This window comes from Bufo gargarizans, chromosome 4, assembly GCF_014858855.1.
Source record: "Bufo gargarizans isolate SCDJY-AF-19 chromosome 4, ASM1485885v1, whole genome shotgun sequence".
NCBI classification, from domain to species: Eukaryota; Metazoa; Chordata; class Amphibia; order Anura; family Bufonidae; genus Bufo; species Bufo gargarizans.
This window is the reverse complement of record NC_058083.1, coordinates 274,096,054-274,168,142: the sequence shown is the minus strand read 5'-3', so window position 1 is coordinate 274,168,142 and position 72,089 is coordinate 274,096,054.

The following is a 72,089-nucleotide window of genomic DNA, read 5'->3' as shown; positions in this document are numbered from 1 at the left end:
CAGTGGGAGCGGTTCCACCATTTCCAGGCCTCAATAGTAGCCCTAATTATTGGGTATGATTGGAGACTAAAAGGAGGAGGGGTACTATAGCCCAAACAAGCAGCACGAGCTGGCATACCAATAATGCTTTGCTCCAAAGCCACCCAGGACTTGTTATTTGTATTTCTCAACCAGTCAATGATTCTGAACATTAGTATGGCCATCCCATACAGTTCAGGATCAGGGAGTCCAATTCCGCCTGTCATGCGAGAGCGAGACAGGAAGGAGTAGGAGAATCTGGCCTTCCTGCCATTCCATACAAATGAGCTGAATCTTTGCTTTAGAGAAGCATAGTAAGATTTTGGGACAGGGATTGGGAGGACTTGTTGGAGGTAAGTGAGACGAGGAATAATAAGGGAAGAGAGGAGATTTTTCCTACCAAACCATGAGAGGGTTGGGGCTGATTTGTTAAGTTTATCCAGGGCTGTTAATAAGGAGGATTTTAGGGGAGTGAAATTGAGTGAGAAAAGATCAGAAATGTTTGGGCTGATTTTTACTCCCAAATAGGTGATAGTCGGGGAGGACCAATTAAATGGGGAATTCTCCCTTAAGGATGATTTGAGTTGCGTGGAAAGGCCAGTGCTTAAAATGATAGATTTATTTTCATTAATCTTAAAGTCAGAGACTTCACTGTAACCTTTTAGATGATCCTGGATCGAAGGCAGGGAGACTCTGGGATTGGTGGTCATGATCATGACATCATCTGCAAAGGCAGCAATTTTATGGCATCTGCCCCCCAAAAATACTCCCTCAATCCCAGAGTCTGCCCTGAGTTTCGCCAGAAGGGGTTCCATTGCTAAGATGAATAGGAGGGGAGATAAGGGACATCCCTGCCGAGTACCATTGTGGATTGGGAAGGGAGGTGAGAGGTCACCATTGACCATGACACGCGCAGTAGCCTGTTCGTACATAGCAAATACTGCTTGAATATATGGACCAGGCAGGCCGAAGTACTCTAAAACATGAAGTAGGTAATTCCAATTGATGCGATCGAATGCTTTTTCAGCGTCGGTGCTAAGCAAAACTAGAGGAGAGGAGGTGTGTTTGGCATGGCAGAGTACATTGATGACTCTGGCAGTGTTGTCTCTGCCCTCTCTGTTTCGTACAAAGCCTACCTGGTCCACATGCACCAAAAGAGGAAGAAGGACAGCCAAGCGATTGGCCAAAAGTTTCGCTATAAGTTTAAGGTCAATGTTAAGTAGAGATATGGGCCTATAGTTAGCACAAAGCTTGGAGTCCTTTCCCTCTTTAGGTATCAAAGCTATATGGGCAATGGTCATGTCTCTGGATAGGGGGGTGTTCAGCAAGGTTTGATTACAAACAGTAAGCAAGTGAGGCAAGAGTTGTTCCTTAAATGTTTTGTAATAAGAGGCGGGCAGGCCATCCGGCCCTGGACTCTTACCCTGGGGCATTTGGGCTAAAGCAGTAGATAATTCATCAATGGTGAATGGGACCTCCAAAGATCGTTTTTGAGCAGAGGATAATTTGGGACAGGATGTGGAGTCCAGGAATGAATTGACTAGTGAGGAATGAGCTGGGGGGGGGGAAGGAGGGAGGAATATTGTATAGGGTATTATAGAAGTCTCTAAATTGGGCAGCTATCGTTGATGAAGCAAAAATTGGTTCACCTTTTGGGGAGGAAAGCTGGTGTATATAATTGTCCGCCCTTCTGGCTTTGATTCTGCTTATTACAAATTTGGTGGCCTTGTCTCCATGTGCAAAGAATTTGTATTGGGAGTTAAGGTAATATTTTGCAGAGTTGTTCTGCAAAAGGGCTCTCAATTCGGCTCTGGATTTGGAAAGTTCCTGGAGTTGGGCTTCTGATAGGGATTTTTTGTGGGTAGTTTCTAGTTTATTTATCCTGGAGAGGAGCCTATTGATATTGCCCTCTCTTAGCTTTTTCAGGTGGGAACCAATACTAATGAACTCTCCTCTAATAAAAGGTTTGTGGGCGTCCCATACGACTTGGGGGGATAACTCAGGAAGGGAGTTAAGTTTAAAATATTCGTCTAACAATGCGGCTACTTTTTTTGTGGAGTCGGTGTTACCTAGGATGGATTCATTCAATCTCCAATTAAAACTTTTGGGCTTTCTCATGGGCGAGGCAACACTGAGATATATAGGCGCATGGTCTGACAGATGTATAGACCCAATATTGGCCTTTTGGCATAATTGTAGATGTTCCTTGGAGATGAAGAGATAATCTATGCGGTGATACGAACAATGGACATTCGAGTAAAATGTGTAGTCTAGGGTGTTAGGATAGAAGGAACGCCAAACGTCCACTAAATGGAAATCCCAAAAAATGTTCCTTATAGATTTCAAGGAGCATCTAGAATGTGGGGACTTATGCGAGGAGGAGTCTATCTGGGGATCGAGGGCTACGTTAAGATCACCCCCCAATACGACTATACCTTCCTTAAAGGAGGAGATTGTTTGAGCAATGGAAGAGAGCCATCTTGCTTGATTAGTGTTAGGGACATACAGGTTAATAAAAGAGTACACCTGAGGACCTATGTGACCTTTAACCATTATAAATCTACCCTCTGGGTCCTGGAGGTGGGTAGTGGGTTTGAAAGGTATTTTCCTCTTAAATCCAATGCTTACCCCTCCGGACGAGGCGGTGGCCCCCCCACAATGGAACCATAGGGGGTAATGAGAAAACTCCATATTGGGGTAATGATTGAACCTAAAGTGTGTCTCCTGGAGAAGCAGCACATCCGCACCCTCCTTACGCAGAATGGAGAAAATCTGGCTTCTCTTTGAGGGTGAATTGAAGCCCTTTACATTGTAAGAAGCTACGTGTATGTCAGCCATGATCAATTGATATTAAAGGCAGAGGAATGCAAGGTGTGCCGGTCCCCCAGGAGAAAACACTCACGATTAAGGAAAGCTCCACCCCGCCCGAAGGAGAAGTCGGATCCCCATCAACCTGCATGTCCCTCAAAGAAACCAAGGAAGGCTGTGCCAGGTACCTGAAAAGAAACAACGAAAAAAGGGAAACAAAGAGAACAAAACAAATAATCATAACAAGATAAAATGTGGGATCTATCCCACTAGTGTAAAGCATGGGGGAAAGTTGGTCGAAGACCAGTGTACTTTACGTTCAGCACTTATATTTGCAACCTGGAAAGGGGTTCATATTTAAACTAGTGGCTAGCGAGACCCTCAAAGGGAGGGAAGGCAAAAAGCCTAATCAAGCCAATAATGGATAGCCCCTGAGCAAATGCGTCAGAGGTGACTCAAAGGGTAATGAGAAAATTAAATGGGAGAAATGCAAGTGAAGCATGTAACACAAAAACCTTAGCTGGTGATACCTAACAACATGACTTCAAGTAGGTTATAATATGGATCTACGAGCAGTATGGGACTTTTAAAGAAGCAAATACTCTGGAAAGACCCATATAAGTCCCAGAGAGGAACGTCACCCCCATCCTTGATTGAATCCGGAGAGTCAAGGGTGTCAATCTTGGGCTAGTCTCTTGGGAGTCAGTTGTCGGCTCTTCTTCCCCACTTTATGAGCTTTAGGAGTATGTTGTAAGGTGAAGGATGCCACTTCTGGAACTTCAGGTAAGGCAAAAAGATCTTGGAACTGCTCTCAGTTATCTATTTGCAGAGGAGAGATTTGAAGATGATCATAGACAGCGTCCAAATCCGCATAAGAAGTAACATTGAAACGGCGGCCTCCTTGCGAAAAAGAGAGTCCAAAGGGAAAATTCCATTTGTACAGGATTCTGTTAGCCCGCAGCCATTCTGTTAATGGTTTAAGGTGCTTGCGTTTCTTCAAGGTAGAGGGGGCAAGATCCTGGTATATCGACACATGAGCACCTTCAAACAATATGTCAGGTGCATTCCTGGCTGCCTCCTGTACTGCTGATTTGACCTGAAAATTCAGGAATTTGCAGATGATGTCTCTTGGGGGCTCATCCGCTTTAGGCTTGGGCCGCAGCGCTCTGTGAGCTCGTTCAATCGTGATTTCCAGAGCAAATTCAGGGCCTAGGAGAGAGGAGCATAGGGAGATAACTGCAGCCGGAATGTCACCAGGCAAAACAGATTCAGGGATCCCTCTTATCCGCAGGTTGTTCCGGCGGCCCCTATTTTCCTGATCCTCTAAAGCAGACTGCATCTCATTCAGGTAGGTGCCACATTTTCGAAACAAGCTTGATGTAGCCCTCTGATGCTCCAATAACTGGGCCTGGTTGGACTCGAGCGTTTCAACTCTGTCACCTATTTGCCGCATATCCTGACGCATGGCAGCTACTTCACTGAGCAGGGGCTCCAAAGCCTTATGTAAAGTACTTTTCAGATAATGCCTAGAAATCGGGAGAGCCCCCCTACCTTGCAGCTCCTCAGTATCGCTATCGTCATCCGACTTGTCTTGCTGGCAGGCCTTCTGTTGTTGAACCGGCGCCATCTTGGAATCTCTAGCGACGAACGCTGCAGCCGCTTTTTTAACAAATCTGTCCATGTCTCCACCTTGAATGCTGCTCCTATTGGCGCTTTGATGTTCCCCTGCCTTGGGGTTTCCTATTTTAACCATTTTCAGGTGTAGGGCTAAAGATTGCTGGTGCTATGAACGCACTGTGACACGGAGCACAGAATCAAGCGGCCATCTCAGACCGGCGCTGGCTCCGCCCCCCTCCATAATACATATTCTAACAGTCTATTCAGTAGGACTATCAGCTGTGTATCCACCTGACTTCTCCACAACGCAACTGATGGTCCCAACCCCATTTATAAGGCAAGAAATCCCACTTATTAAACCTGACAGGGCACACCTGTGAACTGAAAACCATTTCAGGTGACTACCTCTTGAAGCTCATCAAGAGAATGCTAAGAGTGTCCAAAGCAGTAATCAAAGCAAAAGTTGGCTACTTTGAAGAACTTAGAATATGACATATTTTCAGTTGTTTCACACTTTTTTGTTATGTATATAATTCCACATGTGTTAATTCATAGTTTTGATGCCTTCAGTGTGAATCTACAATTTTCATAGTCATGAAAATAAAGAAAACTCTTTGAATGAGAAGGTGTGTCCAAACTTTTGGTCTGTACTGTATATATACAGTACAGACCAAAAGTTTGGACACACCTTCTCATTCAAAGAGTTTTCTTTATTTTCATGACTATGAAAATTGTAGATTCACACTGAAGGCATCAAAACTATGAATTAACACATGTGGAATTATATACATAACAGAAAAGTGTGAAACAACTGAAAATATGTAATATTCTAGGTTCTTCAAAGTAGCCACCTTTTGCTTTGATTACTGCGTTGGACACTCTTGGCATTCTCTTGATGAGCTTCAATAGGTAGTCACCTGAAATGTTTTTCACTTCACAGGTGTGCCCTGTCAGGTTTAATAAGTGGGATTTCTTGCCTTATAAATGGGGTTGGGAACATCAGTTGCGTTGTGGAGAAGTCAGGAGGATATACAGCTCAGGCCTTCATAGTAGAATATCTGCTAGGAAACCACTGCTAAGGACAGGCAACAAGCAGAAGAGACTTGTTTGGGCTAAAGAACACAAGGAATGGACATTAGACCAGTGGAAATCTGTGCTTTGGTCTGATGAGTCCAAATTTGAGATCTTTGGTTCCAACCACTGTGTCTTTGTGCGACGCAGAAAAGGTGAACGGATGGACTCTACATGCCTGGTTCTCACCGTGAAGCATGGAGGAGGAGGTGTGATGTGTGGGGGTGCTTTTCTGGTGACACTGTTGGGGATTTATTCAAAATTGAAGGCATACTGAACCAGCATGGCTACCACAGCATCTTGCAGCGGCATGCTATTCCATCCGGTTTGCGTTTAGTTGGACCATCATTTATTTTTCAACAGGACAATGACCCCAAACACACCTCCAGGCTGTGTAAGGGCTATTTGACCATGAAGGAGAGTGATGGGGTGTTGCGCCAGATGACCTGGCCTCTACAGTCACCGGACCTGAACCCAATCGAGATTGTTTGGGGTGAGCTAGACCGCAGAGTGAAGGCAAAAGGGCCAACAAGTGCTAAGCATCTCTGGGAACTCCTTCAAGACTGTTGGAAGACCATTTCAGGTGACTACCTCTTGAAGCTCATCAAGAGAATGCCAAGAGTGTGCAAAGCAGTAATCAAAGCAAAAGGTGGCTACTTTGAAGAACCTAGAATATGACATATTTTCAGTTGTTTCACACTTTTTTGTAATGTATATAATTCCACATGTGTTAATTCATAGTTTTGATGCCTTCAGTGTGAATCTACATGAAAATAAAGAAAGCTCTGTGAATGAGAAGGTGTGACCAAACTTTTGGTCTGTACTGTATGTGTGTGTATATATATATATATATATATATATATATACAGTGCACTCATTGATAAAAAAATAATGCAAACAGATAGAATTGTCGGATTGCTGAAAAACTTGGCATGCAGTTATGTCTCATTTAAGGTATGGTCTGATTAGACACTGGTTCTTGCCACAAAATGGCTACCCTTGCTGCCCAAATGTAACTCTTGGTTATGACTGCTAGACATGCCTCCACAATGCACTTGAAGAAATGCTTGCCCAGTTGATAGACTTTGAGAGGGCACACATTATTGAAATGAGCAAAGCAGGAGGGTTGTTCTGAGGAATAGCCTGCCATCCAGGCCATTCTGACCTAGCGCTTAGGAGGTATTGGGAGCAGTGGTTACATAAGGACACACACACTCAGCAAACAGGCTTTGATTGCAGGATTTCATCATTTATCCACCACCCAGACCAGTTGGCACCTTCATTAAACACCCCTGTTTCTGCTTGGACTATTTCCAGTGTACATGTTTTGCCATTGACAGCCATTCACCGTCACCTTTGTTTGCAGTGGCGTCGTCAACGAGAAACCTGGACTGCTACTTACTGGAACCCTATCTTCTTTAGCATTGCTGGAACCCTATAAATGATTCCAGGCTTCTTTTTTGGATCAGACGATGGTCTGGTTCGAGTATGGAGGCCTAATGGTGAGCGTTTCAATCCTACCTTTTTTGTGGAGCTACACACTGCCCCAACTGCTCATGTCATGATCTGGGGAGCCATTATATACGACAGTAACCCCTAGTAGTGATAAGAGGGACACAGCAATATGTGCAGACATCCTGCAGCCATATGTATTGTCTCTCATGGCAGGGCTTCCAACTTGCATTTTTCAGCAGCATAATGCTTTCCCACACATAAGAAAGGAGTTCCCAGGAAGGTCTCTCCCAGATTGCTTCACTTCCTTAGGCTGCCCTTTCCACATATTTATCTCCAATCAAGCATTTATGGGTCAGCTGGGAAGCCAGCTTTGGTAGCCTACAAGTGTGCAGAGTCTATAGGCACAACTGCAATATCTGTGGGTAAATGTGCTACGGGATACCATGCGGAACCTATCTAATCTTGTATGCAGGATAGTGGTGGCCCAACATGGTACTAGAGCCTCCTTTCAATTTTAACAGTTTTGCCTAATAAACTTATCCTTTAGTTCTAATATTGTGATCAATTACATATACTGTAAATATATTTTTTTCAACTCCTCCTTCTTGGTCCTGTCCTTCAGCGAGGAGAGAGAATGCACTAAGCACTCGCTTCACTCCCCTCATTCTCTAGAGCCATCTATCTCTCAGAGTTCAGACTTCCACCTATCTAAACTTTTGATATGTTCCTATAACATATAAAAAGTTGGCACTTTCAGTTTTAAGAAGGCTTTGCCTAGGTGGGTGGGTATTTGGTTCTTTAAAGCCATTTTTTTTTACCCTAATCTTGCTAACCAACTTGGATTAGAAAACTGATATGTCTAGCACAGTGTGTGAGGGAAAAATATAAGAAAGAAAAAAATGTGGCAGAATTATTAATGTAAATGCAACAGACTTCAGACACAAATTAAGCTAGAAATCTGGCACACATACCTTGCAGCACATTAATTTTATATTTTCCTGCTACCTTGACAAGGAGCATGGAGTAGTGTAAAGTGGACTTAGCTTAGTGGGAAAGGAGACATGACCTAGAGGAGCTGTCCATGTGAGGGCAATTACCCCTGTGGCTATGATTATGGATTCTGAATTCAAATAGTGTAATGTGTACAGAGAAGGCTGATAAACGCAATGGTTGTAATCAGTAATCTTATTTTATTGTAACATTAACAGACAATCTTATACCATAATTATTAGTAGACGCCCAACAGCTGTGTGTCACATAAAACCACAAAAAGACAGAAGAAATGAAACCTTTATCAGAAAGAGGATCTTAAACTTAGAACAGCAGAAACTAGCATTTATAAAAATAGAACAGGAATGGGGGGGGGGGGGGTTGTCCGCTAAATACAACCCCCCCCCCCCCCCCGCGTGCCTGCAAAGAGCTGACGCTTGTCTAAAATTTTTATAACCTCTAATTGAACTCTGGATCAGATAGATATAGGAAATACAAGATGGAGTTCTATCTTTCACAATTCCCCCATTTTGAGAAATTTGAAACGATGTCCTCTTGTAGCAGTTTTTCTTCTTTTAAATATTCTCTCCTCTTTTACCTTGTTGATTCCCTTTATGTATTTAAAAGTTTATATCATATCCCCTCGGTCTCGTCTTTCTTCCAAGCTATACATGTTAAGGTCCTTTAATTTTTCCTGGTAAGTTTTATACTGCAATCCATGTACCAGTTAAGTAGCTCTTCTCTGAACTCTCTCCAAAGTATCAATATCCTTCCGGAGATATAGTCTCCAGTCCTGAGCACAATACTCCAAATGAGGTCTCACTAGTGCTCTGTAGAGCGGCATGAGCACCTCCCTCTTTCTACTGGTAATGCCTCTCCCTATACACCCAAGCATTCTTCTAGCATTTCCTGCTGTTCTATGACATTGTCTGAGGTTAGGACTGTATCCCTGATTTTGTATTCTGCTCTTGGGTTTTTATGCCCCAGGTGCATTGTCTTGCACTTATCAACATTAAATTTTAGTTGCCAGATTTTTGACCATTCCTCTAGTTTTCCTAAATCCTTTTCCATTTGGTGTATCCCTCCAGGAACATCAACCCTGTTACAAATCTTTGTGTCATCAGCAAAAAGACACACCCTACCATCGAGGCCTTCTGCAATTTCGCTGATAAAGATATTAAACAATATGGGTCCCAGAACAGATCCCTGAGGTACCCCACTTGTAACAAGACCATGGTCTGAATATACTCCATTGACTACAACCCTCTGTTGTCTGTCCCTCAGCCACTGCCTAATCCATTCAACAGTATATGCCACTTGTATGCCTTATGCCCACAGACCAGAAATATATCTTCTGGGACTGCATCCACCGTACTATTAAACAACTGAGTCATCAATTTGGCCAGTCGGACACCTTCTGCCAGTTTTGGTCCCTTTTCCTGACCCTCTGAGGAGTTAGAGGTCATTCCAGCAATTAAATCAACTATGGTACAGTTATTGCAGGCCAGATTCTTACCCTTTACAGGATCAATACCAACAGACTGCACCAGGCTGTTCGGGTTAGAGTAAAAAAAAAATATATTTTTTTAATAGTGTAAACTTTTTCCAAAACCGAAATTCAGAAGAGACAAAAAAAATTAGACTATAAAAAAAGATTATAGCACTATATTAGCCAAATTACAGTCTATATGTGTATTTTGCAAATATTTGCTATATTGTGTAGAAAGGCACAAGGGACCATCATAGATGGAAGATATGTGTCACCGAGGTTCCTGGCCTCGGTGAAGTAGGAGCCAGTAGTGTAAATGTCCGCCGCAGTTGCTGATGGACACTTTGATAGTTAGCATAGCTGTGAAAAGCTAATCCGGGCCGGCTCTTACTGGGAGCAGCCAAAGTGCAGGGAGGGTTGGCTGTTCCCCATGGTCCAGGCCGGGTTTTGACGGGCTTACAAAAAGTCAGCCAGCAGGGTCAGTGGTGTGATTACCTGGCTGATGGTGGAGCTATGTGTAGCTGTGTGTTTTGGAGCCGAGTGAAAACCAGTGGGTCTCTGCCGAGAGACAAAGGACAAAGCAAGGTTCCCATCCACTCCGTGGGGAGTACGGTACTGTGCCCTAAAACTTGCTATGTGGTTTTTCAGATTCAAGATTGAACTGTTTTTCTTTAAGTGTCTGCTGAAGTAAGCTGATCACTTCCGCCTGTTGAATTGTGGTGTGCCAACAATAAAAGACATTTATTACTTTGATTTCCACCACTAAAAGGCTACTGTGTATTTATCTGAAGGCTACCATTTGGGAAATCCCTACAATTGGTGTCGGATGCGGGCACACCCAGGATTGCTTGAAGCAGCAACAAGTTAAATGTCAGAAGCAGTTTTTTTTTTCTCTGGTTGGACTCTTAAAGGGCCAGTAGCCTAAATTACTGAATGGATTTTTTTTGTTGAAAGGAAGTTTTTCAATTGATGTCCTGGGTTAAAGCAGCAGCGGAGCTTCAACAAGAGTCAATGAAAATGGAGGATCTTATCAAGCAGATGGTGCAGAGCAATCTACAGCAGCAACAGGCGTTGGAGCAACAACGGCAGGCTAATGCCCATCAGCAGGAGACGAACCGCCTACTGGCGGAGCAAATTGCAACCCTAAGAGAGAGGGTGGCCGCACAACCAGCGGGGTATGTGGCTGAACAGAATGGGGGCGGAATAAAAAACATGCAATCTGCCTTACAAAAAATGACCGCAGAGGATGACGTAGAAGCCTTCCTCACCGTCTTTGAGCGGGTCGCTGAGCGGGAGAGACTCCCTGCTGAGCAATGGGCCGAGGTGCTGGCCCCCTTCCTCTCAGGCGAACCCCAGAAGGCGTATTATGACTTATCATTGCAGGATGCATGGGAATACTCCCGACTGAAGGCAGAAATATTGGCACGTCTGGGGGTAACCATCACCGTCCGAGCTCAGAGGGTGCACCAGTGGGGGTTTCAGAGAGGCAAGCCTCCCAGGTCCCAAATGTTTGATCGACTGCACCTCGTCCAAAAATGGCTACAGCCAGATGTCTGTTCCCCAGCCAAAATGGTGGAGCGGGTCGTAATGGACCGATTCCTGCATGCTCTCTCTAAGCCGGTACAGTGCTGGGTTGCACAAGGAAATCCACAGACTGCAGATGACTTAATAGGTTTGGTAGAGAGGTACTATGCCGTAGAGCCAACCGTAGCTGCCTCAGGATCCTTGAACTTCCCCTACTGGAAGGCACGGGTTGACACTGAAGTGCAGAAAAAGGGACTAAAACCCCCCCGGGGTGGACGTTATGAGGCCAAGAGTCTATCAGAACCAACGCCACGACCGTCCTTAAGAGAGATCATCTGCTGGAGGTGCCATGGCCTGGGACATATGGCAGCCCAATGTCCCATCAGCCCAGAACAAATGGACTGTTCTGTGGGGAGACGAACCTCACTGTTTGCGTGTAGTGCGGTTCCTAATGTTGAGGGAGGACTCCCTTTTTGTACAATTAATGTGAATGGCAACCCCACAAAGGGACTTCTGGACTCGGGGAGCCTGGTCACGCTCCTAACAGCCAGTATTCCTCATAAGTTGGTTCCTGGGAAGACCTTGGGAGTCACCTGCATTCATGGTGATACCAAGGTCTACCCAATAGCCCAGGTGACCTTAAAAACAGAAGAGTGTACGGTATACCACCAGGTAGGGGTAGTGCAGGGATTGATGCATGAGATGATCATTGGCCGGGACTGTCCTGTGTTCTGGGACCTGTGGGCCAAGGCAGTACCGCAGCAACACCCTGGTGCTGCAGACAGCCCCGTGCTCCTTGACCCTGAGATGGTCCCTGACTTTCCGTTCTCGGCCATGGTAGGTGAGAATGAGGAAGATTCTGCCCTTGAGGAGACGGTCCCCGACTTAGAGGTGTCTCGGGGAAACTTTGGGACTGCTCAGTTCCGAGATGAGACTCTAAAAGGGGCCTTAAACAATGTGGGGGTAGTAAATGGCGCACCTCAAGAGCCAGGGGCAGACGAAAGGTACCCTCACTTTGCAATGAATGAAAACTTGTTGTACCGGGTGACTAAAATCCGGGAAGAATTAGTTGAACAGCTCGTGGTTCCTAAAGCATACCGACGCATGGTAATGGACCTGGCACATAACCATGTATTAGGGGGACACTTAGGGGCTGAGAAAACGCTTGAAAGGGTTTTGCAGAGGTTTTATTGGCCCGGGTGTTACAGAGAAATTAAGGATTACTGCCAATCCTGCCCTACGTGCCAAGTAACCTCTCCAGTCGCAAACTTCCGCAGCCCTCTAATACCATTACCAATTATCGAGATACCATTCGAGAGAATTGCGATGGATTTAGTCGGGCCTTTGGTAAAATCCGCAAGGGGGCACCAATATATATTAGTGGTAATGGATTATGCTACCCGATACCCTGAGGCGGTGCCCTTGAGGAAAGCTACCTCTAAAGTTATAGCCAGAGAACTGTTTCAGATTTTCTCCAGAACAGGGCTGCCCAAGGAGATCCTGACTGACCAGGGGACCCCGTTCATGTCCAGGGTCATGCAGGATCTCTGTAAAGTATTAAAAATTAACCAGTTGCGTACCTCAGTGTACCACCCACAGACAGATGGCCTGGTGGAACGCTTCAATAAAACTTTGAAGGCCATGTTGAAAAAAGTGGTTGAGAAAGATGGCAGAGATTGGGATTACCTGTTGCCTTATCTACTGTTCTCAATCAGAGAGGTACCCCAAGTGTCAACAGGTTTCTCTCCTTTTGAGTTGTTGTATGGAAGGCATCCACGAGGCCTGTTAGATATCGCTAAGGAGACCTGGGAGAGTGAGGTTACTCCTTACAAAAGTGTCATTGAACATGTGACTACATTGCAGGAGCGAATAGCTCAAATGACACCTATTGTGAAAGAGCATATGCTCCAAGCACAGGAGGCGCAAGCGAATGTATACAACAGGACCGCCCGTTTTAGACAGTTCAGTCCTGGGGACCGTGTTTTAGTCTTAGTCCCCACAGTGGAGAGCAAGTTCCTGGCCAAGTGGCAAGGGCCCTATGAGATAACTGAGAGGGTGGGCAAAGTTAATTACCGGGTATATCAGCCAGGTAGGAGAAAGCCCTATCAAATCTACCACATCAACTTGTTAAAACCATGGAAGGATAGGGACCCTCCTGAGAGCCCATGTCTGTAGACCCAACCAGACGCCACCATTGACAATGTAAAAATTGCCGGAACCCTGTCCCCTTCCCAAAAATACCAATGTCGGCTCCTGTTACAGCAGAATAGGGATTTGTTTACAGAAACCCCTGGCTTAACCAAGGTCGTGGAACATGAAATTCTAACGGAACCTCAGGCGCGAGTAAATTTAAAGTCGTACAGGATACCTGAGGCCCGAAGGGAGATAGTTTCCAAAGAGGTCCAGAGAATGTTAAAACTGGGGGTAATTGAGGAATCCAAAAGTGGGTGGTCTAGTCCCATAGTGCTAGTCCCGAAGCCCAATGGAGAGTGGCGATTTTGTAATGACTACCGAAAATTAAACGAGGTGTCCAAAGTAGATGCTTATCCCATGCCCCGGGTGGATGAGCTCATTGAGAGACTAGGGCCAGCTCGATACATAACGACCCTGGATCTTACAAAGGGATACTGGCAAATTCCGTTGTCTAAAGAAGCTAGGGAAAAAACTGCGTTTGCTACACCGGAAGGGTCCTTCCAGTACGTTAGGATGCCGTTTGGGTTGCAAGGGGCCCCTGCCACTTTCCAGAGAGCTATGGACCAAATCTTACGCCCACATCGGGAATATACGGCCGCTTACTTGGATGATATAGTGATCTTCAGTCAAGATTGGGAGAGTCACCTCAGTAAAGTTCAGAGCATCCTAGATGCACTACGAAAGGCCGGGTTCACTATAAATCCAAGTAAGTGTGCCATGGGGTTGGAAGAGGCTCGATACTTGGGATATATCGTAGGAAGAGGTATAATAAAACCCCAAGTAACTAAAGTGGAAGCTATCCAAAAATGGCCCCGCCCACTTACCAAGAAACAGGTCAAAGCCTTTCTCGGTATTGTGGGATACTACAGAAGATTTGTTCCTAAGTTTGCAGAAATAGCAGTACCCCTGACCGACCTTACAAAAGGGGGGAAGTCTGCTATGATCAAGTGGTCCCAGGAGGCTGAAGAGGCCTTCCAAAAACTTAAGTCCGCCCTCTGTAGACAGCCCATCTTGGTAGCCCCGGACTTCTCCCGGGACTTTATTGTTCAGACAGATGCATCAGAAGTAGGCATAGGGGCAGTAATGTCTCAAGTCATAAATGAGGAGGAACATCCCGTGTGTTACCTCAGCAGAAAACTGTCCCCGGCAGAGCGGAATTACTCTATAATTGAAAGGGAATGCTTAGCCATTAAGTGGGCCCTTGATTGTCTCCAATACTATCTCCTGGGACGGAGATTTACACTGGTCTCGGATCATGCCCCTCTGCAATGGTTAAGAGAGAAAAAGGGTAAGAATGCCCGTGTCACCCGTTGGTTTCTAGCTCTACAGGACTTTAGGTTTTCGGTAGAGCATAGGCCGGGAAGGCTACAAGGAAATGCGGATGCCCTATCCAGAGTACACTGCATGTTTGCTGGAGTTGCCCAAACCCCCGGCTTTGGGCAGAGGGGGGGGGATATGTAGAAAGGCACAAGGGACCATCATAGATGGAAGATATGTGTCACCGAGGTTCCTGGCCTCGGTGAAGTAGGAGCCAGTAGTGTAAATGTCCGCCGCAGTTGCTGATGGACACTTTGATAGTTAGCATAGCTGTGAAAAGCTAATCCGGGCCGGCTCTTACTGGGAGCAGCCAAAGTGCAGGGAGGGTTGGCTGTTCCCCATGGTCCAGGCCGGGTTTTGACGGGCTTACAAAAAGTCAGCCAGCAGGGTCAGTGGTGTGATTACCTGGCTGATGGTGGAGCTCTGTGTAGCTGTGTGTTTTGGAGCCGAGTGAAAACCAGTGGGTCTCTGCCGAGAGACAAAGGACAAAGCAAGGTTCCCATCCACTCCGTGGGGAGTACGGTACTGTGCCCTAAAACTTGCTATGTGATTTTTCAGATTCAAGATTGAACTGTTTTTCTTTAAGTGTCTGCTGAAGTAAGCTGATCACTTCCGCCTGTTGAATTGTGGTGTGCCAACAATAAAAGACATTTATTACTTTGATTTCCACCACTAAAAGGCTACTGTGTATTTATCTGAAGGTTACCATTTGGGAAATCCCTACAATTGTTATAACTTAGTTTTTTAGAATATGATGAATATTCTAAAAAACAAAGTTATAGCAATATAGCGAATATATTTGTTATTTAGAATATTCGTCTTTTTAAAAAAAAATGTGTACTGTTATTCCACTTTGGCATACTGCTTCCCGACAAGCGTCATGGGAACGCCTGTGGGTTAGAATATACCATTGTATCTGAGTTTTCACGATCTCAGGGTGACAGGGACGCTTGTCGGGGAGGAGTATGCAAACATCTGTACAGATTGGGAAAAAAAATTTAATATTCTAAATAACGAATATATTCACTATATTGCTATATATTCGTTTTTGGGAAAATTTGTCTTTTTTTTTCCATATGAAAACATGATTCCTTCCTGCTTAAGTTGCTTGTGGGCCAATGACTCATTGACCCACAAGAAAGAAGCAGGGAGGAGTCATGTTTTCAGATGTTAAAAAAAGACGAATATTCGAAATAGAGAATATATAGCACTATATTCGAAATATTCACGAATTAGCAAAGTTGCGTTATTTGCGATTAATATTCGCTATTCGAATATTCGTGCTCAACACTAATCTTTAGTTTAACTGGCTCAGATTCACGTACAAAAACAGTTTCTCCCATAAATCCCACAGCAGGTACATAACAGGGAGTTAACTGATAAGGCTGCAAGAAACTCTTTCCTACTCTCTCTCTCACTATTTGTCTAGAAGTTTTCCTCTTCTGCTCCACGGACTTGTTTGGTATGGTCCCCATGGTCTGTTTCAGTCCAATCTCAGGATTTGTGTCTGTCTCACAGGGAACTTTAACACCCCAAATCCTGAATTACATAATATGCTTCCCCTAGGTCCTCCTCCCTCAGATCATAATCCTTCTGGTACACCTAGTTAGGAGGTACACACAGACCACCTTGGGGACCCATCAGGTCTATAATAAGCTCAACACGGGGTGTCCCTTACAAATCCCCAGCTCACCGTCTCCATATGTTCTCTATCTCAGCAAACAGAGTTCCTATGGGTTCTGCAGCAGTAAATCTTGCATGTACATTTAACCCAAACACCCCTCACTCCCTTAGAGGGATGGCAGTAACAACCGGACTTGATGAGTCGCAACTTCAAAGAATCAGTACGGGAATTTCCTCTGCTACATTGCACAGTTTTTTTGTTTTTTGTTTTCCTTCTTCTGAGGGGAGACACAATCAACAAGTATACACAATAAAGATAAACTTTCAACTTCTTGTTTACCCACTTGAACATTAACAAGACTAAAACAAGCGGCACCTCCCCTTTAACAACAAGCAGGGCTCACCTCACTGGCAAACAGGATTTTTCCCTGGCTTCCACAGTTGGCCTGCCGTTTGGATCACCCCTTTGCCCCCTCATCTGGCAATTCCTCCAGACTCTCACAGGCAGAAATCTCTTGTGGTCTCCGTCAGTCCCGTCCCTATGCTCAAAACGCAACCTCCTGCCAGGGGAATTCTCTTGCCCTGGTTAATTGCTACCTGGGAGGTGCCTGGCACACAACACAAATCACAGAAAACACAGAAAAGAATATTCACAATAGAGTAAAATTTTACTTCTCAGTCTGAAGTTCTAAAGACCCAAAATGTCAACATCAGTTACTAATCACAGTATGATAATCGTCCAGCAGACAGACAGCCGTGATGTAACGAAACAAAGCAACGAGAGGCAGGCAAGATTGCTTACCTTCTCATGGGGCCGCGGTCCCCTCCTCAAGTGCCTTTCGTAAGGACCGGGAGGTCATTTATGTCGGCTACTGATGCTTCATTCTCTCTCTAACACCCAGTTTCAACCTCACAAACTACTTTAATACATATGTCAACAACTCCTTTGCATCCATGATCCCTAATCCAGCCACCAAAAGTTTGTCTGAACTTTTCCCACACTTCCACTAGAGTTTTTGTTGTCTTGTAAACCTCTGGGACACTAAGATTATTAGTCATATCTGTCAGTTGTCCACAGGTTTTGTCATTCAACACCAAAGAATACAATTTCCTTATGTCAGTTTCTCCTAGTCCTTACCTAGAGCATCCTCACTTGTACCAGTGTACTCTAGAAGACTAAAATTATTTTTCCAGGGAACCCAACTCAGTTTTCCAAAGAACTTCCCCACTATATACCTAGTGTATTCTGCACTGAGCCTCAACTTATTCAACCCCTCAGGGGATTCCAGGGCTCCAGATTTCCCTTTTTGGTGTTCTTACTTATTTTCCGCAAAACATACTGGACAACAGATATCTATGTCAGTAATCCCAGTTTTCTGTCTCAAATGTCATAGTCAAAAGTCTTACCCAATAATGATAGGAATGTCATCTCTTTAGAGTTCTTTACCAAAAACAGGCTGGACTGTAAATCATCTTTTTAGACTCCAACTCCTCACCGATTTGGACAGATAGATGAGGCACAGATTTTAGCAAGATAAAGTATCTTACCTTGCAGCGCTGCTTTAGGTGGATCTGTAATTTAGTACATAACGCAAACTACGGATGTAGCAGGGTTAACACACATGATTTATGAGACATGTTATCTAAACTAAATGGAAATAAATGCATTAAGCAATTGCTTTTCAATGGCTTTTGTTTCAAAATAACACAATGAGTTAAGAAATTTGAGTTGAGTGTGTGTGTTACCCCTGCTACACCTAATTATATATCTATACAGTGGATATAAAAAGGCTACACACCCCTGTTAAAATGTCAGGTTTCTTTGCCGTAAAAAAAGGAGACAAAGCTAAATCAATTCAGAACTTTTTCCACCTTTAATGTGACCTATAAACTGTACCACTTAATTGAAAAACAAATTGAAATCTTTTAGGTGGAGGGAAGAAAAAAAAAAAAAAAACTAAAATAACTGAGGATGTAGCTGTGTTCAGAATTAAGCAATCACATTCAAAATCATGTTAAATAGGAGTCAGCATACACCTGCCATCATTTAAAGTGACTCTCATTAACCCCAATTAAAGTTCAGCTGCTCTAGTTGGTCTTTCCTGAAATTTTCTTAGTCACATCCCACAGCAAAAGCCATGGTACACAGAGAGCTTCCAAAGCATCAGAAGGATCTCATTGTTAAAAGGTATCAGTCAGGAGAAGGGTACAAAAGAATTTCCAAGGCATTTGACATACCATGGAACACAGTGAAGACAGTCATCATCAAGTGGAGAAAATATGGCACAACAGTGACATTACCAAGAATTGGACGTCCCTCAAAATTTGATGAAAAGACGAGAAGAAAACTGGTCTGGTAGGCTACCAGGAGGCCTACAGCAACATTAAAGGAGCTGCAGGAATATCTGGCAAGTACTGACTGTGTGGTATATGTGACAACAATCTCAAGTATTCTTCATATGTCTGGGCTTTGGGGTACAGTTGCAAGACAAAAGCCTTTTCTTACAAAGAAAAACATCCAAGCCAGGCTACATTTTGCAAAAAAAATCTGAAGTCTCCGAAAAGCATGTGGGAAAAGGTGTTAAGGTCTGATAAAACCAAGGTTGAACTTTTTGGCCATGCGTAATTCCAAATGATATGTTTGGCCCAAAAACAACACTGCACATCACCAAAAGAACACCATACCCACAGTAAAGCATGGTGGTGGCAGCATCATGCTTTGGGGCTGTTTTTCTTCAGTTGGTACTGGGGCCTTAGTTAAGCTAGAGGGAATTATGAACAGTTCCAAATAACAGTCCAAATACCACTCAATCAAAAAGACTGAGTGCTGTAATAAAATCAAAAGATGCTTCAACAAAGTATTAGTTTAAGGGTGAGCACAATTATGCAACCATATTATTTTATTTTTATATTCTTTCTTTCCTCTACCTAAAAGATTTCAGTTTGTTTTTCAATAGAGTTGTACAATTTATAGGTCACATTAAAGCCTCATGCACACGTCTGTGGAACACAGACCATGTGATACCGGCCTGGATTTTTTCTGAGCGCAGGAGCACACGTCATCATTGGTTGCTATGATGCCGTGCGCTCCTGAACTCAGGAGAAATCCAGGCCGGTATCACCCGGTCCGTGTTCCATGGACGTGTGCATGAGGCTTGAAGGTGGAAAAAGTTTTGAAATGATTCATCTTTGTCTCAATTTTTACATCACAGAAACCTGACATTTTAACAGGGGTGTGTAGACTTTTTACATTTTATATGTATATATATATATATATATATATATATATATATTTGTGGGAGGAGCTAAGCGAGGAACAGAATAGGCATGCCTACGGACTGTCCTAACCCAACTGGCTGGAGTGTGCCCGGCGCCAGTGACGAGGTAAGGCCTGAATAGTGGGCCACCTAGGAGGAGAGTATGAGAAAAGGGGATGGGAGGGAGGGGCAACAACGGGCGCCCTCCTGCTTGTAGGAGAGGGTTTATAAAGGGTGAGCACGCTCCTCCCACAATTACAGGCTGCAAGCAGCCTTCAACATTTGTGGGAAGAGCTAAGCGAGGAACAGAATAGGCATGCCTACGGACTGTCCTAACCCAACTGGCTGGAGTGTGCCCGGCGTCAGTGATGAGGTAAGGCCTGAATAGTGGCCAAAAAGAGAACTGGTACATAGCAGGGAGTGAAGCATTTATTGAAGCATAGTGTGAACTATAATGCCAAAGAACAAAAGGCTCTGGAGATCTCCGCCCGTGGATTCGGAATGTACCTTGTGAAGCAGGACGACCGCCAACGACCCATCTTGCGGATGACATGCGCCGGTACCTGATGACTTGATGCTGCGGATGCGGCCCCTATGCGGAAGGAGTGCCCGGATATCGTGCTAGGGTTGAAACCCAGCCCTGCGGCCAGGGTACGGATGTTGGAGATGAACAGGGTTGAAGACAGGGGCCTACCGTTGATCGGGAGCAACGGGTCGTCTAGATCGGCAGATTGAAGGGAGGCCAGGAGCTCCTTGAGCACCTTGATAGGACACCAGCAGGTGGCCGTAGGGAAAGATTCCACCTCTGTGGGAGGACCGGTCTGATGCTGCGTCCGGGGATGGCACAAATAACGAGATGCCGTTCCACCCGGTCAGGAAAGCTCGCCACATCCGAAGGTCCGCCATGGCGTGACCGTCCAGCCGGACGGTGGAGTCCTGATCCGGAGCGGTCGGCAGGAGGTTGAGGAGCCGGGAAATGAAGGACCTGCCCTGCGGCATGATTTTAAATGCGCAGGTGAGGAACCCTAACAGGGACTGGAGCTCCCGCTTTGACAAAACCCCGGAAGAGGCCGCGGAGGAAACGGCGGCTTTGATTTTGGCCAGCTTGACCGCGGGGAGGCTGGCCTCCATGCTGACCGAATCCAGGGTGATGCCCAAGAAGGTAACCCTGGTGCCTGGACCCTCTGTCTTGGCGGATGCCACGGGGACCTCGAGGCCGGCGAACAGCTGGAGCAAACTCGCCAACCCCGAGGGGGGGCTCTGGGGCCTCTCGACTATCAGGAAATCATCCAAGTAATGTATGACCATGTCTAGACCCCCATGATGGACAAGGATCCAGTGCAGCGCACAGGCGAACCTGTCGAACAGCCACGGGCTGCTTTTAGACCCAAAGGTGAGACGGTCAGCAAAATAGAACCCGTCTGCCCAATGCAACCCATAATATCGCCATAGCCGAGGAAGGATGGGGAGCAGCTTGAAGGCGTCCGCGATGTCGACCTTGGCCAACCAAGCACCCTCCCCGGCCAGCCGGATGTATTGAATGGCCTCGTCTATGGACGCGTAGGACATCGAGAACTCTTCTGACGGGATCAGGGAGTTGAGGCTGGGGATCGGCGACATGTGAGGCGCTGACAAGTCGTAAATTAGACATTTTTTATTGGAGGCTTGCTTGGAGACCAGGCCAATGGGATTTATCCTCCAAGTAGCAAATGGGATGGATTTAAACGGGCCTAGGAGAAAACCCTTCCGAACTTCGTCCTGCAACAGGGTGGCTACCGCTTCTGGGTCTTGAATAGCAGACTGTAGGTTCCTTCCCTCCCAGGAAACTTGAGGGAGGGCCACGAAGCCAGCGAGAAGGAACTCCACCGCCTGGCGATCGGGGTGGTCTCGCAACAGGATGCCCAAGAGCTCAATATTGATCTCGGCCAGTCATAGCGTCTTACGCTGCCTCTTCGGGCAGCTGGAGCAGGGGTGGGCCCTGAAGCAGAGGGAGCAGACGTGCAAGGCCCTGCAACTGTTGAAACCACAACCCCCGGCGTTGAAGTTGTTGCAGACCTGACTCTGCCCTAGGTAAGCAATGGGCCTGCCCAGTTTGTCAGTGGACCCTTGGAACCGCTGTGTGCCGGAGGGGCCAGGCAGGGAACCCTCCCGGCCCGAGGTGGGGAGGTTGGGACACCAGTCGGCCGTGTGCTGGATGGATTGGCACGCTGCGCACGTGGGGGCCTGCAACCCGGCAAAATGACGACAGAACAGCTCCATGTCCAGGTTTGCCCAGTCCGTGATGAACTGAAACTGGGCGAGGGCGGCGGCCGCCTTGGCTGAAAAAGACCTGTGGTAGTCGTAGAAGTTCGATCCGCCGTACTTGTAACCTAAGTCGGTGACCCGGTACAAATAGGAATCCAGCTCCTCACGCCTGTGTGGCTGGCTGCCGCAGATGGTATCCCAGTAGAGGCTAAACGCCAGGACGAATTCGGGGATTGAGAGCTTACGGTTCAGGCGGGCATCCTTGGCCCGCAGAACCACCGAGACCTCCCCGCAATTAATCACCTTATTCTCTGATACGTCTTGTGACGAAATGAGAATGGACGCCAGGTTGACGTCCCTCCCCGCTAGGATGTCCCTTTTCAGGTTGTCTGGGATGAAATGCGAGGGGGCAATCTGGGGGCTGGTACGGACCGTACCTGGCGCTGACTCCTGGGATGTAGATGGTAAGGCCGGAAGGGCTGGGGAAGGTGGTGCCACCGGCCGTGACTCCAATTCCCCCATCCTGGTTTGGATGTCCGCCACCGAACCCGCCAGACTGCCGATGGTGGCCTGCAACTGCAGGAGGGATAGCTGGATTGAGAGAGAGAAGGCTGGTCACTTGAGCCTGACGGTGCCGTCATTAGGAGACGGTACAGCTCAGCTTTCCTCGCAGAGGCGGGATGGTGAATTCCTCTTCTGTTAAGCTCTGCCACCAGTTTCGGGATGGTCCAGCTCCGCAGAGAGGGGTTGCTGGCGTGCCCTGATACGGAGGTCCCGGGTAAAGACAAGTTGTCATCCGACTCCGGGGCCTGCGACATCTTCAAGCTGCATGGAGGAGGTATGAAGGCAACAGATGAGATTCCTTCCCCCTCCCCCAGATGACCGAAGAAGCGTTGCCGGAGAATGGTCTGACCGTGTGGAGGTGTTTGTTACTTACCTGAAATGGAGCGAACCGCGCTACTGACTTCCGAGGTGAGGATGGAGACCTATGACCGGGAATTTGTGACAATGAATACGTAACGCAGTGGCAAGGTGCACAGCAGCCTCGTGGCTGGATCTTACCTGGACAAGGAGGAGACTTTGGCGTAACGAAAGTAGCTAGCTCGCAGTCCTGGAGGCCGAGACCCTGTTATACGTGAATAAACAAGCTGTGTTTGGACCGATACCCGGCGAGGGATGCGAACAGCTGGACCCTTAAGCAGCGAAAGGGTGCGTGACCCTGACCCAAGTGAACTTGGGCAGGAATCATGCCTGAGTGACCCCGGGAACACATGACACCCGGGTTTGTACTGCTCATGCCACTTGACCCAAACACAGGGAACACATGCCCCCTGAACGAAACAGGGAACACATGACCCCTGAACGCACAGGAACACCAGAAGCCCGGCCAACCACGGGGATCCATGATACCCGAGCGAACAGGGAACGCATGACCCCGAACGAACAAGGAACATCTGGCCCCTGAGTGACCCAGAGAACACGTGACACCAACATGGAGCCGGGCGGACATCATGCCTGAATGATTTGGGGAACATGACACTTGAGCGATTCGGGGAGACAATTGCACCTGAGTGATTTGGGGAACATGACACTTGAGCGATTCGGGGAGACAATTGCACTTGAGCGATTCGGGGAGACAATTGCACCTGAGCGATTCAGGAAGACATTTGCACCTGAGCGATTCAGGAAGACATTGCACCTGAGCGATTCAGGAAGACATTACACCTGAGCGATTCAGGAAGACATTACACCTGAGTGATTCAGGAAGACATTACACCTGAGTGATTCAGGAAGACATTACACCTGAGCGATTCAGGAAGACATTACACCTGAGCGATTCAGGAAGACATTACACTTGAGTGATTTAGGAAGATATTACACCTGGGCGATTCAGGAAGACATTACACCTGAGCGGTCCCGGAAAACATTACACCTGAGCGATCCCGGAAGACATACACCTGAGCGATTCCAGAAGACATTACACCTGAGCGATTAAGGAAGACATTACACCTGAGAAAACCAGGAAGACACTGCACCTGAGCGATTCAGGAAGACATACAACCAGAGCGAATCAGGGAGACATTACAACCAGAGCGAAACAGGGAGACATTACACCCACAGCGAATCGGGGAGACATTACCCCTGAGTGACCAGGTAGACATTACACCTGAGCGACCAGGGAGACCCGTACTGGAGAGATGCAGGAATCAGGGAAACAGCCCCCCCTATCCTCCCCTGGGTGGAGGCACCGCCGGACCCCTGACCCCAGGAACGACCGTCCCCAATCACCCAGGGGGTGAGACCGGACAATGCACTGGCGTGGGCGGTAGATGGCCGGCCTGGCGTTGGAACACTTTTTTTTTTTTCAGCATCGCGGGGGTTAACCGGAGCATGGCCCGAACAAGCCTGCTGAAACAAGAACCTTTATTCCTTTTTTTTTTTACCACAGCAGTGCGGGGGCTAATATGCAGCAGGCCGGCACCCGGACGCCGGCCGCTGCCAGTCCCGGTGCCCCTGACCCACGCACTGGGCTCATAGCACAATTTTTAACTGGAGGAGCGATTCCTCAGTTCAACAGTAAGTTCCACACTGCGTGGAAGAATCGGCCCGGGTTGCCGTGAGCAGTCCCCGCCAGCCGGCCAGCCTCCCCGCCATCCCCACGCCCCCAGGAGGCGCGTCATCTTGCAACGCCAAGCGCCGGAGGAACAGTACAAGGAGCGGGGAGCATGGGGCGGGGGGGGGGGGACCCCTGCGATGAGCACTGACCGGGGCTGCGGCGGTTTGACGGGCAGATGCGCTGCCGACCCAGGAGACGAGGTGCCGGTGGCGGCGCGCCTGGCCAGCCGCAGAGCGGCTATACTTACCACAGGGAGTGCGGCTGGCAGTACAAAGACACACTGACGGGAGACGCGACCGGAAGTGATGTCAGGCGCTGGGCTGCTGCTGCTGAATCGAACGACAAAGTAAGCAACAACGGGCGCCCTCCTGCTTGTAGGAGGGGGTTTATAAAGGGTGAGCATGCTCCTCCCACAATTACAGGCTGCAAGCAGCCTTCAACATATATATACAGTACAGACCAAAAGTTTGGACACACCTTCTTATTCAAAGAGTTTTCTTTATTTTCATGACTATGAAATTTTTAGATTCACACTGAAGGCATCAAAACTATGAATTAACACATGTGGAATTATATACATAACAAACAAGTGTGAAACAACTGAAAATATGTCATATTCTAGGTTCTTCAAAGTAGCCACCTTTTGCTTTGATTACTGCTTTGCACACTCTTTGCATTCTCTTGATGAGCTTCAAGAGGTAGTCACCTGAAATGGTTTTCAGTTCACAGGTGTGCCCTGTCAGGTTTAATAAGTGGGATTTCTTGCCTTATAAATGGGGTTGGGACCATCAGTTGCGTCTTGGAGAAGTCAGGTGGATACACAGCTGATAGTCCTACTAAATAGACTGTTAGAATTTGTATTATGGCAAGAAAAAAGCAGCTAAGCAAAGAAAAACGAGTGGCCATCATTACTTTAAGAAATGAAGGTCAGTCAGTCCGAAAAATTGGGAAAACTTTGAAAGTGTCCCCAAGTGCAGTCACAAAAACCATCAAGCGCTACAAAGAAACTGGCTCACATGCGGACCGCCCCAGGAAAGGAAGACCAAGAGTCACCTCTGCTGCGGAGAATAAGTTCATCCGAGTCACCAGCCTCAGAAATCGCAGGTTAACAGGAGCTCAGATTAGAGATCAGGTCAATGCCACACAGAGTTCTAGCAGCAGACACATCTCTAGAACAACTGTTAAGAGGAGACTGTGTGAATCAAGCCTTCATGGTAGAATATCTGCTAGGAAACCACTGCTAAGGACAGGCAACAAGCAGAAGAGACTTGTTTGGGCTAAAGAACACAAGGAATGGACATTAGACCAGTGGAAATCTGTGCTTTGGTCTGATGAGTCCAAATTTGAGATCTTTGGTTCCAACCACCGTGTCTTTGTGCAACGCAGAAAAGGTGAGCGGATGGACTCTACATGCCTGGTTCCCACCGTGAAGCATGGAGGAGGAGGTGTGATGGTGTGGGGGTGCTATGCTGGTGACACTGTTGGGGATTTATTAAAAATTGAAGGCATACTGAACCAGCATGGCTACCACAGCATCTTGCAGCGGCATGCTATTCCATCCGGTTTGCGTTTAGTTGGACCATCATTTATTTTTCAACAGGACAATGACCCCAAACACACCTCCAGGCTGTGTAAGGGCTATTTGACCATGAAGGAGAGTGATGGGGTGCTGCGCCAGATGACCTGGCCTCCACAGTCACCGGACCTGAACCCTATCGAGATGGATTGGGGTGAGCTGGATCGCAGAATGAAGGCAAAAGGGCCAACAAGTGCTAAGCATCTCTGGGAACTCCTTCAAGACTGTTGGAAGACCATTTCAGGTGACTACCCCTTGAAGCTCATCAAGAGAATGCCAAGAGTGTTTAAAGCAGTAATCAAAGCAAAAGGTGGCTACTTTGAAGAACCTAGAATATGACATATTTTCAGCTGTTTCACACTTTTTTGTTATGTATTTAATTCCACATCGTTTTGATGCCTTCAGTGTGAATCTACAAGTTTCATAGTCATGAAAATAAAGAAAACTCTTTGAATGAGAAGGTGTGTCCAAACTTTTGGTCTGTACTATATATATATATATATATATTTACATATTGTGACACAGTGATGGCTTTGCAGACAGCAGGAGCAACCCTGAGTGTCCGCGATGCCCGGAAAGCAGTCCGTGCCGCGATTCCTAAGATGACCCCCGCAGATTACATCGAAACCTACCTGGCCATGTACGAAAGAGTGGCCATCAGGGAAAAGCTACCCTGTGACCAGTTGGCTGAGGTCGTCGCTCCATTCCTGGCATCTGATTTCCGGCCGGTGTATTTCGACTTGCCGGACGATCAAGTGGCCGACTACCAAAAAGTAAAGGGTGAGATTTTGGCAAGACTAGGGGTGAATGTGTTGGTCCGGGCCCAGCGGGTACATCAGTGGGGCTCTAAGCCGGCTGAACCTGCAAGAACCCAGTATTATGACCTTCTCCAACTCTTGCAAAAGTTGCTACAGCCTTATGTGATGAGTCCCACAGCTATGATGGATAGACTATTGGCTGATATGTTCCGGTAGGGCTTTGCCACTCCCTCTCCAGCACTGGATCTGCCAGGTGTCTCCTGGAAATGCCCTGAAAATGGTGGATCTGGTGGAGCACTACAAAGCTACTAAGACTGTTACAGGGGGTTCTTTTGGGAGGGGGGCAGTCAAACCCCGTAAATCTTCATCCCATACCCGGTGACTTTTACTAACCAAACCTACCCTCTACAGAGCTGTCTTTGATAGTCTTCTGGCGGTGTCAGATGCCGGGCCATGTAAGAGCTGACTGTCCCCATCAGGTGGAACCCATAAATACTAACTATGGCTACCGTCAGTCGCTATATGCCAGGAAGCTGTGTGCAGCAGGTACCCCAAAAACTCTAAACTATCTGTGCCAGGTGGAGGCAGGAGACACTCCAGTAGATGGAGACTCAGGGGGTCTGGTGTCCCTAGTAAGGGCTACCCTGGTACGGTCAGCAGAGTATACTGGCCAGAAAGTCGGGGTCATGTGCATCCATGGAGACTTAAAAGACTATTCCACCGCCCTGGTGTCTCTAACCACAGAGGCTGGCAGATGGACTCACGAAGTGGCAGTTGCCCCAAATTTACACTATGAACTATAATAGGGAGAGATTTCCAGTGTTTCCCGGCACTGTGGCATGCTATGAGAGTGACTGATACCCATGAGACAGGGGTAACCCTAGCAGAGTAGCCAGGCTCAGGGGGGTAGACTAGAACCATGGGAACCTGAGACCGAAGGGCCAGCAGTAGGGGTGACTGCCGCTTTGGTGGAAGAGAGGGAGACAACCCCGCTAAGTGTGATGGTGGAAGACGTGGAGGACTTGCCGCCGTGTCCTGAATTGCACCTGTGTCCTGTCTGCACCTCAATGTCTCTGGGGATAATTTTGGTACCACCCAACGTTGGAACCTAACTCTATCCCGCGCCTGGGAAAATGTGCTAATAGTAGATGGTGAACCACAACAATCTGGGGCAGGGTCAGTGTTTCCCCATTTAATGGTTCATCAGGATATGTTGTATCGGGTAAACCAACTCCGGGGGGAGCCTATTGAACAGTTGGTGGTCCCCACGGCTTATCGCAAGCTTATGTTATATCTAGCCTACCAGCAAGTTCTCGGGGGTCACCTGGGGCTGCATAAAACTCAGTATTGTATTCTACAACTGGCCCAGCATATTTAAAGAAGTGGAAGAGTTTTGCAAGTCTTGCCCGACCTACCAGATAACTAGCCCCCAGCCACATTTCCGTAGTCCACTAGTACCTCTCCCGATTATCGAAGTACCGTTTGATCGAATAGCTATGGACCTAATAGGCCCAGTACCAAAGTCTGCCAGAGGGCATCAACACATCTTAGTAATTCTAGTCTATGCCACTCGGTATCCGGAGGTGCTGCCACTGCGACATACCTCGGCCAAAGTTATAGCTAAGGAGGTAATGAAGATGTTTTCCCGAGTAGGACTACCTAAAGAGGTTCTGACCGACCAAGGGACCTCTTTTATGTTCAAGGTGATGAGGGAACTCTATAAGTTGCTGCACATAGAACATTTACTCACATCCGTTTACCATCCACAAACGGATGGTCTGGTGGAACGGTTTAACCAAACATTAAAAAATATGTTGAAAAAGGTAGTGTCTAAATATGGGAAGGACTGGGACCTCCTTCTGCCCTATCTCATGTTCGCAGTGCGAGAAGTACCCCAGGCCTCTACTGGGTTCTCACCCTTCGAATTGCTATATGGCAGAAACCCTTGCTGTCTCTTAGACGTGGCCAAATAGGAGTAAGAACAACAACCCACTCCACATAAAAGTGTCATTGAGTACGTTACTCAGATACAAGATCGGATAGACACAGTGTTGCCTCTTGTTAGGGAGCATATGGAGGCAGCTCAGCGAGCCCAGAGTCGGGTCTATAATCGGCAAGCTCAGGTTCGGATCTTTAACCCGGGTGAATCGGGTTTTGGTTCTGGTGCCGACCGTGGACTGTAAGTTCTTGGCTAGGTGGCAGGGGCCTTACGAGATACTCGAGAAAAGCCAAAAGCAGGGGCAGGTTTACCATGTGAATTTACTCAAACCGTGGAAAGCTAGGGAAACCTGTACAGAAGACAGCCCGCAGCCGGGTTTTCTAGGAGAAGAGGTACTGGCCCCTCTGTCTGATGCAAAAGAGGCGGCTGCCAAAGTATAAATTCCTGACAGCCTCTCCTCTAAACAGACTGAGGAGGCCAGGTAGTCAGAACACCGATGTGTTCTCAGACCTCCCTGGATGCACTTCCATAATCCAGCATGACATTGTCAATGAGCTTCAGGCAAAAGTCTGATTAAAACCATATCATGTACCCGAGGCTCTTGCAACAAACCATATCAGAGGAGGTGCGGCTAATGTTGCAGCTAGACATCATTAAGGAGTCAAAAAGTGAGTGGGCCAATCCTATAGTATTGATACCCAAGCCGGACGGGACGTTGCGGTTTTGTAACGACTTTCAAAAACTTAGCGAGGTTTCCCGTGTGGATGAGCTCATCGAGAGGTTAGGACAAGCCCGGTATTTTTCTGTTTTGGACCTCATGAAAGGGTACTGGCAGGTACCCTTAACGGAGGCTGCCAAAGAGAAAACTGCCTTCATCACACCTGAGGGGCTGTAGCAATGTAAGGTTTTCCTCTTTGGTCTGCATGGCTCCCCCGCCACTTTTTTTAGCGACTAATGGACATTGTGCTTCGTCCACATCGTCAGTCTGCTTTGGCTTACCAGGTTGATATTGTCATTCACAGTACCGACTGGGAAACTCACCTACCCAAAGTGCAGGCTGTAGTGGACTCCCTTTGGAAAGCTGGCCTAACTACTAACCCCCAAAAATATGTGATAGGGTTAGAAGAGACTAAGTACCTGGGTATTTCATTGGGAGCGGAGTTATCAAACCCCAAGTGAACAAAATAGAGGTGATACGGAATTGGCCCCGACCTGTCACCACTAGGCAAATAAAGTCTTTCAAGGTTTGTTCCCCACTTTGCTATTCTAGCCGCACCCTTGACAGGGCTCTTGAAGGGATGAAAATCAGTGATGGTTCGCTAGGATGATCGGGCGGAAGAGGCTTTTGCCGCTTTGAAGTTGTCCCTGTGTGGGTGTCACGACCCTTGGTCATGGTCGTGACTCTTGTGGCCGCATGCAGTTGCCTGCGGTCTTGGTGTTGTGTTCAATCACAGGTGAGGGCTATTGTATGTTGCCTCACCTGTGGTTGCCGCTGGCAACATTGGGTATGTGGCAGCAGCCCTCACCTGTGATTGAACACAACACCAAGACCGCAGGCAACTGCATGCGGCCACAAGAGTCACGACCACGACCAAGGGTCGTGACAGTGGGTCACCGGTTTTGGTGATGCCCGACTTCAAGAGGGAGTTTGTGGTACAAAAGGATGCCTTCAACATAGGCCTTGGTGCTGTACTGTCTCAGGAAGTCAACGGGAAGGAGCATCATGTTGTCTTTCTAAGCCACAAGCTCACCCCAGCCGAAACTAGGTACAGTATAGTGGAGAGAGAGTGCCTAGCTATCAAGTGGGCACTCAAGTCTCTCCGCTCCTATTTGCTGGGGAGAAAGTTCTGCTTGGTGACCGACCATTCCCCTCTCAAGTGGATGAGCCAGGCCAAAGACAGGAATGCACGGGTCACCAGATGATTTTTGTCTCTGCAGAACACAGAGGAGGCCAGTTGCAGGAAAAAGGGGAAGCCTTGTCCCGGGTGCATTTTCTCGTTTGTGTCCACCCCCTCAGGGTTGAACAAAGGAAGGGGTATGTGACACAGTGAGGGGTTGTGTCTGGCAAGGCAGGTATTTTCCTCCCAGCATGTGCGGCTGGGCTGGTATTGCGGTCAAATACCGGACCAGAGTTTAAGTGCAGGTCTGGGTTTTGGCAGCACCTGGCTGTCCTTAAATAGGAAGCTGGTCTCAGCAGAGAGCTCTGTTTTGGGGATCTGAGGCTTTGTGCCGTGCTGGAGGGCTCAGAGACGCACGCTGGAGAAACAGGCCCCTTAAAGCCTGCTGTGGACTACTGGAGGCAGAACTGCCAGCAAGGTGACTTGTGTTATATGAACTTTCCATTGTGTGTGAATTAACACCAAGAAGTTACATGCTGTTTTGTGCAATTGCCTCCAGTGTGAATAAACACTGATGTTTTGAGGTAAGAACTTGTATTTTGCCTCTGTACTGCGCCCACTTACCCTATCTACCAAAGCGAAACCCCACTATATATATATATATATATATATATATGTGTGTGTGTGTGTGTGTGTGTTGTGATCTACACTTGACTTTTGCAATGAAAATACAAAGGAATATAGAAAAATATATGCATATTTAATGGATCATAATGTCCTGTTTATTCTCCAACTATAAAATGGAAAACGACTCATTCAGATTACTCACAAACCATGTCTGCCAAAAACATCCTTAAAGCTCTACTTGGATAATACTGTAGGAGTTCTTTTTTTAATTTTCCACTAAAATAAAGCTGAATCATTTCTAAAAACAAGTCATTGGAGAAGCAAAATCTGGAATCATACGGAGGTAGAGGGTGCTGCTACGTCAGTAAACTGGATGAAATAGAATAACAGTCATACTACAGGATCAGAAACTTGCAGTGAGATACATATTCTAAGGAATAAGTGTTTTTACACATTAAATGCACTGTTAGCAACTAGAGATGAGCACATTTTTTAAAATTCTATTCGCCGGTTTGCCAATTTTTTAAAGAAAAATTAGCTTTGATCCAAATTTATTCACGCCGAATTGCATTGAAAAACGGCTATTCCTGGCTGCAGAGAGCCTTTATAATGGTTTAAAACACTGTGATTTGCAATAACATGCATAGGGAGTCTGCTGTGGTAGTAAAATTATACTGTCAGTATGACATGCAGATGACAGGCGTCGCTCTTAGAATCACTGCACACCTCACTTACTGTATTTGGGCAGTCACAGGGGGCAAAACTGACCAAATAACTCAAGTATGAACTCAGCCTTACAGGTTGATGTTAGCGCCAAGAAGAAGCTCACTCCCTTTACACCATCGTCAGCTGATTCCACATAGATGTCAACACATCCTGTTCTATTAAACACTTATACAAGTAGAAAACACACGTAGTAAACAAAAGTTGGCGGCACAGCTGAAAACTCTATAATAATCCATACACTGAACACCGACACAGATGATTTTCAGAGGCAGGGGGTTATCAGTTGGTGTCCCTGGACCCCGAAAGACTCTACACACGAATCCCTCATGATTTGGGTGTTGGAGGCAGTTTCGGACGTCCTAAATAATGTAGGTAAGGGCACTTTAGATTGTGATTTTGTGAGGGAAACTCTTTTGTTTATACTTACCAAAAATGTGTTTACTTTTGGAAATAACTGGTACAGACAGAAGTTAGGCACGTCGATGGGCACTCCCGTTTAATGCACATTTGCCAACATTTATTTGTCGAGATTAGAGGACAGGTGTGTATTTTCTACCAGCAACCCTTACTTATGCTATATCAAACTTTTTTTGAGATATGTCGATGACATTTTTATGATCTGGTCTGGCACTAAGGATCAATGCACTGAGTTTGTTACATTCCTCAATGACAGTAATGACATGGGTATGTTTTTCACCCTTAATTTTGGAGGATTATAACTTGAGTTTCTGGATGTGGCTGTCGGGGTGGTGGATGATGGGTTGGTCACTAGTTGGTATCGTAAGCCCCCAGCAACCAATTCCTTACTCCACCATGACAGTTTCCATCCGGCTACTGTGAAAAAATATGTCCCTTATGGACAATTTATCAGACTCATTAATAGTACTAAGGAAGGTTTTGAGAAGCAAGCTGTAGAGTTAAAAGAACGGTTAAGGAAAAGGGGTTACCCTATGGAAATGTTGGACATAGCTTTAAATAAGGCAAGGAAATTCTCCCAAAATGATCTACTTACCCATAAGAAAAAATCTCAGAGTGAGAGTAGACCGCATAGGATCGACAATGAGGGCTACAAGAAGAAGTTTGTCTTCTCCTTTAAGTTCAGCCCGATGTCTGAACATATAACGAAATCCATATATAGACATTGGGAGATCTTAAAAAGAGATGCTGTACTCACGGAATATGTAGAGAGACCCTTGTTGACCTTCAGGAGGAGTCACACTATTAGGGACAGGCTGGTAAGGAGTCGCTTCACCCATGACACTAGTCATAACTGGTTACGTGATACAATACCCAAAGGCAATTACAAGTGCTGCAATTGTTCTTTTTGCAGGTATAACTCCCTAAAGAAATCATTAAATATTGGAGGCATGCACCATAGAGTCACAGATTTTTCTCACATGTAGGAGTACCTTGGTGGTTTACTTGCTTTAATGTATCTGTAGTCACTCTTATACAGGCCCTTCTAAAAAAATTAGCATATTGTGATAAAGTTCATCATTTTCTGTAATGTACTGATAAACATTAGACTTTCATATATTTTAGATTCATTACACACAACTGAAGTAGTTCAAGCCTTTTATTGTTTTAATATTGATGATTTTGGCATACAGCTCATGAAAAACCAAAATTCCTATCTAAAAAAATTAGCATATTTCATCCGACCAATAAAAGAAAAGTGTTTTTAATACAAAAAAAGTCAACCTTCAAATAATTATGTTCAGTTATGCACTCAATACTTGGTCGGGAATCCTTTTGCAGAAATGACTGCTTCAATGCGGCGTGGCATGGAGGCAATCAACCTGTGGCACTGCTGAGGTGTTATGGAGGCCCAGGATGGGCAGGTTGGGTCTTGCGTCTCTCAACTTTCTCTTCCCAATATCCCACAGAATCTCTATGGGGTTCAGGTCAGGAGAGTTGGCAGGCCAATTGAGCACAGTAATACCTATGGTCAGTAAACCATTTACCAGTGGTTTTGGCACTGTGAGCAGGTGCCAGGTCGTGCTGAAAAATGAAATCTTCATCTCCATAAAGCTTTTCAGCAGATGGAAGCATGAAGTGCTCCAAAATCTCCTGATAGCTAGCTGCATTGACCCTGCCCTTGATAAAACACAGTGGACCAACACCAGCAGCTGACATGGCACCCCAGACCATCACTGACTGTGGGTACTTGACACTGGACTTCAGGCATTTTGGCATTTCCCTCTCCTCAGTCTTCTTCCAGACTCTGGCACCTTGATTTCCGAATGACGTGCAAAATTTGCTTTCATCCGAAAAAAGTACTTTGGACCACTGAGCAACAGTCCAGTGCTGCTTCTCTGTAGCCCAGGTCAGGCGCTTCTGCCGCTGTTTCTGGTTCAAAAGTGGCTTGACCTGGGGAATGCGGCACCTGTAGCCCATTTCCTGCACACGCCTGTACACGGTGGCTCTGGATGTTTCTACTCCAGACTCAGTCCACTGCTTCTGCAGGTCCCCCAGGGTCTGGAATTGGTCCTTCTCCACAATCTTCCTCAGGGTCCGGTCACCTCTTCTCGTTGTGCAGCGTTTTCTGCCACACTTTTTCCTTCCCACAGACTTCCCACTGAGGTGCCTTGATACAGCACTCTGGGAACAGCCTATTCGTTTAGAAATTTCTTTCTGTGTCTTACCCTCTTGCTTGAGGGTGTCAATGATGGCCTTCTGGACAGCAGTCAGGTCGGCAGTCTTACCCATGATTGCGGTTTTAAGTAATGAACGAGGCTGGGAGTTTTTAAAAGCCTCAGGAATCTTTTGCAGGCGTTTAGAGTTAATTAGTTGATTCAGATGATTAGGTTAATAGCTCGTTTAGAGAACCTTTTCATGATGCAAATTTTTTTAGATAGGAATTTTGGGTTTTCATGAGCTGTATGCCAAAATCATCAATATTAAAACAATAAAAGGCTTGAACTACTTCAGTTGTGTGTAATGAATCTAAAATATATGAAAGTCTAATGTTTATCAGTACATTACAGAAAATAATGAACTTTATCACAATATGCTAATTTTTTTAGAAGGGCCTGTAGAGTGAAGGTAAAATATTCCAGGGGGGAATCAGATGCAGAAAGTAAATATGATAACCCCTTTAATGGACAAGAGCTAATGTCTCTGAGAGAACATTCTCTTCCTAAATTAAAACCGATTTCACCTCCTAGGTCCTCTAAAAGTTCAGTACAGAGATCTTATTAACCCATGATAGACACTACTAAAGTGATCAAGTTTCTCAAGGAAATTGTGGGTCAGTTTGCTAAAAAAGGATCACCCTCCATAATAAGTAATTTGGAAATATATGAGGAGGCCATGAAAACTTTACATTTAGAACAGGACATACAGAAACTTGAATTTATTACCTGGGTATTCGAACCAAAACACAGTATTTCTTTAATTCCCTTAGAGATATGGGTAGGGATTCTTGGTCAGATGTGGTCGCAGAAATAAAAACTGAATTTGGTCCCTATAAGTCCGCTACTGCTGCAAGGAGGGCCTTATTTACCCTGAAATGTAGACCTAATCAAAGTCCCAGGAAATTTTTGTCAGTCCTTAAAAATGCCTATAGTTTATCCGAAAAAGATCCCAATTTTGAAGGTAGTGAATTCATCCAGTTATTTTATGACGCTTTGCCCAATAAAATAAAATGTATTTTGGCCAGGGATTACCATCCCAGAAAGACTCTGGATTGGTTACTCACTGAGAGTACAACTCTGTATGCTGCAATACAAAATCGTGATGAGTCTCCTGATAGAAAATTTAAAAGAGCGAGTGAGGAAATAGCAGAAACTCACATAAAAAGAGATCAGGGAAAATTTGAGAGCCCTAAAAGGAGTTATGCTGAAGTGTTAAAAACTCCTAGACCTTCCCAGCCAAATAAAATTCAGCCTAGGCCAGATGGGAATAAGGTCCAAATGTTGCTGGAAAAACCCCAAACCACCAGAAGGAGTTTAGAAATAGACGGTTCCCTCCTTTTCAAAGATATCAAAATAATTATTATAGGGGATATCAACGTAGGCCAGAAAGGGCTCAAAGTGGTTCTGAGTCAGATGGTTCTGGGAGATCACAATCATATCGGTACCAAAATTAATCTCCCAAAGATTATGGATCGAATGGATCAAATCCAAGATCAGTTTGGTATGTTGATGCAGCGGATGGAGGAATTGTCTAAAACAATCACTGCTAACCCTAAAAATCCTTTTTTAGGGGTAACCCCTCCTGTAGAGAATCCTCCCCAAATATAAAGGGGGAGAAGCAGGTAAGTATGTCAAATGTTGCAGAGGTTGATGACTTAAATGTATGTAAAGTGGAGTAATCTAACATAATTGTCTTTCCCTTTAAAAGGAATTTAACCCTTACAAAGCCACATGGCAAGGGGGAGGGGAATCCTGTTTGTTCTGTCTTACAGCACACAAAGTCTTCAGCTGCACAGAAGAAGGCATACGATCCTGCTAATAAAAGGAAGGAGGAGGAGTCGAGGACAATTATCACTGCCAAGCAGGAAAACAATTTCAATAATCATTCCAAATATCTCTGTTCCATACAGGAAATAGATAATAGATATTATATGAAAGTTGAATTATTTGATAATTTCCCACCAATAGTAGCCTTGATAGATACAGGTAGCCAAGCAACTTTATTATCTTTAAAGTACTTCCAACAATTGCAGGATGTATCTTCTAACAGGTATAAGTTAAAAAGTTTTAATGCTAACCTGGTAAGTGTCTCAGGCAATGCCTTCAAGGTTTTAGGTAAAGCTTGGCTGGATTTTAAAGTAGGAAACAAAGTAATTAGCCATCCTACATTGATCGTGGATATGCCCATTGATAGATTAATAATTGGCATCGATTTCCTGAAAAGATTAAGTCCAGTTATTGATTTTGTTAATAAGGTGATATGGTCCCAGGTGAGGATGCCCATTAATTATGAACAATCACAATCCTATCACAAAAGGCGTAACTGCCATGTGATAGAGGAAAGGCCGGATTCCATTGAGGTACATTTCCGAAATAGCCAAGTCCCTGATGTCTCTTTCCTGCAAATCACTCCAAATTCCACTATAGCTGAACAGGAAGATAACACCCTATGTGTGTCTCCTGAACGAGTAAAAGATGTCTGTTTGGAAGGGGATGTTCTTACAATCCACCTACACCCAGAAACTACTGACCCTACTGGGTTTAAGGGTTACGAACAATTCCTAGTGGGAATGGAAAAGGTGGATGATGATATGTTCTTCCCAGTACAGGTGAATGACTTAGGAAGAACTAAGAGGGCTAAATTGGATTTGCGCCATGAAAAAAGTTATATTAGTAGGGATCTATTAAATCAAGTGGCCAATTCTAAAGTGATTCGATATTCAAATCCACAGGATAATTGGATACATGACTTGGATAATGATTCTGATGATCATAATATAATTGCAAAATGTATATTAACCATTTCTATTGCAGGAAAATTGGCCACTCATTTATTCCTGGTGCTTGATGAACCCAGATATCCCATGTACATTGGCAACGATATTTTACATCGTTTTGCCATCCATGTGGATATAGTGAATTCCACATTATGGACAAGATTAAAAGGGAATCCTGATGGTTTTATGGATGAACATGAAGCACTCAAGTCATCCCAGATATTGCCTTATGCAGTCAGCGTATTAGTGCCACGAGATATAATAATCCCTCCAGGTACTAGTAATTTCCTGTTACCCATTCAGGTGTCAAAACAGCCAAAAATTTAAGAATTATGATGCATTGATATGCCTATCAAACAGATGCAACAATTAGGTATTTCAGTAAATCATACCCCTATGGTGAATTTACAAACCTTTAAAACCCAAATAATTGTGAATAATGGTATGCCAAATGAAGTCCATTTGTCTAAAGACACTATCATTGGTATGGCATTAGATTCAGATTATTATACTTTTGGGTTTCAGAATGTAATTATTGGGCTAATACCTGAATCGTATCTAACAGAAGAACAATTGGTTGAACAAACATTTTATTCTTCTCCTGAAGGATTGTTCACCATTAGTTCAGTATATCCTTTTAATCTTGAAGAAGGTACCTGTAAGGTAGAGGAATCCTCTCTTACCTTTGATCATACAATCAATGAGCAGGAAGCCCAGGAATATCATGAGTTTGCTGAAAAAGCAGGTATGTCAAATCATGACCTCACTGACAGGTTGGAGGAAACCTATGAAATAGGTCAACCAGAAGTTTTCCCAGGGTTTATGGAAATGGTCCAGCAACAAATCTCATTAGCTGATGGATGCTCCAATGACCCAGAGCGACAACAACTAAAGGAAATTCTCTTAGAATTCAAGGATATCTTTGCTAAAGATTCCTTTGATTGTGGTCTGACTGACATACACATTGCCAGGATCCAGACTGATCCTGAGGCACCTCCCGTTTATATCAAGCAATATCGTCTTGCACTAGCTTGTTACGACTCGCTAGTAGAGTTGAGCGAACACCTGCATGTTCGGGTTCGAGAAGTTCGGCCGAACTTCCCGGAAATGTTCGGGTTCGGGATCCGAACCCGATCCGAACTTCGTCCCGAACCCGAACCCCATTGAAGTCAATGGGGACCCGAACTTTTCGGCACTAAAACGGCTGTAAAACAGCCCAGGAAAGGGCTAGAGGGCTGCAAAAGGCAGCAACATGTAGGTAAATCCCCTGCAAACAAATGTGGATAGGGAAATGAATAAAAATAAAAATTAAATAAATAAAAATTAACCAAAATCAATTGGAGAGAGGTCCCATAGCAGAGAATCTGGCTTCCCGTCACCCACCACTGGAACAGTCCATTCTCAGATATTTAGGCCCCGGCACCCAGGCAGAGGAGAGAGGTCCCGTAACAGACAATCTGGCTTAATGTCAGCAGAGAATTAGTCTGCATGTCATAGCAGAGAATCAGGCTTCACGTCACCCACCACTGTAAGAGTCTATTTTCATAAATTTAGGCCCAGCACCCAGGCAGAGGAGAGAGGTCCCGTAACAGACAATCTGGCTTCATGTCAGCAGAGAATCAGTCTGCATGTCATAGCAGAGAATCAGGCTTCACGTCAGCCACCAGTGCAACAGTCCATTGGCATATATTTAGGCCCAGCACACAGGCAGAGGAGAGAGGTCCCGTAACAGAGGATCTGGCTTCATGTCAGCAGAGAATTAGTCTGCATGTCATAGCAGAGAATGAGGCTTCACGTCAGCCACCACTGCAACAGTCCATTGGCATATATTTAGGCCCAGCACCCAGGCAGAGGAGAGAGGTTCCGTAACAGACAATCTGGCTTCATGTCAGCAGAGAATTAGTCTGCATGTCATAGCAGAGAATCAGGCTTCACGTCAGCCACCAGTGCAACAGTCCATTGGCATATATTTAGGCCCAGCACACAGGCAGAGGAGAGAGGTCCCGTAACAGACAATCTGGCTTCACGTCAGCAGAGAATTAGTCTGCATGTCATAGCAGAGAATGAGGCTTCACGTCAGCCACCACTGCAACAGTCCATTGGCATATATTTAGGCCCAGCACACAGGCAGAGGAGAGAGGTCCCGTAACAGAGGATCTGTCTTCATGTCAGCAGAGAATTAGTCTGCATGTCATAGCAGAGAATCAGGCTTCACGTCAGCCACCACTGCAACAGTCCATTGTCAGATATTTAGGCCCAGCACTCAGGCAGAGGAGAGAGGTCCCGTAACAGAGGATCTGGCTTCATGTCAGCAGAGAATCAGTCTTCATGTCATAGCAGAGAATCAGGCTTCACGTCACCCACCACTGTAAGAGTCCATTTTCATAAATTTAGGCCCAGCACCCAGGCAGAGGAGAGAGGTCCCGTAACAGACAATCTGGCTTCATGTCAGCAGAGAATTAGTCTGCATGTCATAGCAGAGAATGAGGCTTCACGTCAGCCACCACTGCAACAGTCCATTGGCATATATTTAGGCCCAGCACACAGGCAGAGGAGAGAGGTCCCGTAACAGACAATCTGGCTTCACGTCAGCAGAGAATTAGTCTGCATGTCATAGCAGAGAATCAGGCTTCACGTCAGCCACCACTGCAACAGTCCATTGGCATATATTTAGGCCCAGCATACAGGCAGAGGAGAGAGGTCCCGTAACAGAGGATCTGGCTTCATGTCAGCAGAGAATCAGTCTGCATGTCATAGCAGAAAATCAGGCTTCACGTCAGCCACCACTGCAACAGTCCATTGGCATATATTTAGGCCCAGCACACAGGCAGAGGAGAGAGGTCCCGTAACAGAGGATCTGGCTTCATGTCAGCAGAGAATCAGTCTGCATGTCATAGCAGAAAATCAGGCTTCACGTCAGCCACCACTGCAACAGTCCATTGTCAGATATTTAGGCCCAGCACCCAGGCAGAGGAGAGAGGTCAGAGAATCTGTCTTCATGTCAGCAGAGAATTAGTCTGCATGTCATAGCAGAGAATCAGGCTTCATGTCACCCAACATTGGAACAGCCCATTGGCATATATTTAGGCCCCGGCACCCAGACAGAGGAGAGGTTCATTCAACTTTGGGTAGCCTCGCAATATAATGGTAAAATGAAAATAAAAATAGGATTGAATGAGGAAGTGCCCTGGAGTCCAATAATATATGGTTAAGGGGAGGTAGTTAATGTCTAATCTGGACAAGGGACGGACAGGTCCTGTGGGATCCATGCCTGGTTCATTTTTATGAACGTCAGCTTGTCCACATTGGCTGTAGACAGGCGGCTGCGTTTGTCTGTAATGACGCCCCCTGCCGTGCTGAATGCACGTTCAGACAAAACGCTGGCCGCCGGGCAGGCCAGCACCTCCAAGGCATAAAAGGCTAGCTCTGGCCACGTGGACAATTTAGAGACCCAGAAGTTGAATGGGGCCGAACCATCAGTCAGTACGTGGAGGGGTGTGCACACGTACTGTTCCACCATGTTAGTGAAATGTTGCCTCCTGCTAACACGTTGCGTATCAGGTGGTGGTGCAGTTAGCTGTGGCGTGTTGACAAAACTTTTCCACATCTCTGCCATGCTAACCCTGCCCTCAGAGGAGCTGGCCGTGACACAGCTGCCTTGGCGACCTCTTGCTCCTCCTCTGCCTTGGCCTTGGGCTTCCACTTGTTCCCCTGTGACATTTGGGAATGCTCTCAGTAGCGCGTCTACCAACGTGCGCTTGTACTCGCGCATCTTCCTATCACGCTCCAGTGCAGGAAGTAAGGTGGGCACATTGTCTTTGTAGCGTGGATCCAGCAGGGTGGCAACCCAGTAGTCCGCACAGGTTAAAATGTGGGCAACTCTGCTGTCGTTGCGCAGGCACTGCAGCATGTAGTCGCTCATGTGTGCCAGGCTGCCCAGGGGTAAGGACAAGCTGTCCTCTGTGGGAGGCGTATCGTCATTGTCCTGCCTTTCCCCCCAGCCACGCACCAGTGATGGACCCGAGCTGCGTTGGGTGCCACCCCGCTGTGACCATGCCTCATCCTCATCCTCCTCCACCTCATCCTCATCCTCGTCCTCCTCGTCCTCCAGTAGTGGGCCCTGGCTGGCCACATTTGTACCTGGCCTCTGCTGCTGCCAAAAACCTCCCTCTGAGTCACTTCGAAGAGACTGGCCTAAAAGTGCTAAAAATGACCCCTCTTCCTCCTCCTCCTCCTCCTCCTCCTGGGCCACCTCCTCTTCCATCATCGCCCTAAGTGTTTTCTCAAGGAGACATAGAAGTGGTATTGTAACGCTGATAACGGCGTCATCGCCACTGGCCATGTTGGTGGAGTACTCGAAACAGCGCAACAGGGCACACAGGTCTCGCATGGAGGCCCAGTCATTGGTGGTGAAGTGGTGCTGTTCTGTAGTGCGACTGACCCGTGCGTGCTGCAGCTGAAACTCCACTATGGCCTGCTGCTGCTCGCACAGTCTGTCCAGCATGTGCAAGGAGGAGTTCCACCTGGTGGGCACGTCGCATATGAGGCGGTGAGCGGGAAGGCCGAAGTTACGCTGTAGCGCAGACAGGCGAGCAGCAGCAGGATGTGAACGCCGGAAGCGCGAACAGACGGCCCGCACTTTATGCAGCAGCTCTGACATGTCGGGGTAGTTGTGAATGAACTTCTGCACCACCAAATTCAGCACATGCGCCAAGCAAGGGATGTGCGTCAAATTGGCTAGTCCCAGAGCTGCAACGAGATTTCGCCTATTATCACACACCACCAGGCCGGGCTTGAGGCTCACCGGCAGCAACCACTCGTCGGTCTGTTGTTCTATACCCCGCCACAACTCCTGTGCGGTGTGGGGCCTGTCCCCCAAACATATGAGTTTCAGAATGGCCTGCTGACGTTTACACCGGGCTGTGCTGAAGTTGGTGGTGAAGGTGTGTGGCTGACTGGATGAGCAGGTGGAAGAAGAGGAGGAGGAAGCCGAGAAGGTGGAGGTGGCAACAGGAGGCAAAGAATGTTGCCCTGCGATCCTTGGCGGCGGAAGGACGTGCGCTAAACAGCTCTCCGCCTGGGGCCCAGCTGCCACTACATTTACCCAGTGTGCAGTTAGGGAGATATAGCGTCCCTGGCCGTGCTTACTGGTCCACGTATCTGTGGTTAGGTGGACCTTGCTACAGATGGCGTTGCGCAGTGCACACTTGATTTTATCGGATACTTGGTTGTGCAGGGAAGGCACGGCTCTCTTAGAGAAGTAGTGGCGGCTGGGAACAACATACTGTGGGACAGCAAGCGACATGAGCTGTTTGAAGCTGTCTGTGTCCACCAGCCTAAATGACAGCATTTCATAGGCCAGTAGTTTAGAAATGCTGGCATTCAGGGCCAGGGATCGAGGGTGGCTAGGTGGGAATTTACGCTTTCTCTCAAATGTTTGTGAGATGGAGAGCTGAACGCTGCCGTGTGACATGGTTGAGACGCTTGGTGACGGAGGTGGTGGTGGTGTTGGTGGTACATCCCCTGTTTGCTGGGCGGCAGGTGCCAACGTTCCTCCAGAGGCAGAGGAAGAGGCCGAGGCGGCAGCAGCAGAAGAGGTAGCAGGGGGAGCCTGAGTGACTTCCTTGTTTTTAAGGTGTTTACTCCACTGCAGTTCATGCTTTGCATGCAGGTGCCTGGTCATGCAGGTTGTGCTCAGGTTCAGAACGTTAATGCCTCGCTTCAGGCTCTGATGGCACAGCGTGCAAACCACTCGGGTCTTGTCGTCAGCACATTGTTTGAAGAAGTGCCATGCCAGGGAACTCCTTGAAGCTGCCTTTGGGGTGCTCGGTCCCAGATGGCGGCGGTCAGTAGCAGGCGGAGTCTCTTGGCGGCGGGTGTTATGCTTTTGCCCACTGCTCCCTCTTTTGCTACGCTGTTGGCTCGGTCTCACCACTGCCTCTTCCTCCGAACTGTGAAAGTCAGTGGCACGACCTTCATTCCATGTGGGGTCTAGGACCTCATCGTCCCCTGCATCGTCTTCCACCCAGTCTTGATCCCTGACCTCCTGTTCAGTCTGCACACTGCAGAAAGACGCAGCAGTTGGCACCTGTGTTTCGTCATCATCAGAGACATGCTGAGGTGGTATTCCCATGTCCTCATCATCAGGAAACATAAGTGGTTGTGCGTCAGTGCAGTCTATGTCTTCCACCGCTGGGGAAGGGCTAGGTGGATGCCCTTGGGAAACCCTGCCAGCAGAGTCTTCAAACAGCATAAGAGACTGCTGCATAACTTGAGGCTGAGACAGTTTCCCTGGTATGCATGGGGGTGATGTGACAGACTGATGGGGTTGGTTTTCAGGCGCCATCTGTGCGCTTTCTGCAGAAGACTGGGTGGGAGATAATGTGAACGTGCTGGATCAACTGTCGGCCACCCAATTGACTAATGCCTGTACCTGCTCAGGCCTTACCATCCTTAGAACGGCATTGGGCCCCACCATATATCGCTGTAAATTCTGGCGGCTACTGGGACCTGAGGTAGTTGGTACACTAGGACGTGTGGATGTGGCAGAACGGCCACGTCCTCTCCCAGCACCAGAGGGTCCACTAACACCACCACGACCATGTCCACGTCCGCGTCCCTTACTAGATGTTTTCCTCATTGTTATGGTTCACCACAACAACAAAAATATTATTTGGCCCAATGTATTGTATTCAAATTCAGCGGGATATAAATTTGAGGCCTAGTATTTAGGCGCTGGGTGACCGGTATGGATTTAGTGACAGAATTAGACTTTGAAATGCACAGTAGCGTGTGTGTGAAGTTATTCTGAATGACCCTATGTGCACCTTGAATATTATATACCCTTTTAGGGATAGATTTCAAATTGCTCTGATATAGCAGGAACCACTAAATTATGAAATTGCTAAATTGGGAATTGTATTTCAACCCAGAACAAAAAATGTGCTTTGACGGACACTAAATAACTTTCCCAGCCACAACAGTACAGCGGTAAAGAGAGATTTAGCGGGATATAAATTTGAGGCCTAGTATTTAGGCGCTGGGTGACCGGTATGGATTTCCTAACAGAATTAGACTTGGAAATGCACAGTAGCGTGTGTGTGAAGTTATTCTGAATGACCCTATGTGCACCTTGAATATTATATACCCTTTTAGGGATAGATTTCAAATAGCTCTGATATAGCAGAAACCACTAAATTATGAAATTGCTAAATTGGGAATTGTATTTCAACCCAGAACAAAAAATGTGCTTTGACGGACACTAAATAACTTGCCCATCCACAACAGGACAGCGGTAACGACAGATTTGGTGGGATATAAATTTGAGGCCTAGTATTTAGGCGCTGGGTGACCGGTATGGATTTAGTGACAGAATTAGACTTGGAAATGCACAGTAGCGTGTGTGTGAAGTTATTCTGAATGACCCTATGTGCACCTTGAATATTATATACCCTTTTAGGGATAGATTTCAAATAGCTCTGATATAGCAGGAACCACTAAATTATGAAATTGCTAAATTGGGAATTGTATTTCAACCCAGAACAAAAAATGTGCTTTGACGGACACTAAATAACTTGCCCAGCCACAACAGTACAGCGGTAACGAGAGATTTAGCGGGATATAAATTTGAGGCCTAGTATTTAGGCGCTGGGTGACCGGTATGGATTTACTAACAGAATTAGACTTGGAAATGCACAGTAGCGTGTGTGTGAAGTTATTCTGAATGACCCTATGTGCACCTTGAATATACCCTTTTAGGGATAGATTTCAAATAGCTCTGATATAGCAGGAACCACTAAATTATGAAATTGCTAAATTGGGAATTGTATTTCAACCCAGAACAAAAAATGTGCTTTGACGGACACTAAATAACTTTCCCAGCCACAACAGTACAGCGGTAACGAGAGATTTAGCGGGATATAAATTTGAGGCCTAGTATTTAGGCGCTGGGTGACCGGTATCGATTTACTAACAGAATTAGACTTGGAAATGCACAGTAGCGTGTGTGTGAAGTTATTCTGAATGACCCTATGTGCACCTTGAATATACCCTTTTAGGGATAGATTTCAAATAGCTCTGATATAGCAGAAACCACTAAATTATGAAATTGCTAAATTGGGAATTGTATTTCAACCCAGAACAAAAAATGTGCTTTGACGGACACTAAATAACTTTCCCAGCCACAACAGTACAGCGGTAACAAGAGATTTAGCGGGATATAAATTTGAGGCCTAGTATTTAGGCGCTGGGTGACCGGTATGGATTTACTAACAGAATTAGACTTGGAAATGCACAGTAGCGTGTGTGTGAAGTTATTCTGAATGACCCTATGTGCACCTTGAATATTATATACCCTTTTAGGGATAGATTTCAAATAGCTCTGATATAGCAGAAACCACTAAATTATGAAATTGCTAAATTGGGAATTGTATTTCAACCCAGAACAAAAAATGTGCTTTGACGGACACTAAATAACTTGCCCAGCCACAACAGTACAGCGGTAACGACAGATTTAGCGGGATATAAATTTGAGGCCTAGTATTTAGGCGCTGGGTGACCGGTATGGATTTACTAACAGAATTAGACTTGGAAATGCACAGTAGCGTGTGTGTGAAGTTATTCTGAATGACCCTATGTGCACCTTGAATATTATATACCCTTTTAGGGATAGATTTCAAATAGCTCTGATATAGCAGAAACCACTAAATTATGAAATTGCTAAATTGGGAATTGTATTTCAACCCAGAACAAAAAATGTGCTTTGACGGACACTAAATAACTTGCCCATCCACAACAGGACAGCGGTAACGACAGATTTAGGTGGGATATAAATTTGAGGCCTAGTATTTAGGCGCTGGGTGACCGGTATGGATTTAGTGACAGAATTAGACTTGGAAATGCACAGTAGCGTGTGTGTGAAGTTATTCTGAATGACCCTATGTGCACCTTGAATATTATATACCCTTTTAGGGATAGATTTCAAATAGCTCTGATATAGCAGGAACCACTAAATTATGAAATTGCTAAATTGGGAATTGTATTTCAACCCAGAACAAAAAATGTGCTTTGACGGACACTAAATAACTTGCCCAGCCACAACAGTACAGCGGTAACGAGAGATTTAGCGGGATATAAATTTGAGGCCTAGTATTTAGGCGCTGGGTGACCGGTATGGATTTACTAACAGAATTAGACTTGGAAATGCACAGTAGCGTGTGTGTGAAGTTATTCTGAATGACCCTATGTGCACCTTGAATATATACCCTTTTAGGGATAGATTTCAAATAGCTCTGATATAGCAGGAACCACTAAATTATGAAATTGCTAAATTGGGAATTGTATTTCAACCCAGAACAAAAAATGTGCTTTGACGGACACTAAATAACTTTCCCAGCCACAACAGTACAGCGGTAACGAGAGATTTAGCGGGATATAAATTTGAGGCCTAGTATTTAGGCGCTGGGTGACCGGTATCGATTTACTAACAGAATTAGACTTGGAAATGCACAGTAGCGTGTGTGTGAAGTTATTCTGAATGACCCTATGTGCACCTTGAATATACCCTTTTAGGGATAGATTTCAAATAGCTCTGATATAGCAGAAACCACTAAATTATGAAATTGCTAAATTGGGAATTGTATTTCAACCCAGAACAAAAAATGTGCTTTGACGGACACTAAATAACTTTCCCAGCCACAACAGTACAGCGGTAACAAGAGATTTAGCGGGATATAAATTTGAGGCCTAGTATTTAGGCGCTGGGTGACCGGTATGGATTTACTAACAGAATTAGACTTGGAAATGCACAGTAGCGTGTGTGTGAAGTTATTCTGAATGACCCTATGTGCACCTTGAATATTATATACCCTTTTAGGGATAGATTTCAAATAGCTCTGATATAGCAGAAACCACTAAATTATGAAATTGCTAAATTGGGAATTGTATTTCAACCCAGAACAAAAAATGTGCTTTGACGGACACTAAATAACTTGCCCAGCCACAACAGTACAGCGGTAACGACAGATTTAGCGGGATATAAATTTGAGGCCTAGTATTTAGGCGCTGGGTGACCGGTATGGATTTACTAACAGAATTAGACTTGGAAATGCACAGTAGCGTGTGTGTGAAGTTATTCTGAATGACCCTATGTGCACCTTGAATATACCCTTTTAGGGATAGATTTCAAATAGCTCTGATATAGCAGAAACCACTAAATTATGAAATTGCTAAATTGGGAATTGTATTTCAACCCAGAACAAAAAATGTGCTTTGACGGACACTAAATAACTTTCCCAGCCACAACAGTACAGCGGTAACAAGAGATTTAGCGGGATATAAATTTGAGGCCTAGTATTTAGGCGCTGGGTGACCGGTATGGATTTACTAACAGAATTAGACTTGGAAATGCACAGTAGCGTGTGTGTGAAGTTATTCTGAATGACCCTATGTGCACCTTGAATATTATATACCCTTTTAGGGATAGATTTCAAATAGCTCTGATATAGCAGAAACCACTAAATTATGAAATTGCTAAATTGGGAATTGTATTTCAACCCAGAACAAAAAATGTGCTTTGACGGACACTAAATAACTTGCCCAGCCACAACAGTACAGCGGTAACGACAGATTTAGCGGGATATAAATTTGAGGCCTAGTATTTAGGCGCTGGGTGACCGGTATGGATTTACTAACAGAATTAGACTTGGAAATGCACAGTAGCGTGTGTGTGAAGTTATTCTGAATGACCCTATGTGCACCTTGAATATACCCTTTTAGGGATAGATTTCAAATAGCTCTGATATAGCAGAAACCACTAAATTATGAAATTGCTAAATTGGGAATTGTATTTCAACCCAGAACAAAAAATGTGCTTTGACGGACACTAAATAACTTTCCCAGCCACAACAGTACAGCGGTAACAAGAGATTTAGCGGGATATAAATTTGAGGCCTAGTATTTAGGCGCTGGGTGACCGGTATGGATTTACTAACAGAATTAGACTTGGAAATGCACAGTAGCGTGTGTGTGAAGTTATTCTGAATGACCCTATGTGCACCTTGAATATTATATACCCTTTTAGGGATAGATTTCAAATAGCTCTGATATAGCAGAAACCACTAAATTATGAAATTGCTAAATTGGGAATTGTATTTCAACCCAGAACAAAAAATGTGCTTTGACGGACACTAAATAACTTGCCCAGCCACAACAGTACAGCGGTAACGACAGATTTAGCGGGATATAAATTTGAGGCCTAGTATTTAGGCGCTGGGTGACCGGTATGGATTTACTAACAGAATTAGACTTGGAAATGCACAGTAGCGTGTGTGTGAAGTTATTCTGAATGACCCTATGTGCACCTTGAATATACCCTTTTAGGGATAGATTTCAAATAGCTCTGATATAGCAGAAACCACTAAATTATGAAATTGCTAAATTGGGAATTGTATTTCAACCCAGAACAAAAAATGTGCTTTGACGGACACTAAATAACTTTCCCAGCCACAACAGTACAGCGGTAACAAGAGATTTAGCGGGATATAAATTTGAGGCCTAGTATTTAGGCGCTGGGTGACCGGTATGGATTTACTAACAGAATTAGACTTGGAAATGCACAGTAGCGTGTGTGTGAAGTTATTCTGAATGACCCTATGTGCACCTTGAATATTATATACCCTTTTAGGGATAGATTTCAAATAGCTCTGATATAGCAGAAACCACTAAATTATGAAATTGCTAAATTGGGAATTGTATTTCAACCCAGAACAAAAAATGTGCTTTGACGGACACTAAATAACTTGCCCAGCCACAACAGTACAGCGGTAACGACAGATTTAGCGGGATATAAATTTGAGGCCTAGTATTTAGGCGCTGGGTGACCGGTATGGATTTACTAACAGAATTAGACTTGGAAATGCACAGTAGCGTGTGTGTGAAGTTATTCTGAATGACCCTATGTGCACCTTGAATATACCCTTTTAGGGATAGATTTCAAATAGCTCTGATATAGCAGAAACCACTAAATTATGAAATTGCTAAATTGGGAATTGTATTTCAACCCAGAACAAAAAATGTGCTTTGACGGACACTAAATAACTTGCCCAGCCACAACAGTACAGCGGTAACGACAGATTTAGCGGGATATAAATTTGAGGCCTAGTATTTAGGCGCTGGGTGACCGGTATGGATTTACTAACAGAATTAGACTTGGAAATGCACAGTAGCGTGTGTGTGAAGTTATTCTGAATGACCTCATGTGCACCTTGAATATTATATACCCTTTTAGGGATAGATTTCAAATAGCTCTGATATAGCAGAAACCACTAAATTATGAAATTGCTAAATTGGGAATTGTATTTCAACCCAGAACAAAAAATGTGCTGTGACGGAAACTAAATAACTTTCTTAGCCACAACAGTACAGCGGTAACAAGAGATTTAGCGGGATATAAATTTGAGGCCTAGTATTTAGGCGCTGGGTGACCGGTATGGATTTACTAACAGAATTAGACTTGGAAATGCACAGTAGCGTGTGTGTGAAGTTATTCTGAATGACCCTATGTGCACCTTGAATATTATATACCCTTTTAGGGATAGATTTCAAATAGCTCTGATATAGCAGAAACCACTAAATTATGAAATTGCTAAATTGGGAATTGTAATTCAACCCAGAACAAAAAATGTGCTTTGACGGACACTAAATAACTTTCCCAGCCACAACAGGACAGCGGTAACGAGAGATTTAGCGGGATATAAATTTGAGGCCTAGTATTTAGGCGCTGGGTGACCGGTATGGATTTACTAACAGAATTAGACTTGGAAATGCACAGTAGCGTGTGTGTGAAGTTATTCTGAATGACCCTATGTGCACCTTGAATATTATATACCCTTTTAGGGATAGATTTCAAATAGCTCTGATATAGCAGAAACCACTAAATTATGAAATTGCTAAATTGGGAATTGTATTTCAACCCAGAACAAAAAATGTGCTTTGACGGACACTAAATAACTTGCCCAGCCACAACAGTACAGCGGTAACGACAGATTTAGCGGGATATAAATTTGAGGCCTAGTATTTAGGCGCTGGGTGACCGGTATGGATTTAGTGACAGAATTAGACTGGGATATGGCCAAAAAATAACCACACTATTGCTGGTTAAATGCACTTGGTGTGACAGCTTGACCAACCACACTACTGAGGGTTAAATGCACTTGGTGACGGGCGCAGCTTGCCCCTGATGTAGTATATGGCCAAAAAATGAACAGACTATTGCTGGTTAAATGCACTTGGTGTCACAGCTTGACCAACCACACTACTGAGGGTTAAATGCACTTGGTGACGGGCGCAGCTTGCCCCTGATGTAGTATATGGCCAAAAAATGAACAGACTATTGCTGGTTAAATGCACTTGGTGACGGGTGCAGCTTGCCCCTGATTTAGTATATGGCCAAAAAATGAACAGACTATTGCTGGTTAAATGCACTTGGTGTGATAGCTTGACCAACCACACTACTGAGGGTTAAATGCACTTGGTGACGGGCGCAGCTTGCCCCTGATGTAGTATATGGCCAAAAAATAAACAGACTATTGCTGGTTAAATGCACTTGGTGTGACAGCTTCCTACTGATGTAGGCTTTAGCCAAAAAACAACCACACCATTGAGGGTTAAATGCACTTGGTGACAGGCGCAGCTTGCCCCTGATGTAGTATATGGCCAAAAAATAAACAGACTATTGCTGGTTAAATGCACTTGGTGTGACAGCTTCACCCTGATGTAGGCTTTAGCCAAAAAACAACCACACCATTGAGGGTTAAATGCACTTGGTCGCAGCTTGGATGCACTTGGTCGCAGCACCGCACAAGACACAAAATGGCCGCCGATCACCCCAGAAAAAAGTGACTGACAAACGGTCTGGGCAGCCTAAAAACAGTGAGCAATTGAGTATCAGCAGCTCAATGATCCACAGCTGCAGATCGATCAATTAATCAAGTGCTTTGGAGGAGTTAATCAGCCTAATCTCGCCCTACTGTCGCAGCCGCAACCTCTCCCTACGCTAATCAGAGCAGAGTGACGGGCGGCGCTATGTGACTCCAGCTTAAATAGAGGCTGGGTCACATGGTGCTCTGGCCAATCACAGCCATGCCAATAGTAGGCATGGCTGTGACGGCCTCTTGGGGCAAGTAGTATGACGCTTGTTGATTGGCTGCTTTGCAGCCTTTCAAAAAGCGCCAAGAAAGCGTCACAAAAGCGCCAAGAAAGCGCCAAGACTTTTACGAAAATGTCCGGGTTCGGGTCCGTGTCACGGACACCCCAAAATTCTATACAGTTCGAGTTCGCTCATCCCTACTCGCTAGCGGAAATAATCCAAAATCTCAAGGAGAGAGGTATTATAAGACCAGTGCACAGTTCTTATAACAATCCTATTCTTGGAATTCTTAAACCGAATGGTCAATGGCGTTTATGTGCTGATCTTCATCAGCTAAATAAACTTTTATATATGTCCGGCTGGCCCGTGCCATATATAGACCAATGCTTGGTACAAATGCAAGGCGCTAGGATCTTTACAACCTTAGATTGCGCTCAGGGATATTGGACCATCAAAGTGAGCCCTGAAGATCAATACAAATTGGCCTTTACTTTTGGTAAAGAACAATTTGCCTGGACTAGACTACCGTTTGGGTACATAAATTCAGGTTTGTGTTTTTAAATAAGGCTATGCCTGATGCCACAGAAAGAGGAAACTTAACTTATGTAGATGACATTTTGATGAAAAGTACTTCATTTGACCAGCATATCCAAGAAATTAGGCATGTACTGAATCAGTTGAAAGAGGCAGGTGTGAAACATTTTTTACTCTGAAATTGCTAACCTAAGGTTTACGATATGTACCAAAGTGTTTACCTAAGTCTGTTTTTGTGAGAAGGAGATGTCCCAAGGTCTAATGAAATGTAATTGCCTAGATAAGACAATGTATTAGAAATGTGAAATTAGAGTTCTGATGATTTTCAGTGAATAGAAAGACTCTAATCTTTCTTTGTGGTTTTATATGAATCAATGTATGAGTAGATTGATTTTATATTATCAATTTTAATAGGTGTGCTGAATATATAGTATATATATATATATATATATATATATATATATATATATACTATGAGTTTGGTCCTTATAGCTATATTCAGTTTTAAGATTAGAAACAAGGTACAAATTCCTCTGTCATTTTTAGAATCTCTCTCAGTGTAACACACAAATTAATTATTTCTTTCCTTGAGGTTTTCTTGAATGGAGAAATGTGGACACAGGTGATCATGAACAAACCCTGTCTTTTCCAAGAACAATTAATTAAGATAGTCATGTTTATCTTGATTTAATTAGGTCTGGTCAAAAGATTTAAGGATAAATAAGGTGGTTGACTAAGTATAAAAGTCATTGTCTATTCAAGATCTTCTCAAGGTTTTGTCTGAAACCTTAGATAACATTTATTGCTATTATATAAATAAGAGAAATAAGTAAGTGCTTCGATTTTTGTATGGAGTACTAGTGCCATCTAGTGTTAGGGATAACAAAGATCTAGGGTGTATTCTCCCCTAGAGGGAAAATACTAGAGGGAGGTTCTATTAATTAAAAAGTGAGGTCACTAGTTAATGATAAAACCTGACCAAACCCTTTCTAAGATAGGATAAAAAGATGGTATGGGCTGACAGAAGGGATCGATCTCTAGAGCTCCCTAGCTCTCTCTCTGACCATCTTCAAAAGACCAGATCCAGCCCTGACCATCTTTTCAGTCATTGGAGGCAGCCATCTTAGAACCATTGAAACTGATTTCTGCTAGCTGACATTTTGGTATAGTATAACCTTACCTATATTTTATAGGATAATTAATTAATATAATACATATCTATATATATTCAATTAACCATACCTTGTGTATATTATCTGTTTTGGAATAAGATTGGGGTGTACCTGCAGCATCATCCTGAAAATTAATCCAATACAGGGAGATTGAAAATATACTGGTGAAAACACGGTATTATCTCCAAGGAATTGAATTCAGTTCTAGACTAGTATGGTTAATTATATATATATATATATATATGTATATATATATATATATATATATATATATATATATATATGTTTGTATAGATAAAAGATAAACCAGATTTGGGTTAATCGGACATTTGTCGGCTGAGAGAAATCAAGTATTTAATTGATTTGAAATATAATTGAGGGGTATCATTATAAGAAGGCATAATTGTATATATATATATATTCTCAATTATTTTTGACTTTATCACTATTTTGCATATCATTGATTGAATTTTATTATATATATTATTTTGCACTATAAATTGTATTAATAAATTACATATATATATTTTGTCTGTAACTGGGTTTTGTCTTCAATTCAACGCAAATCACGAGCTTGTTTTAGCTTGAAATTTATGATAATCAATTAGAATCTCCTTTATTACAGATTTTAATTTATTCACATAAATAATATAGACTGTCAATCGGAGACAGCATAAATATTCCGACAATGGCCAAGTCAATCACCTGACCTGAATCCGATTGAGCATGCATTTCACTTGCTGAAGACAAAACTGAAGGGAAAATGCCCTAAGAACAAGCAGGAACTGAAGACAGTTGCAGTAAAGGCCTGGCAGAGCATCACAAGGGATGAAACCCAGTGTCTGGTGATGTCTATGGGTTCCATACTTCAGGCTGTAATTGACTGCAAAGGATTTGCAACCAAGTATAAAAAAGTGAAAGTTTGATTTCTGGTTATCATTCTGTCCCATTACTTTTGGTCCCTTAACAAGTGGGAGGCACATATGCAAACTGTTGTAATGCCTACACCGTTCACCTGATTTGGATGTAAATACCCTCAAATTAAAGCTGACAGTCTGCAGTTAAAGCACATCTTGTTCATTTCATTTCAAATTCATTGTGGTGGTGTATAGAGCCATAAATGTTATAATTGTGTTGATGTCCCAATATTTATGGACCTGACTGTAGCTGGGATGGTAATTGGCAGCTATGTCGCATGTGAAGACACCCTGAGGTGGCCCTAGAGTGGAAACCTCCAAAAAGTGACCCCATTCTAGAAACTACACCCCTCAAGGAATATTTCAAGTTGTGTGGTGAGCACTTTGACCAATCACACCTTTCACAGAATTAGGAAACGCTTGGCTGTAAAAATCAAAAATTAAAATTTTTTCCAGAAAAAAGTTGCTTTACACCCACACTAGAGCCCTGCCATGTGCCCACTGCCCATACATTTTTTTTTTTTTGCACATATTGGGTGTTGGGGAAATGGGGAACAAAATGTGGGGTGCATTTTGTCCTGTTACCCCTTGTGAAAGTTAAAAATGTTGGTAATTTTGAGTAAATATACTTTATAAAATCAAATCTTGTGTCAACCTCTTTGTGTTCAAACTTAAAGGTTTGATATGAATGTTTTCTACAGGCAACTAAGCCAGTTCTGCTTTACAACTGTTCTATTAATGACTAGTGTTGGGCGCGAATATTCAAATTGCTAATTATAATCCCAAATATCGCCACTTTGAGAATTCACGAAGATTTAGAATATAGTGCTATATATTTATATTCTCGAATATTCTAGATTTTTTTTTTTATCAGTAACCTCCGTACTTGCTTGTGGGCCGATGATAAGGCTGCAATATCTTTGTCTGAGCTTAGCAACATTCCTAGCAACCAATAAGAAAGTTGCCTACCCCTTACTATATAAGAACCTCCCCAGCAGCCATTTCCTGTAGTTTTATGGAGTTCTGAGAAATACAGCAGTGTCATTGCTGTGCTCTGTGCTTTACTGTTTAATTACATTAGATAATTAGTTAGCTTATACATATAATACAGATAGTTAGTGGGAGATAGTAAGTGTAGGTTAGATAGTGATATAGTGTAGCTGATAGGTTCCAGTGCAGGGTGTTAGGTAGTGTGACAATACTTAGTGCACCAATCAGTAATATGTAGTCAGACCTGCTAACATGTGAAGTTGCACGTATTGCACAAAAATATGCGCATCATTAATTGCCGATTTGCGCAATCGCGAATATATTGGAGCAGCCTATCTGCATATAAAGCTATTGTAATGTTCTGCCATGCCAACCATTTTCTTGAGTCTCAAGAAACTTCTAGCAGCTTGAAAAATGTGACCCACGCCTGTATTGCGCGCGCAATACGCACATATTACATTGCTATTTTTCGCAATCAAGAAAATATATGATGAATATTCACCAAAATATTTGTGAAATATTGCAAATTCAAATATTGCACCTGCCGCTCATCACTATTAATGACCCCAGATATTTACACATAACTAAGCTACTGTTACACAATTAATAGACTAAATCTGAACACATTATTTAGATAAACATAGTAATAAATATATATACCTCAGCGTAACGATGAGCCGTTCCTCTGGTGAAATGTAGTGCCTTATATTTGTGTCCTGGTTACGTGAGGCCAGGGCGCAGAGAAGCTAACAAAATGTAATGACCGGTGTTACGCACAGGGAGGAAAACAGGGAAAGCCCTGCCTAAGGGAGAGGGAAAGGTGGTGACCCCTAACTCACCTTGCGGCTGGCACCTGACTGCCCTGACGTCCCTAGATGGGTTCCTCACCCGTGCGGCGATCACGTGCCTAAACCCTGGATTTCCCTGAAATGAGCCCTAGATAGTGAACGGGCCGGTGGGATCGCTAGTCCTCACCACTGCACTAAGAGGGAAACACCAGGGAGAGGACAGACAAACACAGACAAACACAAACACCCAGGTGGACGACAACACCTGTCCACAAAGGTCCAACAGGGATCCGAAGGGTAGCGTTCTGAATCAACAGTCAGAGAACGCAGCAACACAGCTCCAGTGGGTCAGGACAGATGTCCAGGCAGGAAGCTCTATCTCTGGCAACCAGAGAAGTGTGAGAGAGGAATATAAGGAGGTTTGGGAGTGCTGGACAAGGAACAGCTGAGGAGAAGGAGCTACGGATCCCTGAGTGAGCCAAAAGGGTTTGCAAAGCAAACCCAGAAAGCTACCATAAGCAAAACAGCCCTATCTTAAATAGAGCGTGCAGCCAACCGCTGCGACTTCCTGACCCCGGGTATAACGGAGTCAGGCGTGGTTCTCGATACCCTCGTGACACAAAATGTCAAAACTGCGCACAGACATACAACAAAATCCATGAAATTTCTCAGGATGCTGTCGCAAATCCATGTACAGCGTGTAGAAGTGGCCCTTCCTGCACCGCTGAGAGACAATTGGGTGAACCCACTGCCTCTTCTTCTTCGGTTCATTGGTCAGCACTGTTGGCTGCTGATCATCATGTCGAGAAAGCAGCCAGCACAGGAGGAACTCTTCCTCGAAGTTGTTAGCCATGACACAACAGATAGCCAAAGTCAGAAACCAATGCCAGCAAAACATCGACTTCTAACAAAGCTCTCAATGCTGCAAAAAGCTGAATAAAATGGAGTCTGGACAATCACATGAACAACTTATGAAGGGGGTGTGAAAAAGGGGAAGAGTCCAATGTTGTGATTAATTCCTGCTTCAATTTCCGTTTACGATCCGCAAAAAACTGATTACATACAGAAACAACACGGACATGTTTTTGCGAAAAAACTGAACTGAAACGGAGTATGGTATATGCAAAAGCAAAACGGAAACAAAAAAACAAATATGGACCGTTGAGCACAACTTTGGTGTGCATGAGCCCTAACTGATGGAAATAACTGATCAATAAAATGATGCGCGAAGTTAGCCTTAGGGCTCATTCAGACAGCCATAGTGTTTTGCGGTCTGCAATTTTCAGACCGCACATGATACTGGTACTATGATTGAAAATGCCTATTTGGCTACATGCACGCGACCATTGTGTGTTTTGTGTTCCGCAAATTGAGAATCCGCAAAACACGGATGGCGTCTGTGTGTGTTACGCAATTTGTGGAACGGCACGGAAAGCCATAGATATAACTGCCTAGTCTTGTCCGCAAAATGGACAAGAATAGGACAGGTTATTTTATTTTTTTTGCAGACCACAGAACGGAGCAACGGATGCGGACAGCTCACGGAGTGCTGTCCGCATGTTTTGCGGCCCCATTCAAGTGAATGGGTCCACATCCAAGCCGCTAAAACTGCGGCTCAGATGCGGACCAAAACAACGGTCGTGTGCATGAAGCCTTCTTTGCGGAACGGATGCGGATTCATTCATATGGTCATCTGAATGAGCCCTTATACTGCACTTCTAGACTGACAATTCTTGGAATATGGCTGCAAGGTCTTTCATTGTTAGCTCTAGCTCACATGTGAGGGTAAATTATGACAATTAATGGAAGACATTAGATTGCTTGGAGATGGGTCATTAGAGATTAGGGACACCAAACGGTAGCTAATAGGGCCACAAAAGTCCTTTTAAGGACTGGTATAGGTGTGCTATCGATAGGTGTGACATACAGAGGGGTATGATATACCTATAATTTTCTTTATAACATAGAAAGCATATTATAGTGCATTTGTAGTGTGCAGCAGTTGTGTACGGTTCTGCTGAGATAATCCAGCTAGATTGAGGGACAAACGCTATTGGAATAACTAATTACAGCTGGTGTGATATACCTGTTGCCCCCCCCCCCCCCCCAAAAAAAAAAAAAAATTTATGATTGACGGGTGTGATATTCCTATAGTATGCCTTCTAATAAAGAAATAGTGCATTTGTATTGTGGGGCAGTTGTGTGCCGTTCTGCTTAGATACCACAGCTATATAGCGGGACAAACTCTATTTTAATAACTAATTGCAACTGGTGTGATATATCTGCCCCCCAGAAAGCTGATTAAGGGGTGCGATATACCAACTTCCACAAAATACTGATTGAGGGGTTTGATATGCCTGCTTCCACAAAATACTGATTGAAGGGTGTGATACACCAGCTTCCACAAAATATTGATTGAGGCCTGTGATACACCAGCTTCCACCAAATATTGATTAAGGGTTTTGATTTACCGTCTTTCAGCAAATACTCATTAAGGGGTTCTATATAACTGTTTCCACAAAATACTGATAGAGGGGATTGATATACCGCCTTCCACAAAATATTGATTGAGGCCTGCAATATATTCCACAAGTACTGCTCTTCTATAGGGATTTTGTCACAGGTTGATTTTGAAAATGACAGGCAGAGGAAAAGGCAGGTCCTTCTGCAAGGGTGGTAGGGTTCGGGCAGGTGCACCAGGCCGGAACCTAAATGAAAATTTGGGACGCACCAGAGCTCGTTCAGTAGTTGAGTGGCTTACTCAGCCTTCCGCTTCTACACCCTCCTCATCCTCTGTATCAGCACCCTCTTCACTCTCTGCTGTGTGCACCCCCAAAGACACCACCTCCACCATAGCCCCTCCACTCGAGTCAGAGAAATTATTTTCCCATCCATTCCGAGACCTTACCGATGCGCTACAATTCTTGGCATCAGATCAGGAAGATGAGGTAGCAATGTCCGCCACCCAGCGGTCTGATGACAGTACCCAGATCAGCCCAAGGACGGAGGTCCCCGCTGTTACTGCCTACTCCGAGATCTCTAATGTCTGTGGTGGGGAAGGTGATGATGATTACGTGTCGATGGATGTCACGTGAGTGCCCACAAGAGAAGAATAGGAGGGGAGTTCAGATGGAGAGACAGAGCAGCAGATAGGGGGAAGAAGGAGGAGAAGCAGGCAGAACTTGCAGCACACAGCAGGCAAAAATCAGACTTCAAATGTATCTGGAGCGAGCTATCCACCATGCACGGTCACATCTGGTGCTCCCAGGATGCCGGCACTTGGCTATTTTTAACGTGTCAGCTGCTGACAATACAGGGAGTGCAGAATTATTAGGCAAGTTGTATTTTTGAGGATTAGTGTTAAGCAAAATACTAGTATTTGGCTGTATTTGTGAGAGGAGAGGCTGATTACACGGCTACTTACTTGCACCTGTGAGGCCAGGCTGGGTGGGTACTAGGCTATTTATAGGCTCCTGTAGGCCTAGGCTGACGACGGGTCAGCTGATTTCACTACCTGTGAGTCAGCTCTAGGATACAGCAGCATGGTGTGGAGGCTCCTTACGGCTGGGCGATGGCAGAATGTCTTAGCAGGGCGCTGGTATTCACGGTAGGATCGGAGTGGTTTGCACGGGACCAACGCTGCGGTCCGCGACATGTAACGCTCTGAGATGTAGCAGAGTCGGGCGCTAAACGGTTGAATGAGGGTTGTTAGTTGGTTCAAGTCATGCATGCTGTGTTTTATATCAATGGTAAGGAGAAAAAAAAAAAAGAAAAAAATGCTGTGGTATTGCATTTGATGGCATGGTGCCTACAGGGCGGCATGCGATGTGCAGTACTCTGGTTCAAAGCAGAGCGGGGTGCTTATGGTCTAGTGAATGCTCGGCTGTCTAGGGGCTCGTTGGGGGGTCATTGCATATAGTTATTGGCCTAGCAGGCGCCTGGTGTAGGTATGGTCGCAGGTTTCCTCTATTAAAAAAAAAAAAAAAAAAAAAAAAGTGTGTTTTTAACATGCAGGGGCACATCCGTAGCTAATGCCAAACAGGCAAGGAGTTGGGGTATGTATACCAGGGGTCTGCATGTGGGGATCCATGCAGATCAGTCGAGGCGCCTGCATTTGAGTTCTGATGCTCCTATAGGTAAGAGTGGTTTATCTATAAACTGTATGTTATGGGCACGCATGTGTCAGCGGTTCTGTGCTGGGGTATAGGTGCATTATATGTTGCTTTATTGTCGTTGCTTCAAGGTTCATGTTCATACACGTTTATGTTTTGTTTTTTGTTTTTATTTTTTGGTGGTGCTGTGGTGACCATCCTGGAAAAAAAAAAAAAGCCTGCAGCATTATGTGGGGGCGTTACCTTCATAGCTATGTCCATGTGTCTGCATTTACAATTTATACTCTGTTCACCACTAGAGCTACGTTCATGCGTTGCTGTTGCATAACATTGATACCCTGTTAGCTCAGATTGCATTCACAGCTGCGTTATACAGTGCTCTTCATGCTCACAGCTGGGCCCATACCATGTTTTCAGGCACTACTCACATCCAGAGCTGCGTTCACCCACCTGTTCATACATCACTTCGGCTTCCACTTACGGCCGCATTTTTCTTTTCATTGCTACATCATGGTTACTCAGTATTTTCTCGGGGGCAGTCAGTGCACTGCTCTGATACCGTTCTCCTAATGAACATAGCTGCTTCCTTCAGGTTACATTTCTTCCCTCGCAGATGCCTGGCCCCGCCATTAGGGTCTCTCGCGCCTGGCAGTTAATAAGTCCTGTCACGACTACAGGCGATTACGAAATCCTGTCACGTCTACAGGTTAATAAGTCCTGTCACGTCTTCAGGCAATTACGAAATCCTCAAATCACAGCCTGACAGAACGTTTTAAACAAAAATAATAAATATTTTATTGAAAATTAGAATGGGTAAAGATAAAATCAGGCATACAGGAATCAGTAGTGTGGAGAGGGGTCTGTAATATACCATCCACAACTCTGATCGCCTGAAAAAAATCACCAAATTTATATGTGACAGGGATCCAGTGTTGGAGCACACTGATTGATATCCAGTCACAATATAAATGGTATAATGAGTACAACACCCAGCCTGGGAGTACCATATAAATGCAATGTTATTGCAGCTGCTAATGGTGTAACTAGCAGACTAATCCTTGCATGTATTAGTATTTGCAGTCCATTGGGCCAGGTTTGCCCAGGAACTGCTCCCCTATAGGCTGAGCGAAGTACAGCACACTGTGCTGAAGCAGCGGCACTCGTGATAATATCACTGTGGTGGTGTGCCCTCTGCCCTAAACACAGCTGACACCAGTGCTGCGCTCTACGCGTTTCAACATGCTAGGGTGACCGCATGTCTCATCAGGAGCGAGCTGCACTTTCAATCATGTGTCAGAATCTAAGCTCTGCACTGTAACGTGCATCTCTCGGCACTGTGATGGCCATGTATGGCCGGCCGCACGCCGAGACTAAATAATCTAAGACCCGCCCCCATGCCAGTGGGTGCCGGCTCCAGCATCCAATCAGGGATTGAGACGCATCCTGTGATGCGCTCCCTGACGATGCCGTCGCTCTCTACAGCGTAATGCCAGCATGGGGAGGAGCATCGCTATGCTCACTTTGTATCAGGGGAACTATTACAGTGCGGTCGCATACAGGCAAGTGACAGCGCTAGAATGAGGTGGTCAGGGTGTTCAGAGGGGTCAAAGGAGGAAAAAGAGCAGCCATATATATACACCCAGTATACAGCAAAATGAGCAACATGTTGAAGTATGAATATCTGGCAAAGTACATACCAATTCGTGAAGTGACATGAAAATTAATAACCTAAAGGAAATCTAGGGACACTAGGCCATGATGCCTGTGAATTCTAGATAAAACATGCAAATGACAGTGCTTCATTAAGTCCCTTGGGGTATGTGGTGTCTAACTTAAAAATCCACTGCGTTTCCTTGCGGAGCAGTGACACGTCAATGTCACCTCCACGGATGGATGGAGTGACATGTTCAATACCCTGGACGCGAAGCACGTCTGAATTGCCGTCATGAAACTCGCAAACGTGACGTGCAACAGATGTGTCGCGCTTGTTTTTAATATCCAAAAGGTGTTCGCCAACACGTCTCCGCAGCTCACGTCTGGTTTTGCCTACATATTGTACACCGCACACGCAGTTGATAAGGTACACTACTCCCACTGATGTACATCTGATCAAAGATCTAATACAAAATCTCTCCTTTGTTACCTGGCTCACGAAATATGGCCCCCTCATGATGTTGCTGCAGATGACACATTTCCCACATGGGAAAGTGCCAGTGAGCGTATTCCTGAGCCAGGTATCAGATGTGGGGTGTAGATAGGTACTGTGAACCAGGCGATCACGAATATTAGAGCTGCGGCGGTATGTGATGGCGGGACGATCTGACACTAGTGTACCAATGTCCGGGTCCGATTGCAGGATAGGCCAGTGTTTCTGGAGGATCTCCCGTATATGCGTTTCTGCTTTATCATATGTCGCTATGATTCTAGGGAGATGTGAGTCCGGTGGCCTCTGTTTAGGTGTCAAAAGGTGATCGCGGCTCACACTCATCGAATGATGGTAGGCCTTTCTAAGTGTATGATCGGGATAACCCCTGCGTGTGAACCGTGAGCGCAGGTCATTCGCAGCCACCTTAAAATCCCGAAGTTCGGAACAATTCCTCCTAGCCCTCAGATACTGGCCTTTGGGAATGCCGCGTCTGAGGGCCAGGGGGTGGCCACTGTCCCACCTCAGCAGACTGTTTGTAGCTGTCTGCTTACGGAACAAGTTGGTCGTAATTTTCCTGTCTGATGACACTGTGACAGTCAGATCCAGAAAAGTAATAGCCCTCTCCTGTATATCGGACGTAAAAAATAGGCCCAACTGGTTACTGTTTAGTTCAGCTACAAATTTCGCAAACCAGTCCTTGGACCCCTTCCATAGCAGAAACACGTCGTCGATATACCTGATCCAGATTAATATCGACGACGTGTACTGTTCCATGGAGTCGCCAAACACGACCTCCTTTTCCCACCAGCCCAGGTAGAGGTTTGCGTAAGTCGGGGCACATGGACTACCCATCGCAACTCCCCTGAGCTGGTGGAAAACCTGACGGTCAAACAAGAACACATTGTGGTTAAGGACAAATTCCAGTAAGTCCATCACGAAGGTGTTATGGCGGATGAGATGTGCACCTCTCTGTTGGAGGAAGGTCCGTACAGCTTGACACCCTTTGTCATGCGGAATAGAGCTGTATAGAGCCTCCACATCCAAACTGGCCAGCCACGTGTCTGTCTCACAGACAATACCCTCAAGGCGTTGTAAAACATCCATCGTGTCTCGGGCATACGATGGTAAGCATGCCACGAAGGGCCTCAAGATCACATCAACGTATGTGCTAATGTTAGCTGTGAGGCTCCCAACCCCCGACACGATGGGTCTGCCTTTCAGTGGTATGCCTTGCTTGTGCAACTTAGGGAGGCTGTAAAACACGGCCCGAATTGGGAACTTAGGTGACAGAAACTCAAACTCGGTCTTGCTTATAAGTCTCTCCCTAGCCGCTGCCTTTAGGAGTGTGGACAGTTGTTCACTAAAAATAGAAGTTGGGTCCGATGGGAGACGTCTGTACGTGGTTACATCTCGTAGGATGGTAAGGCACATGTCACGATACGCAACTTGGTCCATAATGACAATATTGCCCCCCTTATCTGAGGGCTTGATAACTATGTTGGTATCACCCTCTAAGCCTCCCAATGCTATTCTTTCCTGGGGACTGAGGTTGTCACGACCTGCAATTTGACCCTTCAAATTGCGAAGGTCCTGGGTGACAACCGTGACAAAGGTGTCAATGGGGGTGTTGTCACTAATTGGGGGAAACATCTGTGAATGGTCCATCACCAATATCCCTAGTACCTTCCTCATACAGACCCGCGAGAAGCTGTACATCTTCTAGCTCCTCCATCCTAATACCCAACTCCTGACACATACGAGTGTCGTGAGTGAGGAAGAATTTTTTCCATTTGAGCTTACGTGCATAGAGGTGAAGGTCTTTAACCCAGCTGAACAAATTAAATTTCTGTAGAGGCACGAAAGAGAGACCTTTTCTTAAAACATCCATTTCTGGTTGGGACAGCGTTCGTTTCGACAGGTTTACCACTTGGAGCTCCTCTATTTGGGACCCTCTGTTATCTTTTTGTGGCGTAGCAGATAGTCTGACACTGGGGGTGTATTGTCACTTCACGAATTGGTATGTACTTTGCCAGATATTCATACTTCAACATGTTGCTCCATGTCACTTCACGAATTGGTATGTACTTTGCCAGATATTCATACTTCAACATGTTGCTCATTTTGCTGTATACTGGGTGTATATATATGGCTGCTCTTTTTCCTCCTTTGACCCCTCTGAACACCCTGACCACCTCATTCTAGCGCTGTCACTTGCCTGTATGCGACCGCACTGTAATAGTTCCCCTGATACAAAGTGAGCATAGCGATGCTCCTCCCCATGCTGGCATTACGCTGTAGAGAGCGACTGCATCGTCAGGGAGCGCATCACAGGATGCGTCTCAATCCCTGATTGGATGCTGGAGCCGGCACCCACTGGCATGGGGGCGGGTCTTAGATTATTTAGTCTCGGCGTGCGGCTGGCCATACATGGCCATCACAGTGCCGAGAGATGCACGTTACAGTGCAGAGCTTAGATTCTGACACATGATTGAAAGTGCAGCTCGCTCCTGATGAGACATGCGGTCACCCTAGCATGTTGAAACGCGTAGAGCGCAGCACTGGTGTCAGCTGTGTTTAGGGCAGAGGGCACACCACCACAGTGATATTATCACGAGTGCCGCTGCTTCAGCACAGTGTGCTGTACTTCGCTCAGCCTATAGGGGAGCAGTTCCTGGGCAAACCTGGCCCAATGGACTGCAAATACTAATACATGCAAGGATTAGTCTGCTAGTTACACCATTAGCAGCTGCAATAACATTGCATTTATATGGTACTCCCAGGCTGGGTGTTGTACTCATTATACCATTTATATTGTGACTGGATATCAATCAGTGTGCTCCAACACTGGATCCCTGTCACATATAAATTTGGTGATTTTTTTCAGGCGATCAGAGTTGTGGATGGTATATTACAGACCCCTCTCCACACTACTGATTCCTGTATGCCTGATTTTATCTTTACCCATTCTAATTTTCAATAAAATATTTATTATTTTTGTTTAAAACGTTCTGTCAGGCTGTGATTTGATATTTAGTAAGTGAACGTATACCTTATACCGTATTAATTTGTGTGCCCTGTTCAATTACGAAATCCTGTCACGTCTACAGGTTAATAAGTCCTGTCACGTCTTCAGGCAATTACGAAATCCTGTCACGTCTACAGGTTAATAAGTCCTGTCACGTCTTCAGGCAATTACGAAATCCTGTCACGACTACAGGTTAATAAGTCCTGTCACGACTACAGGCGATTACGTCCCGATCCATTATCAGAGTTAAGCGGCATATGCCATCCTCTAAGTTTTTGGGTCCTTTATTAATAATAAGAAATAATTTAAGCAGTGGCCTGGGGGATAAGTATAGGTGTAGTATTTGCTACCAGCAATAGTTGGTGTCCGAGCAGGGCCCTTAGCGAATGGTTGGACTTCATTAAGTCTTCTATCACATTCACCATTGTTATTTCAGTCCGCAGCTCCCGGGTTCAGACCTTCTTGCAATATGTTCATATGATCGTCAACATAGGGGTAAATCGTTTCTGACTACCGACCGCTCTTTCAAAACATCAACTTTAGCTACCTCCTAAAACAACGGCACGTGACAAAGAGGTAAGGTATATAGAAGTCGCTGATATGTACGGTATATTCCGCACCTTCATCGGGCAGAGTTTTCGGCATTCAAAGCGGGCATCGTAATGGTATGTGTATATTTACTCTAAATACGGTCCATGCTTTTTGGCCCCTTTAGGCTACCCTACAGCAGCAGTTACGGCACAATTCTACTGCTTGTTGAAGATAGGGTTAGATAGGTTAGGGACACCTTTCTGATAGCCGATCCGAACACAAGTGTTAAGCAAAATACTAGTATTTGGCTGTATTTGTGAGAGGAGAGGCTGATTACACGGCTACTTACTTGCACCTGTGAGGCCAGGCTGGTTGGGTACTAGGCTATTTATAGGCTCCTGTAGGCCTAGGCTGACGACGGGTCAGCTGATTTCACCCACCCACCCACGCCATCTTACAGTCACTTCATATAGGGGTGGCCCCCTTTAGGCTACCCTACAGCAGCAGTTACGGCACAATTCTACTGCTTGTTGAAGATAGGGTTAGATAGGTTAGGGACACCTTTCTGATAGCCGATCCGAACACAAATTTTATTATTGAACAACAACCATGTTCTCAATGAACCCAAAAAACTCATTAATATCAAAGCTGAATATTTTTGGAAGTAGTTTTTAGTTTGTTTTTAGTTTTAGCTATTTTAGGGGGATATCTGTGTGTGCAGGTGACTATTACTGTGCATAATTATTAGGCAACTTAACAAAAAACAAATATATACCCATTTCAATTATTTATTTTTACCAGTGAAACCAATATAACATCTCAACATTCACAAATATACATTTCTGACATTCAAAAACAAAACAAAAACAAATCAGTGACCAATATAGACACCTTTCTTTGCAAGGACACTCAAAAGCCTGCCATCCATGGATTCTGTCAGTGTTTTGATCTGTTCACCATCAACATTGCGTGCAGCAGCAACCACAGCCTCCCAGACACTGTTCAGAGAGGTGTACTGTTTTCCCTCCTTGTAAATCTCACATTTGATGATGGACCACAGGTTCTCAATGGGGTTCAGATCAGGTGAACAAGGAGGCCATGTCATTAGATTTTCTTCTTTAATATCCTTTCTTGCCAGCCACGCTGTGGAGTACTTGGACGCGTGTGATGGAGCATTGTCCTGCATGAAAATCATGTTTTTCTTGAAGGATGCAGACTTCTTCCTGTACCACTGCTTGAAGAAGGTGTCTTCCAGAAACTGGCAGTAGGACTAGGAGTTGAGCTTGACTCCATCCTCAACCCGAAAAGGCCCCACAAGCTCATCTTTGATGATACCAGCCCAAACCAGTACTCCACCTCCACCTTGCTGGCGTCTGAGTCGGACTGGAGCTCTCTGCCCTTTACCAATCCAGCCACGGGCCCATCCATCTGGCCCATCAAGGCTCACTCTCATTTCATCAGTCCATAAAACCTTCTATTTCTTGGCCCAGTCTTGACGTTTCAGCTTGTGTGTCTTGTTCAGTGGTGGTCGTCTTTCAGCCTTTCTTACCTTGGCCATGTCTCTGAGTTTTGCACACCTTGTGCTTTTGGGCACTCCAGTGATGTTGCAGCTCTGAAATATGGCCAAACTGGTGGCAAGTGGCATCTTGGCAGCTGCACGCTTGACTTTTTAATGCAACCTTACCCAGAATGCACTTTTGCTACTGTTGTAATGTCACCTACTCATACCTAGGTGGCACTGCTGTGTAAGCTATTTGCATCATAGTATAAAGGGTTAACTTCTGTAAGTCTGAATAAAGGTATAATATACATTTTGACCTTAAAAGCTTTAATTCAAAGCTATAGGGATCAATTCTGACACTTGTAGCAATTAGAGACAGACCTCTAGGAGTCTCTCTGAATGTTTCTCACACTGTTTATTTGTAGATCGTAAATAACTTCAATGGCTTTGTTTTCTCAGAGATATCAGTACCTCCTCTCATACCAAAGAGGTGAATAATTGTTACAAAACATACATCTTCTCAGACACTCTTTTAGAGACAAAGATTCTCCTAATGAGAAATATATATAATATACTGGATACATATTGTCTTCATAACATATAACAATATCATATATAGTAATATATATATATATATGTCCTACTGATTGTTTTATGCTAAGGACTAAGGCTCATTAAATGAATACATGAATATTATATATTTGCTTCATTGATAAATACCTAATTGTATAGGTAATTATCACCAGCTGCATAGAGCTTATCTTTATCTTCCGTCATAAATTTAAAAGTAGATAAGGAGGCCTCTTCTCAGACTGGTACATTCATGAGAAGAATAACACTAAAAAGTAGAAACCTTCGTGTGACCTTACTTTGGCCTTCTCAAGACATACAAAATTGTAACTATAGTCGAGCATGGCTCTTAAAGGGAATGAACATTCATCTTGACTAAAATAATTGGATATCAATGCATTTACCTATGAAAAGGCACAACAGTAAGCACCTTCAAAACCAAGAAATGGCTCAGGTCCCTCCTGCTCCCTCTTCTGCTGCTGCCTCAGCCTCTTCCTCCGCCTCTGGAGAAACAGTTGGCACCTGCCGCCCAGCAAACAGAGGATGTGCCACCAACAACACCACCTCCATCACCAAGCATTTCCACCATGTCACACGGAAGCGTTCAGCTCTCCTTCTCACAAACCTTTGATAGAAAGTGTAAATTCCCTCCTAGCCACCCTCGATCCCTGGCCCTTAATGCCAGCATTTCTAAACTACTGGCGTTTGAAATGCTGTCATTCAGGCTGGTGGAGATGAACAGCTTCAAACAGCTCATGTCGCTTGCTGTCCCACAGTACATCGTTCCCAGCCACCACTACTTCTCCAGGAGAGCCGTGCCCTCCCTGCACAACCAAGTATCGGATAAAATCAAGTGTGCACTGCACAACACCATCTGTGGCAAGTTCCACCTAACCACAGATACGTGGACCAGTAAGCACGGCCAGAGACGCTATATCTCCCTAACTGCACACTGGGTAAATGTAGTGGTGGCTGGGCCCCAGGCGGAGAGCTGTTTGGCGCACGTCCTTCCGCCGCCAAGTATCGCAGGGCATCATTCTTTGCCTCCTGTTGCCTCCTCTTCCTACTCGGCTTCCTCCTCCTCTTCTACCACCTCTTCATTGGTCAGCGAAAGACCTTCACCACCAACTTCAGCACAGCCAGGGCTAAACGTCAGCAGGCCGTTCTGAAACTAATGTGTTTGGAGACAGGCCCCACACCGCGCAGGAGTTGTGGCGGGGTATAGAACAACAGACCAATGAGTGGTTGCTGCCAGTGAGCCTCAAGCCCAGCCTGGTGGTGTGCGATAGTGGGCGAAATCTCGTTGAGGCTCTAGAACTAGCCGGTTTGATGCACATCCCTTGCCTGGCGCATGTGCTGAATTTAGTGGTGCAGAAATTCATTCACAACTACCCCGACATGTCTGAGCTGCTGCATAAAGTGCGGGCTGTCTGTGCACTCTTCCGGCGTTCTCATCCTGCCGCCACTCGGCTGTCTGCTCTACAGCGTAACTTTGGCCTTCCCGCTCACCGCCTCATCTGCGACATGCCCACCAGGTGGAACTCCACCTTGCGCATGCTAGAGAGACTGTGCGAGCAGCAGCAGGCCATAGTGGAGTTTCAGCTGCAGCACGCACGGGTGAGTCGCACTGTGGAACAGCACCACTTCACCACCAATGCTGGATCCCCGTTACAAAGACAATGTGCCGTCATTAATTCCCTCACTGGAGCGTGATCGGAAGATGCGCGACTACAGGCGCACGCTGGTAGATGCGCTCCTGAGAGAATTCCCGACTGACCCCGGGGGACATGTGGAAGCACAAGGCGAAGGCAGGGGAGAAGGAACAGGGTCGCCAATGTAGCTGTGTCAGCGCCAGCACCTCAGAAGGCAGGGTTAGCATGGCCGACATGTGGAAAAGCTTTGTCACCTCGCCGCAACAACCGGCCCCAACTGCTGATATGGAGCGTGTTAGCAGGAGGCAGCATTTGAACAACATGGTGGAACAGTATCTGTGCACACGCCTACACGTACTGACTGATGGTTCTGCCCCATTCATCTTCTGGGTCTTCAAATTGTCCACATGACTAAAGCTTGCCCTGCATGCCTTGGAGGTGCTGGCCTGCCCTGCAGCCAGTGTACTCTCTGAACGTGTATTTAGCACGCCACGAGGCGTCATTACAGACAGACGCAGCCGCCTGTCCACAGCCAACATGGACAAGCTCACGTTCATTAAAATGAACCAGGCTTGGATCCCTCAGGACTTGTCTGTACCTTGTGCAGAATAGACAGTTCTAACAGCCTCAACCATCCATCCTTGTACTCAAGTGCACTTATTCCTTTTTTTTATTTTTGATATGTCCCAATATTTTGGGGGATACCCCTATGTAAAAATACTAAATAACACACATCTGTGTTGGCTACCTATTTCTCCTTCACCGCCGCTTCCACCTAGACCGCCACGTGAGCCTACACCTACATTCACCACCTCCTCAACCTCTTCCTCCTACATCATTCCTAATTTTTTTTTCCCTATCCACATTTGTTTGCAGAGCATTTGCCATGCTCTTAACCACATTTTCTGCCTTTTGCAGCCCTCTAGCTCTTTCCATGACATTTTTACAGCCATTTTAGTGCTCAAAAGTTCGGGTCCCCATTGACTTCAATGAGGTTCAGCTTCAGGGTCAAGTTCGGGTCAAGTTCAGGCCGAACCTGCCGAACCCCAACATCCAGGTGTTCGCTCAACTCTAATAGTAATTAGTTCTACCCTCAGTCGTCTTTTTTCTAAAGTGAATAACCCTAATGTTGATAATCTTTCAGGGTACTGTAGTCCCCCCATTCCAGTTATTACTTTAGTTGCCCTCCTCTGAACCCTCTCCAGCTCTGCTATATATGGCTTGTTCACAGGAGCGCAGAACTGTACACAGTACTCCATGTGATTTGTAAAGTGGTAGAACTATATTCTCATCACGGGCATCTATGCCCTTTTTGATGCAACCCATTATCTTATTGGCCTTGGCAGCAGCTGCCTGACACTGGTTTTTACTGCTTAGTTTGCTGTTTATTAAAATTCCTAGGTCCTTTTCCATGCTAGTGTTACCAAGTGTTTTACCATTTAGTATGTACGGGTGATTTGCATTATTCCTTCCCATGTGCATAACCTTACATTTGTCAGTGTTAAACCTCATCTGCCACTTCTCTGCCCAAGCCTCTAATTTATCCAGATCCATCTGTAGCAGTATATTGTCCTCTTCAGTGTTAATTACTTTACACAGTTTAGTGTCATCTGCAAAAATGTATATTTTACTATGCAAGCCTTCTACAAGATGATTAATAATGCATAATTTTTGGTGCCTGTAATCTGACTGGCCAACAGTAAAATTGTTATATGGTGACCGCCTAATGTACCTTCAGTCACATTATCAATTGTTCTTTTCTGTAAGGTGAATGAATAATTTGTGTGGCCCGTAGTCCACTCGCCTGAAGTAAAATTGTTATTCAATTACTCTCTTATATACTGTACCTCCGACCACATAATCACTTGATGTTTTCTGTCCGGTGAATGCCTAATGTTTGCGGCCTGTACTCCCGTGGCCTCAAATAAATTTCTTCTAGGCTCCAGCAGGGCAAATTTTTGAGAGGTTCCCTTTATGATGCATAAAAATGGCCCCTGATTAAAAGAAATATTTTTTAAGGGAATTTTTGTCGTCTGGTATGTCACTGTCCATGTTGTGGGACGATTTGTGAACGTCTAGTAGTATTTGGTGGCTGCAATATGACCTGAAGTTTTTTCAAGTTCGCCTGCCTGCAAATCTCCCTAACTTGCAGTTCGCGAACATTTGATAGCGTTCGCGAATTGTCCCGGCCGATGTTCGTCCATCACTATGGGTCATTGATCTGGGGTTTTATTTTGTCATATTTCTAGCTTGGAAGGAATTGTTTTATTAAAGGGGTTGTCACTAGGATATACCCCCAATGTCTAATAGGTGCATGTCCCACCTCTGGGACCTGCACCTATCTTCAGAACAGACACTGCAAAGTGAAGCAGGGTGCATCGCACATCCATGATCTCCCTCCATTCATTCCTATGGGAGCGGTGAAAATAACGAGCAGCGTTCTCTGCTATTTTTTGGCAATCCCATTTGGCAATCCTCCTTCACGTTGCGGGCTTTATTCTAAAGATAGATGCAGGTCCCAGACATGGAACCCACATCTATCAGACATTGAGGGCATATAATAGCGATATGCCCCCAATGTCTTTGTTGAGACAACCCTTTAAGATATAAAAACATAGTTTTTTTGTTGTATGAGGTTTGATCTCTTTGATCAACACTGGGAGAATAGGCGGAACAGAAAAGGGTAATGTCTGTTTTAGCATTAGTTACCATGTTACTATAATCTTTCTTTATTGGCTTTTTAGTATTTGCAAATTAAAATGATTAGAAATAAAAAAAAATCTGGATTTTAATAAATTGACTTGTTAGAGTCCATTTTCTAGTCTATATGTTCTTCTCAACAGTAGATGGTCATATTGTATGCTATTTTTAATTCAAGAATTGACTACGAATTTCTAATTTGTAT